This window comes from Lampetra planeri, chromosome 1 (assembly GCF_965212315.1).
Source record: "Lampetra planeri chromosome 1, kcLamPlan1.2.h2, whole genome shotgun sequence".
Classification (NCBI taxonomy): domain Eukaryota; kingdom Metazoa; phylum Chordata; class Hyperoartia; order Petromyzontiformes; family Petromyzontidae; genus Lampetra; species Lampetra planeri.
Genome location: NC_136107.1, coordinates 21,097,909 through 21,150,247, shown reverse-complemented (window position 1 = coordinate 21,150,247; position 52,339 = coordinate 21,097,909). Strand labels below are relative to the sequence as shown.

At 51.0% G+C, this 52,339-nt stretch overlaps 1 protein-coding gene across 1 annotated transcript; it reads right to left on the bottom strand.

The window, feature by feature from the left end:
- Window positions 1–8,909: 8,909 nt before the first annotated feature.
- Window positions 8,910–47,039, bottom strand: LOC144720028 (protein Wnt-9a-like). The gene is made up of 5 exons (XM_078596450.1): window positions 46,850–47,039; window positions 44,659–44,927; window positions 26,544–26,809; window positions 19,220–19,360; window positions 8,910–12,327 (listed from the first exon to the last, which is right to left on the bottom strand). Exons 1-5 carry the CDS (start codon window positions 46,957–46,959, stop codon window positions 12,019–12,021), a joined length of 1,095 nt encoding a protein of 364 aa, XP_078452576.1. The 5' UTR covers window positions 46,960–47,039; the 3' UTR covers window positions 8,910–12,018.
- Between the last annotated feature and the right edge of the window lie 5,300 nt (window positions 47,040–52,339).

Genomic DNA, 52,339 nt, shown 5'->3' with positions numbered 1-52,339 from the left:
CTCCTGTTGTCTCGCTGACCATCCAGTCCCGGGTCAAGTACCCCTTCTGTCTGGACCCCCGTGTGGGACAGAACTGCTGTCAAGATTGGGGGGAGGGGGAGGGGTAGAAGAGAGGGGGGAATAGGGATACATTGGAGGTGTACACAAGAGGCATTTCAGATTTAGCGAAGCTATCGAGTGTGCAGGCAGTGCAATTGCATCAGGAAAAACGGGCCAGAGGATCCAGACGAAACGGCCCCCCTCCCCCCCGCGCCTAGGGGGAGCGGGGGCATTTAATTATTAGCACCAGGGCCCCATACAAGCCACGTTAACACAAGTGCGATTGAGATTAATAATTTGTCATCTTAGACTTGTGGGACCAAGGGGGTGACCCAGAGTGTACGTGTTTTTTAAATGTATTTTTTTGGGATAATTTTGGATAATCCTGTAATGTGGGATTCAGACGACACGAACGTGCGGTGAACACGGGAGGACGCAGAGGCATAAATCAGGCGTGGATGTGAAAGCGGCTTGGACTGAGCCCACAGCGGAGAGCGCGGTGCCGTGTTGGGTTCACGTAGCCGGGGGTCGGGAGGGGGAGGGGGGTTTCCGTAACGCGTCAGTGCGGGATACAGCTGACGACCAAAGCACCCCGAACGCGCCAGGCGAACTCGAATTCGCGCGGAAGCTAAGCGGGATGGAGCCTGTTGAGTACCGCGCTGTGATGGACGTAATGCCTGGGGTAGAAACTAGGTGTTGCCAACACGGCCTGCGAGGTGGGGTGGGGCCGCAGGAATTATTCAGTGGAGCAAAATTTATTATTGAATCTATCTGTGTGGAGTGTGAGTGACGCTGACCACGGTGGCAGCCACATCTCATGTCATGGTTAGTGGTTTGCAGATGCACAGTGCTACGAATCGGGCCACCCGAGTTCTATTGTCACTCACTCCCCTTTCTCATACAAGGGGACCACTTATCTAAATCTGACCCCCTTTTCATAGCCCGGTGCCTGCCCCCCCCACCCCCCTACCGGCCTATTGACCCCAGTGACCCTAGTGCAGTGACACCGCCTGCACACTCGAAAGCTACACCACTGAACGGCACCCACCCACTCCTCCCGGCATATCGGGGCGACCGACCCGGGCCACGTGCTTTGAGGGGGCCCCGCACTTTCAACGTCACGGTGTCAGATGTAATAGTTCCGATTCAGTTTGAAAGCGTCAGTGGGTAGCCCACATGCTGGGATTTGCCCCAGGACTCCCCCTCACCCCTATGGACGGCTCTGCCTCTGAGCCACGGTCTCACACCACCGCTCGTCAATCTCGCGTGGGGCCAACGCACGGTAGGAACTGATGCACCTGCCCCCCACCCCTCCCATATACCCATCCCCCACCACCAGGGCTTACATTCTCACCGAATATCTTGCGGGCTGCTGGTATACTTGAGTATGCACGTAACTAGTACGGCCACATCCATACAGGAAGATGCATACTGGACGTTGTGTGCCGGGTGCAGACTCGTTGTGGGTAGTTGACCCGGACGGAGCGGCGTCAATGTTTCTCCCCCTCCCTTGCCCCCACCATCTCTGCCCCCTCGCCCCCACCATCTCTGCCCCCTCACCTAAGCGAGGCGGCCCAGCTTCCCCCGTGCCGCTCTGGAAGCTCCCATTGTGCTGCACGGGAAACGCCGTGGGCACACGCATTATGTGGCACTGTTTACCCTTTCGTTTGGTTTGGAAGGAGGCCCCGTGAACAATCATTGCTCCCACAAACCTTCCCCCCCCACTCCTCTCCACCAACACGGCCACACACACAAAACAATCCAGAACACACACACACACAAACACCGCTTTGGTGAGCTCGCTGATAGACCTGGAGGAGGCACGTAAATAGTAGCACCGGTCATACAGAGTGGAATAACAAGATGTGGAGTTTAGGAGAACTGGACGAAGGCTGGTTCCAGTGAGAGTAAGTGGAGGCACACGTGGATTCGAGGGTGTACGTGCGACATAAGCGTTCCTTGAAGTCTCGTGGTAGTGCCTTACGCCGACATGCCCTACTCCAAGCCTCGCGTGCCGTTCCGGCCTTCATAGGTGCTGATTGCTAACAACACTTGCCCCTACTCTTAGGTTTTTTCGGTAAAGTCACGTAGGTAAAAAATAATAGAAATAAAATTATAAAAAGTTAAAATTAATCAATTAAATCACGACGTTTCGGAGGCAACACAAGTCTCCATCTTCAGGTGGGACCATCACAGCTCCTCTACGGGGAGGAATTTACAGTAAATTTGGCTGTGACGGTCCCAACTGAAGACGGAGACTTGTGTTGCCTCCGAAACGTCGAGATTTAATTGATTTATTTTCATTTATTATTATAATTTTTCTATATATTTTTTTCCTACGTGACTTTACCGAAAAAACTTAAGAGTATGAATCCTTGCAGTCACGAAAGCTTCAAATCTAGCACTTGCCCCAACATAATGTTAAGGCTACACGGGGGATCTTTGTCTTTGTGGGGCTACCCACCCACACCCGACGGCCGAACGTGTTGCGCTCAGCGTCTGTCTCCCAGCAGACCAGGTGCGAAGCGCTCACACTCAGGAGCGACAGGGACTCCTTAATTGAGTCCATATATTAGTTCGCGTGGAGGCCAACCAACGGGGCGTCATACCCAGCCGAGGGTGTTATAATTAGCTATGATCGGTTAGCCAAGCCCAGTTACAACCTGCCGAGGAAATCCCGGTCAGAGAGCTATACTGAGCATCACATTGATTGGTGATCATCAGTCAAAAGTGTCCAGCTACATACACTTCTACCAAATGAACGCCCTCTCATTTGGACGCAGGCACAGCCGGGAGATGTGGAACGCCGTGTGTTGCCTCCGAAACGTAGAGAGCTATACTGAGCATCACATTGATTGGTGATCATCAGTCAAAAGTGTCCAGCTACATACACTTCTACCAAATGAACGTCCTCTCAATTGGACGCAGGCACAGCCGGGAGATGTGGAACGCCGTGCTGGAGTGGCCAGGTGGTGGATTGTGGAGGAGCGCTCTGTGGTGACGGGTTAATTAAGGCTCGCGACGGGTGCAGCCGTGACACGTTACCGCATCAACCTTCTGCGTCTGTCATTGCTGTGACGGAAACACATGGCGGTGGTGGTGGTGGTAGGCGGTGGTGGTGATACACAGGGCAGCTGTAGAGCCCCAAATTAGCCTATCAACGTCTCCATCAATTTTAAATATACCTTCTCGAACGAGCAGCGGAGCGGTGCTAAACTCTGTTGGCGACCAAAAGCCACATTCCAAAGCAGGACGTTTGTTGACTTTCCACTAAACCATACCCGCACTCAATCTAGTGACCACGGGGCCCCGTGGGCCGAGCCGACTCCCCCATTCCCCTGACCGGGATTTGAACTCGCAGACTTTAAGTTAGGAGCCAAGTGTCCATAACCATAATCGCCACGGTGGCGAGACGTTAACTACCTGGCCTGGTACACAGGAGGTCGTGGGTTCGATCCCGACAATGACGCCTGCTGTATATTTGAAGTTTGGATGTTCTCCCTGTGGTCGCGTGGATTTTTCTTCAAGTCCTCCGGGGATTCCCTCCGTATTTAGAATCAACATGCGCTTAGAGTATTTGGCTGCTATACATTTCCACATGATAAGCCACTTTTGTTGAGCTATCATTTGTGGCCAGGTCGCTTTTGAAAAATACTATATTGCTCAGTAGGCCTTACCTGGTAAAATAAAAAAACAAGTTTAGTTTAGTTCATTCTCGAACATTCGTTTGGCTTCGTGGGGGAGGAAAGTTGAGTATATAAGGGGGTAACACTGAACGCTGACGTCTCTTGGCCACCACACAGTCCTACATTTTGCAGGATAACTAACATCTGGAACTCCAACAGGCAGATAAGACTTCACAAATAACGTACTCCTGCCCTACGCCGTGCAGGGTTGGGGTGGTGTAGCAGTGGATAGGTCATTGCATTGTGAACCTGGCGACCCGAGGGCAATTCCCAGCCATGGCTCTTAACATCGTGATATCTCAACCAGCCCGTGTGGCTCCTCCACTTCACCCACCCACACTTGCCCAGCGTGGTCAATCATGGCCAAACAAACCCCCGTGACCGACACGCATAGAGGGGGCGGGGGTAGGACTTCATCCAGCAGTGGATTGACACAAGGCTGAAGTATTGTCATGACTATTTTTTATTGTTTAGAACTGGCGTAATCACGTTTCCCGACATGCTTCACCTTGTACTGTGCTGGCCCGTGCCAGGTGGATGCCGTAAGTGACCTTCTGGCTGACAAAGGTGGCAGTGTTCAACCGAGCAAGGTCTCGGGCAGACCCACGCGTTCCCAGCGGTGCATCGCGAATGGAGGGCGACTATCACCACCAATCATCACTCGGTCGCAACTGCGCCAAGGTTCGAAACACAATCGAGGAGATGAGAAAGCAGAGATTTTTTTTTCGTGGGGCTTTTTTTCAGATGTATTTTTGTTGTTGTTGTTGTTATTCTTAAGTGTTTATGTTATAAGCATCCCTACTCTTAATCCATGTACGGTACAGCATATAAATAAGTTACATTACAAAACAATAATCCTACTGTACATCTTATACCTGCAAAAGTTTATACAGACGAGGTAGAAAAATAATTTATAGCCCAAAAAATGCAATACCAAATAAATAACCTTGCCGACCTATATACGATCTCTGTTAGTAATACTATAATGTGTACATAGTCTTATTCTACGCCTGTTTGCACGCGCTCCGTGAACTATGGGCTCAGCGCAAGTACGTACACATACACATATATACCATATGCTTGTATATGTCACCGGACACATCACACGCCACGATGCATCGACATCTGCACCCACTGAAACACGCGCGTACTCGAGTGGTACTGCATTTGTTTCCGACCAATGAACATGACCCACGAGACTAATTTGCTAAACAACAGGGACACACATGCGATGGACATTCACGCACCGCGGTTCTGTTCATTCGTCCTGTGAAATCTGCTCGATACTCTTTGTTTTTTTTTACCGAAAAAACCAAAGAGTATGGATCCTTGCAGTCACAAAAACTTCAAATCTAGAAATCTGCTCGACTCCAATGTCGGAAGTGTACTCATGAGAGGCGATAACAAAACAATACATATATACACACACATCTGTGGCCTCACGTAGAAAAGGAACCAGTGCCCTCGATGGAGAGAGATTTCGATCAGTGGCGTAGCTGTCGAGTGTGCAGGCGGTGCAACTGCAATGGACGTGCCCACAGGCGTGGATGGGCAGCTGGCGCCGGGGCTACGAAGAGAGAGGGGGTGGATATCGGACGGGGATGGTCCGCTTCAATTTGCTTTGCAGCAGGGCCCATGCAATGTATGCATGTTGAACTTCTTTCGCACCGTACGTAGCCGACCACGCTAATCGGAGGTGCGATGCTGACCACGCTACAACATTGAGCTCCGGAACGACGTGGGTCCCACTGAAGTGCAGGCCACTTGGTCCACCGCCATCACCGGGAGGTTTTAATCTCATCCCAGAGGAACTATTTAGACCAGATTCCCATCGTGACAACGACAAGTGGCCAATAGCGTAGCACGCTGTAATATAAAGCCGGCGCGCCGAGTTCGATTCCCACCCACGTTTTGTATTTTTGTCGATCTGCCCAGTTGGTGTTATCACGAAACAATGGGAAAAAAATGTTACATTTGTCACAAAATGTTACATTTGTCACAATGAGAACGTGGCCCATTGTCTGGCTCTTTCAGAGCACTTGCTCACAGCATACGTTGCTATTATTATCATCATCATAAAAAAAACTATTATTATTTTGCATGTGAGCGATTCTTCAGCTACGAAACAATGTGGATGGCACTGGTAGACAACTCTCACAAATTTAAAATTTTTACCCCCAATTTTCTTTGCATTTTTGGTCACCTTGATCCAGATTTCTACCATCAATAACACGTTCTTCATTTTGTTATTGAACACATGAACAATTGTCAGTCAAAACACACGAAAGAATAACGGCACTGTTGACTTTGGCATTCGCCTTTTGCCATCGCTCCATCCATTCCTCCTTCTACGCGAGACCCCAAGATGTATCTTTCACACCTCGTGTTTCGTACTGTATTGGAACCATGACAACGTTTCGGTCGGCTGAGCTTTACCAAAATGTAGACAGTTTGGGCATCATTCCCGTTCATATATATTGGTGTCAAAATCAAGCACTTGGCCCCGCAATTGGAAAGTACCAATCTTGACAATTGTGTCAATGCCCCCCCCGACTCCTTATGCAGATTCCTGGGATTGCACACCAATCAGAGGATGGGGAGGGGGGGACCGTCTGTGTCACCATCGTTCTCCCACGGTGCATGGGAGCGCGAGTATTCACCGCGGGAACCGCGACGACACAGATCCTGCTGGAGGTGTGCAAATGATTGGACTTTTTGGCAGCCCGCTGTGACCGCGTGACCCGCCGTTACCCTCTCCCCACGTAGCAGAAGTGCCGAGCCCGTTTGGGGGGGGGGGGTCGACGCTGATCGTGTTGTTGACTCTCTCCAAACATGTGACATTTGGTCGGCGAATTTTGGCCCAAACAAAACCAAACCTGTTGAAACATCACCAATGTTTGGTCAAAATGGGCTATGTATTTTTTTTGTATATATGTGTGTGTTATATATATAAAAAAACGGGACATGTTTGCCTTTCAACCGAACACGAGAGCGACAACCGTCATGTTACCCTGCAACCGAGTGCTTAACCGTCGTTAAATCCACATAAGGTGGGAATAGCGAAAACGTCCACCTGTAATCACCCACCCAGCAACGTTACCGAGAGGGACACGTACTGAAACGAATGTCATGAATACGATGGCGTTGTTCCAATTGAGAACGCGTGCGTGGTGAATCGTACGCATTGTACGTGTCAATAGGAGAGTGCACGTGCTCCGTACATGAACGTACGGGCGAGATAAACGGGGAATGGTAAGCCGACGTATTTTACTCTCGCCGAATAGTTAAGCCATGCGGACTGCACGGGAGTCTAACCTACATTTCCTTTCTCGGCAGTCAGCTCGTTTTCGCCTGTCACCACGCGGCTTGCTTACCGCGCGCGCTCATGAACACATAGACACCAACACGCGAGCGTCTGCAGCATACACCTGCATCACGTGTGACGTATGGGGCCGTCCATAAATGACGTCACGCAATTTTGGACGATTTTTGACCCCCCCCCCCTCAAATATGACATCACAAAGCTCTGCCCACCCCCCAAAAAAACAAATCGCTTCAAACTATTGTCATTGTAATGCGTATTTAATGTGGCGCTGCACTCTGATGGTGTAGGAGAAAACATTTATTAAAAAGTCTATTTAATTAAATAGAACGTGTTGTCTATATTCATTTAAAGTTGCGCATTTTGATGTGACGTCACATTTCTCAAACCCCCCCCCCCCCCATCGTCACACATCGTCACAAATGTCTGACCCCCCCCCCCCCAGGTGCATGACGTCATTTATGGACGGCCCCCTATGTACGCGTGTGCGCATCTACAGCATGCGCAGACGTGTATACGTTCAGGTAAGTGCGCACGCATTGCCTGGCAAGACATCCGGCTATTCGTTTTAATTTTAAATGACCCTTATTGAGAGCGTATAACGTTAACATTGACCTATACGTGTAGAATGCGGCTATGTACACACGAATAATAACAACAAAATATATCTCTGTATAAATACTGTCCGCGTTGGCAAGAGAGCAGCTCATGGTGCCGTCGCGAATAATCGTGTTTTTTGCGGTCGCTTGAAATGTACAGATCGTCTTCTCGATACAAGCTCGACGTTACACGCGCGCTTGAAGGGGCTGAATTTTAGTTTTTTTTTAAATTATGACACGCTTTCTTTTAACTCACTCTGTCTGTTGTTGTTGTCGTTGTTGTTTCCTCAAATATTGTAACTAAATTTTAACCCACTTCCCAATGTGGTATCGACTGCAAACTTGGTATACTTATGTCATACTGATGACAATACTATATTCTATCATAAAAAAAATCTATATTTTTAAACATTCTTTTTTTTATGTTATGTTTCGGCTTGGGTCTAATTGTCCACGCTCAACTGACGTTGGCTGTAATTGGCCACGGTCCCTAACGTTATGGCAAGCTTCGGGGCCACTTCCTGGAGTCGTGGAGTTCTGCCATTACGAGTACATTTCATAAAAGCGTGTTTAAAAAAAAGTTTTTTTTAAATATCACTTATTACTGGCAGAGCCTGCCCTTTAGAAAGGCGTCCGACTGTTTAATGAGACAACTCGCAATATCAGCAGCCTGTCTGGAAGTTTCCATAGGTATCATTCACCCCACCCCCCCAACCTGTCTCCCCATCTCGTGGACATGCCAGTTGGACCGGCCAGAAATTCCTCGCCGGTTCACCTCCGGACTCTCTCGAAGACACACGATGAGAGAGGCGTTCGAGACGTCAACCGAAACAGAGCGTACCCCGCGTGTCCACCGCGGGTGGAGCTCTCCCAATGGCCTGCCCGTGGTGGACCGTGTGAGCTGTTCGGGACGACGTCACGGGATGACGTCACGGCACGCGTCACAACAGGAACACTCATGGTTGGAGCGCCCGAGTGAGTACTGTGCTCGTCTTGTTCATCGGTAGAGAGAGAGAGAGGGTGTGCGTGGCTTCCAAATAGACATCCTTACAAGTAGAAGAAACGATTGCACCGATTTTGAATGATAGATATTAATTCTTCCCAATCAGCGAATCCTAAGTTATTTCATTCTTACCGGCGTGTAGATATTTGTTCTGGCCTTGAACGACTTTTTGCGAAAGGAAGTGTGAAAACAGTTTAATTTTAATTTAAATTGGCTGCTTGCGTTGTGGCCGAAACGTCGTGAGAATTTTATTTCATTATGTTTTATTGTTATTATTTTATTATTTCCTTTCTACGTGACTTTACCGAAAGAACCAATAATATTTATTTGGCCTATCAATTTCCCAAACCACATTTGTAAGCGCATTTGAGGCAAACCCGCCTTGAAACGCTTCAGGCCTTTTTGAGACAGTTCACAATTTATGTCTAGATTGCAACAATCGTAAAGTCTGCCGGGGAACGTTCGCGCGCATTGCTTGACGATTCGGGCAACACCGTACGCAGGCCGCATGAACGTTCGTGAAGTCTGCATAACGTTCGAATTAAAACTATTAAACTTTTAATTTTATTTTACCTGGTAAGTCCCACAGAGCTCTGTAGAAGCTCTCTTTCAGAAGCGACCTGGCCACAAATGATAGCCCAACAAAGTGGCGTATCACGTTGAAATGTATATTAGCCAAAAACTCTTAATGCGTAATGTTGATTCTAAATGTGGAGAGAAAAACCGGAGGACCCGGAAAATCTACGAGACGACGGGAAGAGAGGCAAACTCCAAATATACAGCAGGTATCGTCAGGTTCGGGATGGAATTGTCCGTGAACCACCCACATATTCACATCACTCTACCAAACATCACTCAGTTGAACCAATCGGAAACCGTAGCATTGGGACGATATACCCCCTCCCCCCCCATTGTATCGAATGTAGAAGATATGCAAGTTAAAAGTGAAAAGTGGACACCACTTTGAAAAGACGCAGTTGATCACGAGTCATCATCATCGTCCATCGTCGTCATCATCGTCCTTGCCTCGTGGTGTAATATTTGCGCTACGTAAGAACAGCACATTCACAGTGACCCTTGGAGTTGGCCACCCACCCCCGGTCGTGTGCCCTGCCAGCGTTCGTAGGTGCTCGAAGGGTATAACAACGGGGGTGTAATGACACGTCGATTCGTTGATTGAAATCGACTCTCTAAGCTTGCCATGTGTGAATGGCATGAGTACGAATCAACGTTTCTATCCGGGTGCCTTGTACGTGATGGGTTTACGCAAACTCTGAAGCCAGGAGAGGTGCTACCATTCACCGCAAGGTAGAAGAAAACTCCTCCAATCCACACATTTTCTTATCCGCAAGATCTACCCACATCGTCTTCGCGTGAACTCGCAATAGCGGATATGATGCATATGAATACGTATGTTTGTATGACTAATATGTGCTCGCTCTGAGTCCTTGCCCCAACTGTCTGTTGAAAGGATACATGGAGGATTTTTGCATTTTGTTTGTATGACTGGAAACATTCATTCACGTGTTTGAACTCGCACTGGGCGGTCCAAAAGTTCTGAGAATGAGAAACTATTCCATGCAATGCTGTATCCCAAGCCGTTGTTCGAGGATGTTAAGCCCTTCCCTGTCTACAAGTACTGTGCAGTCCTTTCCACTCGAGTAAGTGCATTCGTCTTCGGGATGGTTAAGTTTCACAAGAGTAGTTTAACATGTAGGCCGCGTAAGGCACAATTCTGAAGCTGGATGTAATCACCAGCGAAACGTCGTACTCAAATTGCAAATGTTGTGAGTTTACTCTCCAATACACAACCGGAGGTGCTGAACTAGTAACTAATTGGCACGTTTTGTTTACGTGACAAACCTAACTCATCGGCTGTGTCGGGTGGTGGCGGCGGGTTTAACGACAAATACATATTTACGCGATTTAAGCCCCCCACCCCTCCAAAAAAAAGACAACCTCTATAAGAGCAACAGGCACAAGCCTGCGCGAGATGAGTATCCTGGTTCCAAAGCGTTTTCACTCCTTTGTACATGAGGCATACGGGAGGCATCGTAACTGCGTTTGAGTCGTGATACGAGTACTGTCCGGGCCACTCTTGCAAATTGGGACTGCCATGGTCTTTTGAGTTTACACCCGGCTCTACAAAACACCCTTCAACTCCGGGAACCTGACGATCAATTAGGCATCCGTCTGGTTTTGTATCGGTCCTGACACAGGAGGGGCGGGGAGGGGGGAGGTGAATTGTGACACACAAGGGAGATAATTTCATTTGCCTCCCCCACACCCCCGGTGATTAGATGAATCGCCATTATTCACGACTGCCATTCGACTGGAGAACCCATTCTTTCTACCGTCTCGTTTGTATAATTTCTCGTGGGTTTTTGTGTCGTTTGCACAGTTTTATTCGCCCCCCCCAATAACCTACATGTAACAGCGTGTACATTTTCGTTCGCATAATTCGCAAAACTCAATGCGTGTACCCAAACACGACGCGCCCCTGGTGTCCCTGGTGCCCCTGGAACACACCCGCATCGTTCCTGCCGCTACGTTGTCGAGGAACGACTCGCGGAATGACACACGTCGAGACCGAGCCACTCGGCCCGCAGTGCGGCAGCACAACGCGATCGTTCCTCTCCACGTCCCCGCAGCCAGGCACTGGGTCACCAGCACCACCAGCGCCGCCACCACCACGGGCGGCGACAACGACGACGAAGACGCCGTCCACCAGGGCGCAAGCGGTCGAGCGACAAAGCCGGAATCCTCCACGAGTTTGGCGGTATGAGCGTCGTCCCTGCGCCGGGTCACGCCGGGCCCTCTCTGGCGCGCCGCCCGCCGAGTTCGTGCTCTTGCCGGTGCGGCCATTGCGCAACCCCGCGGGGTGCCCTTCAGCCCGAGTCGTCTGTTTGACGAGACTGAGGCGGGGTTGGGGGGGTGGTTGGCTCCGGCGTCGGTGCCTGTGTTGTTGGTCCGTCCACAAACCCCCTGCCGACGACGCCTTCGCTCACCGTCCGTCGCACTGCTCTCTCTCTCTTTCTGTCTTCCGTCGTCGCTTCGAAACAAGAGCAAAGTGGAAGAACGCCGGCCGCTCATCCCAACCCCCCCCCACCCCCGCTCCCCCAAATTGTTTCGTTTCTCCATTCGATGAACGCATCGCTGAGAAGTGAAACGGATGCACGAGCTGCCTCCGGCTCCGGCGTCGCGTCTAGCGGGTGGGTGCGAGGGGGGGCTGTGAAGTCAATGGACAGAACCGGCACCGCCGGCGCAGCTTCCACCCTCCTCCCCCCTCTCCGTTCGACGGTGGCATTGAACGGAGCTCGCCCGGTCGGCGAGGCGGCACCGGGGCCTGCCGGGGGCCGTCCGGCCGGATCATCCGTCCTTGCAGGTGTAGATCTCCTCGCGCTTGGAGCACTGCTGGCACTGCACGTAGCAGCACCAGTGCACCTGGCAGTGGCACGGCTGCTCGGCCGTGTGCACGCGTGTGTTGTAGCCGCGCCCGCAGCACACGCTGTCGCAGTTGCGCCCCTTGAGGCAGCTGCGGTTGGCGGTGCCCGGGGAGAAGCGGCTGGCGCGGCAGTAGCTGGGCGAGTCCTCGACGTAGACCAGCTCGCTGACGGGCGGGCGCCGCGACCTCGCCAGCGAGCCCTCGCCCGCCGCCTCGTTGCTTACGCTCAGCACCTGCGGATGGGGTCAGGGTCGAGAGGGTCAGGGTTGAGAGGGTCAGGTGGGGAGGGTCAGGTGGGGAGGGTCAGGTGGGGAGGGTCAGGCAGGGAGGGTCAGGCGGGGAGGGTCAGGCGGGGAGGGTCAGGCGGGGAGGGTCAGGTGGGGAGGGTCAGGTGGGGAGGGTCAGGTGGGGAGGGTTAGGCGGGGAGGGTCAGGTGGGGAGGGTCAGGTGGGGAGGGTCAGGCGGGGAGGGTCAGGCGGGGAGGGTCAGGTGGGGAGGGTCAGGTGGGGAGGGTCAGGTGGGGAGGGTCAGGCGGGGAGGGTCAGGCGGGGAGGGTCAGGTGGGGAGAGTCAGCAGGCGGGGAGGGTCAGGTGGGGAGGGTCAGGTGGGGAGGGACGAGTTCGGTCAGTGCCGTGACAAGGGTGGCAGGAGTGGGGGGGTTCGGGGGGGGAGTCGGGGGAGGTGGGGGCCTGGGTGGGGGGTGTGGGGGCCACCCGGGGTAAGCGCACCTCCCGAGGCAGCGGGGGGGGGGGGGGGCACTGCCTGGATGGGAAGATTACTTTTTTGGATACGATGCTACAAGTGACGGCCGGTGGCTGAAATTTTTGGTGCTGGCGGAGTGCAAGAATAGTTGTGCCTTTCCCGGACAACCTGGGCGCCAAACTTGTCACTCCGGCTCTGGTCAGGGGCCGTGAGAGATGAGGCGGCCGTGTGGCTCAGAGATCGCAGCCTGCAACTGCAACTTTCTTTCTGATTCTTTCCACGCACCGCTCGGCTTTGCAATTTCCGTCCCACCGCCTCTTTTCTCGAGTCCTCATAACCCTCCATTAAAGCTTTCACAGCTTCAATGGTGCTGTTTTCTTCCGGTAGTTTGGCGTTTCGGACCTCTGGGTCTGTGCTAAGCGATCGTGATAAAACACAAGAGAAGAGGTTAGCTGCACTGTGGGGGGGCTCTCCAGCGCAATGCGTTGATGATCTTGGCCCTATCACCGACGACTGCACCCAAATTTATAACCAATTTCTTTACAAAGTGATTTTTGTGTTTAGTTTGATGTCCTTCTCCCTTCACCTCCGATTAGTAATGTACGGTGCAAAATAAATGGAGCATACATACCTACCAAATATAATACACGGCAAAAAATTAATTTTGTTTTTACTTAGCGTAGCGAACATTACAGCTCTGAGAAAGAAAACAAACGTTGGTTGGACTGCCACACAGCGAACAACCTCTATGTCAGGGCACGTGGAGAGTGCAGCGCCGCTCGTGCGGATAACAGGTCACTCACAGGGATCTCGGAGCAAATGCATGAGATATTGGACGTGCCATCGCACGACACAACCGACAGCAAACAAAAATTGTGGAAACACAAAAATAAGATTTTTTTATTTATAAACATTGATCCTAATTCCCAGGGATTTAAATGAATCCGGGTCATTCCGCGTCGGCAACCCATAAAATGCAATCTGAATCAGGATCTTGATTTAGACTGTCGGAGGAATCCGACGAGCTACGAAGCGATTTTTCACTGATCTCCGGTAGGGATGGGTCAGCAAGTGTTCGCATCCAGCACACCGCATCAGGTATGCCTCTCGCTACGGCCCTGGCCACGGGTCACGTGGCGCCTTCTCCAGACTATATACCAGCGACCCGGACAAAAAAAAAATATCCAGTGAGAGATTAAGCCCGGATAATACCTGTGCCGAGTAAACGCCGGTTGGTCAATGATCGTTGAGTGAGTGACCGGCTGTAGGCGACCGTACATTAGTCATTTTCACGTCGCGACCAAGATGAGACATGAATGAACCTGACGGCCCAGCCGTCATAAGCCGCCCGTGCCGTGAGAAAGCACGCAATGCGGCTAACGGCTCTTAAGCGAGTGCGTGGGGCCGCGTGGGGTCTGTGTGTGTGTGTTGAGTGGGGTGTGTGTGTGTTGAGTGTGAAATGGCTATTTTGTCAGTGGATTTTGTCAGCGGATTTTTCGGGCTGTGGCAACACGGAGACACTTTGCGGTTGGAAACGTAGCTTTGGGTCGGGCGCACGAGGGCATTTGTGCAAGCGAGAGACGCAGCCTCGATTTGTTAACTCGTCCTAACGGATTATGTATTCCATTCAACATCATCAGCAGCAACAGCCACGATCAATCCGCTGCTGGATCAAGGTCTCCCCAAAGCTGTCGCCGCCATCTCTCGCGATCCCTGCGACATAACCATCCGCCTAGCACCTGCACAGCATGCGAGCAAAATTCGTCGCTCCATCTCCACTGCGCACATGCTCTCAGGCACGTTCTGTCCCTGGGAAGCCAATCTGTTGCTATTCTTGACCGTTGGTCACCGTTTTGTTCGTGCGCCATCGCAGGACGCCCGTGAAATCCTTCCAGCCTGACAGCTCATTGAGGCCTTTTCAGGCTCAAGCGAATGCAATCTAAATCTACATCGTTCGCGATTGCGTAAAACCCTAACGTACGCAATCATCAATTCAGCCGCACAACCCTCGATGCCAACATGAGCTCAGTGTGACAGAGACGGCCACTGCCAGCCTGCCGATCTTCCAGGCCCGACGGCGTTTCTCTCTGTGTTTGCACCCGGAAAGGAGGCTCTTGTTTCAGAACCAAAACAAATACATTGCTCATCCCAGGAACGATGGGGTTGCCAGGGGGGGGGGGGGGCGGGGGGGAGTGCTAGTCAAACTCTCAGCCATGGCTAATGTCAGTGAAAATCAATTGCCGATTCCGCACACCCCCCCGCTCCACCGGCCTGCGGCAATGGCACGCCGGAAACAACCGCCGTGGCCGGCGCACCACGGGGGAGGTCCCTCTTCGTTCTCCTTTCCCCGCACCTCCAATTATCGCAGTTGGCTATGTACAGCGCAAAAGAAGTTCAGTGTACAATACGCACGTACACAAGTCCGGCAAGTGGATTGGCAGGGGGGTGGTGGCCAACGACGAACGGCCAACGCAGGAGTCCACGGGGGAAACTGCAACGGGTGGTGCCCGAGAGTTGATCTCAACGTGGCGGGCGAGACGCGAGACCCCCGTTCGTACTGCAGCGCCCGGGGGTAGGAGCTCTGCTTGACCTAAACACAAAGCTAATTGCACTCCACCTCCCCCCCACCGCCCCCCCCCTCCATTTAAATCTTCATCTTCTCCCACGCTTGGCTGGAGGCAGCAGCGAGGGGCCACCTATTCCCGCTTCTTCCCCCCCACCCCGCCCCCATTTTCGTGCGGTTCCGTCGCGCTCGGAATGGATTACCTGCGGATTTTCTGTACCCCTGTTCACCGAAATGTTTTCGGCGTGTTGTGTCGGACTCTCGTTTTGTTGCAATAAAAACGTCAAAAAACACTTTGCTAATCGCTCGTGCCGAGGTGCTTCCTCCCAGTGCCACCATGCGCCCCTTCTGCCATTCGCTTGCATGGCCAAAGCTAAAACAATATATTTTATTTTACCAGGTAAGGGCCCACTGAGCTATGTAGCTCTCTTTCAGAAGCGACCTAGCCACAAATACTAGCTCAATGAAGTGGCTTATCGTGTGGGCATTTATCGTAGCCAATTACTCTAAATATACGTGTTATATTGATTCTGAATGTGGAGGGAAAAACCGGAGGACCTAGAGAAAAATCCACACGATCACAGGGAGAGAGACACGCAAACTCCAAATATACAGGTGTCAGGGTCGGTATCGAACCCACGGCCTCCTGTATACCTGGCGAGGTAATTGACATCTCGCCACCGTGGTGCGACGGCTTCCCAAGCCCTATGATGCCGTTGCACTCAGGGGCTTCGCCGACTTAAGTTCGACGTACGTATGCATGTATGTACGTTGGACTTCTTTAGGACCATACACAGCCAACCGTGCGAACCATCAGTGCCGCTTCATAGGGCCGCGACCGCTGCTCTCGCGAGCGGGTGTTGTAGCGGTTAACACACTGTGCTTTGAATCCAGCAGCCATACTGTTCAGTCAGGAGGGAACAAGACCAGTTCAATTATCACCTGCCACTCTTGTTAACCGTGGTATCGTATCAACCTTATGGGCAACACGGTGGTGAGATGTTAACTAGCTCGCTTGGTATACAGGAGATCGTGGGCTCGATCCCCACTGATGCCTATATATTTGGAGTTTGCAAGTTCTCCCCGTGGTTGTGTGGATTTTTCTCTGGGTCCTCCGGTTTTTTACCTCCACATTTAAAATCAACGTGTCTTTAGAGTATTCGGCTGCTGTAAATTTCCACGTGATGAGCCACTTTGTTGAGGTATCATTTGTGGCCATGTCGCTTCAGTGAAAGAGCTACATAGCTCACTGGGCCTGACCAAACAAAATACAATTAGTAGTCGTATAGAACAGGGGTCCTCAACTCCCGGGCCGCACAGCAGCAGGAGGTGAGGGCGGTGAGTCCGCGCGTGGAACCTGGCCCCATTATTTTATTATTTACCACTTCCGTCCGCGCCTCTTTCCCGCACTCCGCACTTGTCTCCGTCACAGTTTTGGTAAGCCCACAAGCTGCTTACCCCCTAGCCAACATGAGTAAAAAACAAACGTCGCTGGAGAGCTTCTTTGAAAAGGGGGAAAGACCCAATGATGACCCCCCCCCCTCCCCTGGTCCGTGAAAAAAAGTGTCTTCCACGAAACCAGTCCCTGGTGCCAAAAAGGTTGGGGACCGCTGATATAAAACTACGACCAATGGGTTCATATTGCAGTGGGAAAACCGCTGTGCCGTCACACCCCACTCTTAGAATCGGGTATTCCACACAAATAAAAAAGCCACACTTCGGAATGTCCACACCAGTAAAAATTCCCAAATAAATCACGGGGGAATAAGCCACTTTGGAAATATATATATATTTTTCTTAAAGCATTTTCAATTCTTGAACATTTGATCCGGATGTGTGACGCAGTCGAGTGCCACTTATCGTCGAGCGGCTGTGTATATGGACTTTCAAATTAGGGTAATTGTGGTTTGGAGTGTCGTCACGAGACTGCCCGGGTGAACGGCCCTTGCTCTCGCGCCGGACGGAGGCGCGCGAAGTCGCGCAGTCCCGCCGTGCATCTCGGCCTCGTGGGAAATTCAGATTTTGACAAAGACGCGCGGCACGGTATCCGCTAAACGACAGTAAGATCTCGTAGTTAGCTAGCCCGTAGGTGGGGCGAGGAAATTGGCTCGCGTGCAGGATGAGATGGCGTGCAAGATTATCACATCGCTGGGCCGTGAGAAAAGGTGATGGCTTGGGGAAAGCTTCATCCAACAGCGGATAGATGATGGGACATGATGATGATAATGTTTAACAGCAGATGCATTTAAAACAATGCTGAAAGCTGGCAATGAGATGCGCAATAATCAAAGTTGTGCCTTCTTTATTCGGTTTACTATATAAAATGCCTTTTAAAAGTCCCTCACCACGTAATTTGTGCCGCCAAATAGTCTTATGCTATACATATAGTATCATACACGCATTTGGGGGACACTTCGAATTCAAGTTTTCAAGTTCAAGCCTCCTGGTTTAAACTAGACTAAACTTTTTATTTTGCCAGGTAAGGCCCACTGAGCTATGTAGCGATCTGGCCACAAACGACAGCTCAACGAAGTGGCTTATAATCACGTGGAAATGTATAGCAGCCAAATACTCTAATCGCGCGATGTTGATTCTAAATGTGGAGGAAAAAAACCGGAGGACCTGAAGAAAAATCCACGAGACCACGGGGAGAACATGCAAACTCCATATATACAGGTTTCAGGGTCAGGGATCGAACCCATGGTCTCCTGCATACCAGGTGATGCAGTTAACATCTCGCCACCGTGGCACCCTAAATTCGTGTGTCTGTTAAACTGAAGCACGGCAAGTTTAAAGACGATCGCTCAATATTTACCGGGTGCTCAACAAAGTGGGAAAATGCACGACAGTTAACGCACACAAAGTCCAAGTATAGCGGCACAGACACAGAGTAGAATAAGAATGGATCCTGAGCAGCTTGTAAATATGACCGGAGTAGAATGAGAATCCTAGCTGCTGACTTTTACACCGAGAAACTGGGAGGACGGCGATGCCAGCAAACTAAAACTCCACTTTTCCCATTCGCGTACAAAGTAGTGCCCTACCCTCTTAGCGAGCGGCATACTGGATGCGATGTGACAGTCTGCTCGCTCTTGTACTGCTGGCAGAACGGCCTCCGCCGAAGGGAGCTCCAGAAATCCCCCCCTCTCTCGAGGGCAATTTTGGTCTACTCTTCCAACGCTAAAGGGGACGTCTCGGACGAGGTGGGAGTGCCCACAATTTATCCCAGCAGGCACGCAGCCTTCCCACGTGCCTCGCTGGGCAGAGAGGGGCGAGGAGTTGAAGGGACTCGCCCAGATGACTCGCGGGGCGGCGGTGCCGACACCACCAAACAAAGACAAAGATCCCCCGTGTAGCCTCAACAGACCGTTTGGGCAAGTGCTGTTAGTGAGCACCTATGAAAGCTGGCACGGCACACGAGGGGGTGGGTGGCAAATACCACGCCCGGCCGTCTTTGTCTCCCCAGTGGCGATGTTTACACACCGCACCAGGTATTCATTCGAGGCTGAGTTGACCTAAGGGAGACCCATGACCGGTTCAGATAAGCATCAGCGGTGTTGGTGGCTGTAAACGGGAATCGAACTTGGGTCGCCGGGTTCGTAGCGTAGCACGGCACTAACCGCTACACCAATTAAGTGACGGTGACATCACCACGGCACCTGTGCCAGGCCAGGTGCATTTTGAGGCCACGTGAAGTGTCGAAGGCTCGCTGCTGGCAGGAGGAGTTCACGGGGACAGACCCAGGTGCCGTGGGGTCGACTGACATGAGATGCACCGGCAATTGCGCCAGCAGATACACCACCAGCAGCAACACCAGTAGCAGCAGCAGCAGTAGCACAAGCAGCAGCACCAGCGCTCACCTTGACGGCCGTGTCGTAGCGCTGCTTGAGCTTGCGGCCGATCTCGGGGAAGGGCGCCAGCTGCAGCCAGCAGGTGCGCACGGTGCACGAGCCCGACACGCCGTGGCACTTGCACGTCGTGCGCACGCCGCTCTTCACCATCTTCCGCCGGTTGTTCCCCAGCAGGCATAGGAGGGGGGTGGCGGTTGTGGTGGGGGGGGGGGCGCGAAGAGGGAAGATCAAAGTTAGCAACGACGATGCGCCGAAGCTGTGACAATCGAAGCGACTGTCGCTGGAGATCAGTGGAGCGTGAGACGAGGCCGGACTGGTGGCGCCTTCATAACGTCGTTGGCGCGGTTCAGTGTTAACGTTTGAAGGTTGTCTCACAATGCCACGGAGTTATTCCTTCACGGGCGAACGAAACGCAGCGCCCGCAAACCGCACCGGCATCGGATTCACAGGCAACGACCCAGTGGGTATCGATAGACTATTATACTATGAAACAATTAGAAATTTCCACATGGCTTATTGTGTGCAAATGTACAGCAGCCAAATATTCTAAACGCGTGATGTTGACTCTTCATGTGGAGGGAAAAACCGGAGGACACGGAGAAAAATCCAAGCGACCACGGGGAGAGACACGCAAACTCCAAATATGCAGCATGCGGCAGGGTCGGGATCGAACCCACGACCTCCTGCATACCAGGCGAGGTAGTTAACATCTCGCCATAATGACACGCTGCACCATGGCGCAAACTCCGGCTCAGATCTCCGGATGACCAAAGCTACACGGGCATGCCTGGCTTTGTTTGCATAAACATCATAATCATAATTCATCATTATTTGTACCGCCTCTTTATTGAAGTTAGCTATCAATTCCTTACCGAGTCACCATCACAATAACGTCAACTCAGGAAGGAAGGGATGATGATGATGATGACTGCACACCGAATACGATGCTCAAACAATACTGTATATTCTCCTCCACCGCGTGCGGTTTTCATCAGGCGAATTGTATATACCGCGATGGTTATATCTGGGAACACGTGTTTTTTACAACGCCGATGCGAATTGGCAATAACGCGATTGAGGTGAGCGGAACTACGTCGCGAATGCCTCGGCCTAGCGTCACACAAGGCGGGATGCTGCTGGATGCTTCTGGACGTCACCAACCACGCGCTTCAAGTCTTTGCTCAGCCTGCGTACGCATCTTGCGTGTCATCGCGGCCCGCGCTTTACCCAGCATTAAGTATCATAATTCATTTTTTATAACGCGATTTTTCCACAAAGCGGTTGTTTTTTTAGGAACGCGGCTACCACCGCGGCGTTGTAGGAAAACCGACTGTAAAGACAAGAAACGACAATGGACAACATTGCATTGTGGCAGACAGCTTCCCGCCAGGCATGTGGCGAGGAATTCGATCGTCGACTCAATAAAATGCCTGCGGCCCGTGACACGCGCGTCAGATTGCACGTGCTTGCGAGAATGCTTCTGTTGTTCACGACGTCAGATTGAGGCTGAGCAAAACTGCAGGAACGAGAGAGAAGCAAAGGAGAAACGGTGCACAGGGGGGAGGGCAAATGAGTCAAAGTAATTGACCCTTGAATCAAATCGTGGGTTTCTGGTCAATCGCTCCATCCGTATTGCAGACGGTGGTGTCCAGAACCGGTTCATGTATCGCTCGCCACTGATATTAGTTCGTCTTGGCCGGGAATACAACTCAAAATCACCGGGTTCAGAGAGCAGTGCGCCTACCAAAGCGCCACCGCTCAACATCCTTTATACACCCACAATCGAGGTTTGTTTTGGGTTAGATCGCGTAAATATATAAATGTGTCGTTAAAACCCGCCACCACCCGACACAGCCAACTAGTAAGGGTTGTCACGTAAACAGACCGTGGCCAATTCGTCACTAGTACAGCACACCGGTGTGTTGGAGAGCCAAGCCACAACATTTACAATCCTTTATACACAGTGTTGTCTTGTGTTACTGGGCGTTAAGTCGAGTTGTGTTTAGACCAACGGAGAGACAGGATGCACTGACACTCTGCGTGTGACGATGCATTGATTCACAGAGTTAACACCAATCTTGCCAGCTCACGATGCATGCATAAAACAGCGCGCGCGGTAATCGATGTTTGCTGATCCGTACATTGCTGATATATAAGCAATGTACGGATCAACAATTCACAAACCGACTCTGAAATATGGTCAAGCAACTTCCGTAACAAACACGGCTTGTGGTGCCCTTTCTCCCAGCAGTGAACTGTCACTGCTGGATGAAATACATTTCGTATGTTTATGTTCACGTGACCCCTGCAGCCACTAGAGCCCACGACATTAATCACAATGGTGCTACTATCTCACCGTGGTGAGTCAAATAGCAGCCCTGCCGGGATTGGGGGCGCGTGAGTGTCGGAGGGTGACGTGGGGAGGGGGCAGATCCTCACATCTCTCTAACAAAGACAAAGATACCCCCCGTGTAGCCTTAACAGGCTGTTGGGGGCAAGTGCTGTTAGCGAGTAGCAGCTATGAAGCCCGGCACGGCACGCGAGGGGGTGGGTGGCCAGCACCGCGCCCGGCCGCCTTTGTCTCCTAATTGCGACACTGCATTACAATGTCCTTCGACACTAGCAACGCGCACATCCTTAGCACGTGAGCGTCCGTCCGTCCCTCCAGCCACCCACCCAGCCAGCAAAACCGTAAACATACATATCGTATGATTTATATCGGATCATCTTTGCGAGAGTATTAGGGACCCCCCCCCCCCCCCGGGGAACCCCCCCTCCCTTTACAGAAAGGCGGACAGATGGACAGAGCGATATAGGACAGAGAGCTGATAACCTGGGTTTGAATCTGTGTCGCAATCGCCCTCACTAAACCGGGCTCTCAAATGCAGTGAGTTGATGGTCTAAGCCCCGGTCACCAATTCCTGAACACAGCAACCCCCACAACATTACATTTGGTGAAATAAAAAAGGTGAAAACGGGATTCGTTTCAAAACTGTTGCTGAGATGCAAGGACAGCCTTGACGATTCAGTCAACTGGCTTCATTCACAAATGTGGTGTTTTACCCAATGTGGCTACTTTCAGCTCGTATGTATACAGGTGAGCTGGAGTGGTGAGCGCGCTATCTATGGGATATATACCCGGCGACCCGTGTTCGATTCCTGCTCAGGGCGAACACGGGACTATCTGAACCGGTTATTGGCTTCTCCTTGGATGTGTATAACATCATCAACAGGCACGCAAAGGCTGCCGGGCGTGGTGCTGGCCACCCACCCCCTCGTGTGCCGTGCCAGGATGGTATGTACAGGATGTTGAACTTCTTTCGCACCGTACATAACCAACCGTGCCTAATCGAAGGTGCTCGCTAGCAGCACTTGCCCCAACGGTCTGTCAAAGCTATATGAGGGGGGATGGATCTTTGTTTTTGACGATAATGACAGTGAATGTTGTATATCCTCGGTCACCCTCACTGCTTAGCCTGGACATTTGTCAAAAAGGGCTTTATAGCTCATCGGATTCCTCCGGTGTAAATAATGATTCTGAAATCCATCCTCTGTTGCTCATAAGCCCACATGCTCTCCGTTCTCCTCGACCTCCTGTGTGACCGTCTGCTTCTGTCTCTCACGATGAAGCGTCATCTTTGTCTATCCTATAGTCTGCGACCACTATTCTTCTCCTCCCCGTCACGCTTTGAATATTACCTCCCCGACAGAGGTCCCGAGCCCCCTTCGGCCAAGACACGTCTCCGTGTCGATGCACCAGGTGCTCTATGTAAGCGTAAATATCGTTGTTATTGTACTTTAGCTGCGCGTCGATAAGAGTCATCAGATTAGCTGACAAGTAGCTGCCAACAACTGTCAGAGTCGTCGTGGTTGCTGAACGACAGTCAATGAAGGTGTTCGGCGAGGGAGGCGATGATGACAGCCAACGTTGAATGCACTGAGCAGCCTCGGTCAGTGACTAAGAGAAGCTATCGAGTGTGCAGGCGGTGCAACGGCACCAGGGCCCATGGGCCAGAGGGGTCTCGGCTCCGGGTAACTTGGATTGAGGGTCCTGGTTGATTTCCTCCACCAGTGCCCGTGTCAACCTCGCAACGGCACTGATGACGAGGCATCGATTCGCTGATTGACGTCAATCCTTACGATCACGATGCACGTGGTCATGAAAACTGAGAAATTATGGCTTATGAATTGTGCACATTTTAATATAGTATAAGCAAATGATTTGCCAACACTGTATTAGACTTTAGATCGATGAAGCGAGCAAAACGTCTGCAAACGATATATATTAGTATAAACATTACAAACACGTTGGTAAACTTGCGTCCCGAAAGAATATTTTATTAAATCGAATCGTGGCCCTGATTGGTGACGACTGATTGAATTGCTGGGTGGGAGGGCGTCAGGATTAGGGAAAGGGGAGACGCGGGGGAGGGGCCCGGTGTAGAATAACTGCATGCCGAGTTACTTACAGACAGACAGCGATGCTAGCAACGCCACTGCCCATTAAATACATAAATGTGTGGCTCTTTGTCAATCCATAACCTACTCAAGCCGTGTCATTTATGGGGGTGTCTTTGCCAATACCTAACCGCGCTGGTCTGCGTGGTTTGGCAAAGGGGGTGTCCTGGAACCGGTTCAGACATCACTCGCCACCGATGTTCGCCAGTAACGGGAATCAGTGGTGATTGTAGCGCAGTCCCCTAACCACTACGCCGTTCTTCCACCCGCACTTGTTTTACAAAATCACCCAAATAGCGCCACCACCACCACCAGCAGCACCGCGTAGCAACCCTTGCAACTGAGACTCATCCTGGTCGCCACGGTGGCGAGATGTTAACTACCTCGCCTGGCATGCAGGAGGTCGTGAGTTCGATCCCAACCGTGACGCCTCACCCATCGTTGTCGCGTGGATTTTGCATCGAGGTCCTCCGGTTTTTCCCTCCACATGTAAAATCAACGTGCGTTTACAGCAGTTAGCTGCTTTAAATGTTCACGTGAAAAGCCAAATCGTTGAGCTATCATTTGGAATGGCCAGGTCGCTTCTGAAAAAGAGCCATAATATCTGGTTAAAAAAACCTGCAGTTTTAGTTTAGTTTGGTCTCTTGAGTTCTCAACCGGTTAAACAAACAAACTTGACTCGACCACTTGATCTACAACAAGTCCAACTTGACCGAACGAAAAGCGTGGGGCACACAGTCCGAGTGCCGTTAACACGCACGCGTGACAGATCTCCCCCCCCGCGCTACACTGCAATGGAATCAAGAGGTAAACTCTGGGCATTGTGGGGGGGGGGGGGGGGGAGACAATGGGTCTGCAATCGCGTGCGTTGTTAACCTACTCGCGGGAGCGGCGGCGTCGTTCTTGGCGGCCTGCGGCTATTAACACCGAGAGACCTGGGTTTGATTTCCATGCAATGGAACGCATCAGTGGCACAGTGCCGGATTAAGCTAGTGCGGGGCTTGTAGCATATGTTGTAAAATGGCCCTACATTGAAAATAAAAAACACGTAAATATTAAAACACACATTTTTTACTTACATAGTAAAGTAATTGTATTTTTTTATGCGATATCCAGTCAGATAATATGACAAATTGTTAACCTTAAACACCCAGTCGTTCATGAAAGTTGAAGGCAGTATAGTACTATAGTAATAGAGCAAGTGCAGAATCACTAAACCAGAATCGATAGCTTGAAAGTATTTAGCGCAGGGCCCTTGAAAGTGCGGGGCCCGTAGCATATGTAGCTACTTTTGCTACTAGGATAATTCGGCACTGCAGTGGCGAGTCATATATGAACCGGTCGTGCGTCCTCCCCGAGGTCGATTCGGCCTTAAATGAGTAATTCATGGAGGCGGCGGCAGCGGGGGGGGGGGGTAAACATCAGCACTGGAGAGGCAACGGCCTTAAGGAGTGCTCGCTAACAGTATTGCGAGATGCTGCACAGATCGCCTATTGATGACTGTGGCAAGGCCAAGGCGTTACATGTGAATCGAGGATGTGCCCTCGTCTATGATGTAACCGAACGTGTTTATGAACTAAATTACTTGCTTATGTAAACAATGTTTCCAATAAAAAAACACAGGTGCGGGCATTCGTATGAATGATTGCATGATATAATGTTCTATGGTACAGTAAGACCATTAATACTTTTTTTGCGCCCGTTATGCACACATCGAAATGGCATTGGTTGAATCAATCGTACTTTGCCAAGATATTTAGCCACCAGAGGTTCATGATTACCTGCTGAGATCTCATCAACACCAGGTAAACCTCACATCCAGGTGTATCTCACACTTACTCCAAAATATATCTTACCCAGGCACCTGACCCCAAAACTAACATTCAGGTACAACTCACCTGCAGCTGAGATGCAAACGACTTCACTCCCATCAATACATCACCAAGTGCCTACCTCACCTTTATCACTCAACTTCACCACAACATGAACATCCCCCAATACTCACAACTCCCCCAGCCTACTCCTTCCCGCATCATTCTCTCCACCACCACCACCACCCTCCTCCATGAACTCACAAACCAACCCACCAACCCACTACCACCCATCTCCCCACAGTCATCACCCACTCGCCATGATCCTTCTTCCACTCTACTTACCAACCACCTAACCTATTACTCACCCTCATCCCCAGAGTCACCACCCTCCAGAGTAACCACAAACCGACCACAACAACTGCCTTACTTCTCCTCCTCTCACTCACCCCCAGCCGCTCGCTTTCCCTTCCTCCCACCCACTCACTACCCATTATCCATCCCCTCTCTGTATCTCTCTCCTCCCCTCACTCACCATCCATCCACCCACCCACCGGCCTTCACCGACCGGCTATATTATATGCGAAAGAAGTTCAATATACAAAAAATGTATCAACTATTTATATTTGACCAGGTGAGGCCCACTAAGATATACAGCTCTTTTTCAGAAGCGACCTGGCTACAAACGATATCCCAACGAAATGGCTTATCATGTGGAAATGTATCAGAACACAGATGCATTAAACACGTGATGTTGATTCTAAATGTGGAGGAAGAAACCGGAGGACTCGGAGAAAAATCCACGCGACCGTGGGGAGAACACGCAATCTTCAAGTATACAGCAGGCGTCAGGGTTGGGATCGAACCCACGACCTCCTGAATACCAGGCGAGGTCGTTAACATCTCGCCATAGTGACGAGTTGTTAACGACATGCATACGTACATGCGACCCACTCACCACCATCCTCCGTGCACTCACCCATTATTTAATTCTCCTTCCCACAAATGACCACCTCCCTCCCTCCCCCACCCTTCTCTATCTCCCTCGACGGCAGGCGGCTCACCTTGATGCCCAGGTGAGTGTTGTGCCGGTCCACCCCGGCGCGCAGGTCCTTGCTGGCCTCACGTCTCAGGAGGAAGGCGCGGGCGAACTTGGCGGCGTAGCGAACGTTGTCTCCGCAGCCGCCCCACTGCCACGCCTGGCGGTTCTCCAGGCCAGGCGTCTCGTCGCACGTGCAGCGCTCCAGACGCCCGCGGCTGCAGGCCCGCGCCACGGCGTGGCCCAGGCCGGCCGCCGACACCGCGTAGAGGAAGGCGGTCTCGCGAAAACCTGCGGCGGATTTCCGACCGCGTACGGTGGCGGATCAGTTGACGGCGGGAGGAGGGAGAGGAGGAGCGAGGGTTTGGGGGACGGGGAAAGACGGGAGATGAGGCGCGCGGCGGATGGTGGAAATGTGGAAATGTGGATGGAGGTGAAGGTGAGACATGGGATGGGGAGATAGAGGTGGAGATGGGGGATTGAGGTGGAGGTGAGACACGGGATGGGGAGATAGAAGTGGAGATGGGGGATGGAGGTGAGACACGGGATGGGGAGACAGAGGTGGAGATGGGGGATGGAGGTGGAGGTTAGACACGGGATGGGGAGATAGAGGTGGAGATGGGGGATGGAGGTGAGACACGGCATGTGGAGATAGAGGTGGAGATGGGGGATTGAGGTGGAGGTGAGACACGGGATGGGGAGATAGAGGTGGAGATGGGGGATGGAGGTGAGACACGGGATGGGGAGACAGAGGTGGAGATGGGGGATGAAGGTGGCGGTGAGACACGGGATGGGGAGACAGAGGTGGAGATGGGGGATGGAGGTGGAGGTGAGACACGGGATGGGGAGATAGAGGTGGAGATGTGGGATGGAGGTGAGACACGGGATGGGGAAGTAAAGGTGGAGATGACAGAGGGGGAGGTATGAGTGATGAGGTGGGGATTTGAGTGATGACGAGGTAGGATTGGGGGTTTAGATGATGATAGATGAGTTCAAGAACGGGAATGGAGAGTGAGACGGGGGGTGAGGTAGGGAGTGTGCATGGGCATGAGGAAGAGGATGGATTTGAGGATGGCCATGAGAAATATGGAGAGATGGCATTTGGCGTGGAGAAAGACAGCAATAATGCTCACACGTGTGTGCACTGTATACGCATAGACATTGATACATGTGCAGTATGTGTGTTGTTGAACTTCTTTCGCACCGTACGTAGCCAACGGTACTGATCGTAGGTGCGCATACGTGTACAGATAGACATACAGGCACATGCATGGTCAAATCTTGACTTAAAGCTTTCAAGACTGCAGGAAATCATATTCTTTGGATGTTTCGGTGAAGTCACATAGATAGGTTCAAAGAAAATAACAAAAAATGACCAAAAAAACTACGACGTTTCGATCGCACAGAGCTCTGATCAGCTTGTGCATTTGTGTCTCGACAGTATGTATGTGTATACGCAGTATTTATTCGTTTAACAAGCATGCACATGTCACGTATATATACATGCACGAAAACATACATATGCACATCCACACTTACGTACCGTACACATTAAAACACACACACATCGCACATGCATACATATTTACAAGGATGTATATCAATACAAAGATCCCCCGTATGGCATTAACAGACTCTTGGGGCAAGTGCTGTTAGCGAGCAGCACCTATGAAGGCCTGCATGGCACACGAGGGGGTGGGTGACCAGCACCACGCCCGGCCGCCTTTGTCTCCCCAGAAGCGATGTTTTCACACACCGCACGAGGTACTCATTTGAGGCTGAGTCGACCCAAGTATAGACGCACACATAAAAGACAATGACAAAAATTCCCCGTATAGCCTCAGCAGATTGTTGGGGCAAGTGCCGTTAGCGAGCAGCACCTATGAAGGCCGGCACGGCACACGAGGGGGTGGGTGACCAGCACCACGCCCGGTCGCTTTTGTCTCCCGAGTGCTAATGTTTATAGGCCGAACCATTTGAGGCTGAGTCAACATAGTGGAGACTCATGGCCCGGTTCAGAAAAAAACGTCACTGGTGTTCGGCGTGAACGGGAGTCGAACTCGGGTGGCCGGGTTCGTAGCGCAGTCCGCTAACCAATGCGCCACCGCTCCCTACACACGCACACATGACAATCGCTGTGCAGATTAAGCCTTACAGTCATTACATCAGTAGAGTAATAACTGTAGAGTGTTCAGGATCATTTATCATCACCATTAAGTACAAACAAACACTTAGATGAGAATGATAATTCTGTAACACGAATGATAACGATTACTACAGTAATTATATCAATAACAATTCAGGCATAACCCACTGCACATACTAATAATACTGTACACCCCTCTGTCAATCCACTGCTGGATAGCACCTCTCCCATACACACATCGTGCTGAGCTAGTCAGCGCTGGTTGGTGAAGGTGAGGAAGGATACGGGACACAGCCGGTTCAATTCCCAAATCTGCTTCGGATATAACTCGCCGCTGATGCGAACCGTGGCCGGCAATCAAACTCGGGTTAACAGGGCTCAGTGCGCAGTGCCCGCACAACCAGTGAACTACGACAAGGAGCTTGCGATGTATCCACTCATGTGAACATAAGAGTCGCATCGCACGGTTGTATGTATTTGTATGCATGCTAAACTTATTTCGCACCGTACGTAGCCAACCGTGCTATTCGGGGCTGCGAGTATCTTCACGTAAAACTGCTCAACGAGTAACGCACCACAAGGGATGTGCGTTAGAGCGTGCTGAAATCGGGCATCGCCCGGTTAAAAAAGTAAATAAAAAATAAAAAATGTTAATTTTTATTTTTTAGTTTTTAATTCATTGCGATCGCCGCTAACACGATGTAAGCACGTTCAACGCGCACGTCGAAGACGCCACACGGATATCGCGATTCATCCGCGGCACAGAGCGGTGATTCCAGAGTCGCGTCCTGCACGTGGCCACCTGGGCCACCTTTGCGGCGACATCATCACCACGCGGCCCCTTCCGGCTTGTGCCTGAGGTCGCAACGCTCCGCTTTGAAATATGAAAACTATATATGTGTGTGTACTGCTCGACGTTTCGGGCAATATCCCCTCTTCATAGCACAACACAGGTTTATATTCCGACGCGTACGTGTGGCCTGATGGATTGTCTGAAACACGCATCATCCTGTCGCCTTCGTGTTGGTGGTGCAAGTGCTGCGAGCGAGCACCTAGGGTGGGTGAGCAGCAACCACGCCCGGCCGCCTTTGTCTCCCCAACGCTGATGCAGCACATGGACACACACTGTGCCAGCTCCAGGTTCTTTTCAGATGTGGCTCGCAAATGATGTTAGCCCTGGCCGGGAATGGAACATACAAGCGAGGTGCGTCACCGCACCTCGCTTGTATAAAAGGGCCGTCCATAAATGACGTCACGCGATTTTTGACGATTTTTGACCCCCCCCCCCCTCGTCACACGGCGTCACAAAAAGTCAGACCCCCCTCAGATATGACGTCACAAAGCTCTGCACCCCCCCCCCCCCCAAAGTAAAACACGCTTCAAATCGCTTTAAACTATTGTCATTGTAGTGCGTATTTAATGTGGCGCTGCACTCTGATGTTGTAGGAGAAAACATTTATTAAAAAGTCTATTTAATTAAGTAGAACGTGTTGTTTCTAGATTTGAAGCTTTCGTGACTGCAATGATTCATACTCTTAGGTTTTTTTTTTCGGTAAAGTCACGTAGGTAAAAAATAATAAATAAAATAATAATAAATGAAAATAAATCAATTAAATCACGACGTTTCGGAGGCAACACAACTGTTATTTTGCTGTGCCTTTTTTACACCTGATGAAGGAAGCTTGCGTTGCCTCCGAAACGTCGTGATTTAATTGATTTATTTTCATTTATGATAATTTTATTTTTCTTAGAGTAAGAACGTGTTGTTTATATTTATTTAAAGTTGCGCATTTTTATATTACGTCACATTTCTCAACCCCCCCCCCCCCTCGTCACATCGTCACAAATGTCTGACCCCCCCCCCCCCCTAGGTGCATGGCGTCATTTATGGACGGCCCCAAAGGTCCCCATTTAGCAAACATAGACAGTTGGGGCAAGTGCTGTTTGCGAGCACATCTAAGATGTACAGTATACACACAAAGCCAAAGACCTTTAGTGCTCGAAACAGATCTGTTGGGACAAGTTGCAATGAGCGAGCGCCTATTAACGCCCCACCTCCGTTCAGCACGATTGGCTACGTACGGTGCGAAAGAAGTTCAACGTACATACATACATAGATACGAAGGAGGTGGTGTGGCCAGAACCACGCTCGGCGGCCTTTGTCTCCCCAGCGCTGACTCATTTACACACACACATATATACACACACATAACACAGACATAACACAAACACACGCACGCTGACAGGGACGCCAATGTCTTCCCAGTCACCTCCGGCTCTGACAGATGCCCGTGGGTTTCTCTGCAATGCGCGGCTGATCGGCTCATCGTATACCGCTCGCTATCACGCAAACAACCCGCTTCGCTTGTATATTTTCCCAGCGAGGCAGAGGGACATACGCACACGCATGTGAGCACACGGGTGCAGGGTCGGGGTTCTGGAGATGCACGCACACGAACGCTTAAGAGCTATCGGGCTTGTTGCCTAGAGCAAGCGTGACCCTTGCTGATGAGACGTTGAATATCGAAACCGGTCCAGAGTTTGCTCGAGTTGAACCGGCGTTGCTGAAATGATGGGATGTGTAAAAACACAGGAGGCGAATTGCCTGCGTATTGATTTTGTTTCAGTAATCGATCCGTTTCCCCCAAAAGATCCTGATATGCACATCTCATTCTCTGTGCGCGCACGCTCTTTACTCCCCACAGGGAGATGCTGTTACCCTCCACAGGTACAGAGATAACTCATCTCCACTCCTCTGGCAATCCACTCCTGGATTCATTGCCACGTGTAATCTCCCAGTGCGTCCATCACTCTGTGTAACATGTCCATAAAGGTGGCACGCCATTCGTCTACATCTCTATGTCAATCTTCCTCGCACCTCCGATTAGCGCTGTTGGCTACGTACGATGCGAAAGAAGTTCAAAATTAATACATTGTTTATTATTATTAAATCACAGTTACCGAGCAAACCAACCCAAAGTCTCCCAAACGCCAAGCAAGAAACATCACTACCTACTGAACGTCTGTGACAAAGAGCTTCATAGCTCTTCGGATTCCTTCATTATAAATACATATTCTGATTCTCTGATTATATCTATTTAGGGTAACAATAGAGAATAAGAATAAAATAGATAAGAGTTTGGCATGTGGTTGAAATGTTACCAACATATTCGTTATATATAAATAAGTGAGTTTTTTTTTTGCTCGACCGGAACGCTTGAGCGATCTGAAACGGCAGACGACAAAATAATTCGTCTCAAACACACGTGGCATGTCGGCGAAACCCTGTGTCCATCTCTCTCTCTGTCTCTGCGATCTCGATGCGATGTGCGACATACAAGTCCTGTATATATGTGTGTACTTTATATATAAATCCACGTCGGCTATTTCGTAAAATCTCTACACGAACGAATATTCAAATACGCCGACTTATCTGCACTCTAAAGGGTAAAATCTGTCAAGCGTATCGTTCATGAAGTTAAATCAACATGTAGACTGCATGGCAGCCTATACTACATACTGTATACGCGAGCTCTGTGTGCGTGTAATACACATACATAGATACAATCGTGAGCTAATAAGTTTCATTATTTTAATTGTGACGATGTCCTATAGAAGGGTTGGAAAACTGAGAATTGGAACAATTATCCAGTTGAGTCTATAACCTATCACGAGAAATCAACATTTTTTTTTTAATTTACAGCTCCACCACCCCCTCTCCTCTTCCCATCCCCCCCAAAAATAATCTAAGACAAAGAATCAGCCTCGAGGTCTACACTCATTAAAGTCTCGGGTCGAACACTTACACGACAATTGTTTTATGAGTTTTGAAGCCAAGTCATTTGCCCACCGTTTGAGTGTGACGCTAAAGCTGACGGAAAGCGTCGCTGTCTATCACGAGCGCAACAAAAAGCACGGCTCACGACGACGAACATCGGCCACGGCGCTTGCACACAGAGGGCACGTGTCAGGAGGAGGAGTAGGCCAATGTCTTTCCTCTGCACGATGAAGAGGTGTCGTGTGTGTCGTGTCGTGTGTGCCACTCGCTGAGAGGACTTGGCTCCCGAACAGTTTGTTAAAAGCGAAACGGGGGGATCTTTGTCGTCGTCGTCGTCGTTGTTGTGTTTGGCGTGTGTGTATTCTTGGGTCTTTTGGTAAAGTCACGTAGATAGGTTCAACAAAAAAACTATCAGGAGATGACGACCGCTTGTGTTGCGATCGAAACGTCGTAGTTTTTTTGTTTGTTATTTTTCTTTGAACCTATTTACGTGACTTTATTTCTATTATTATTTATATTATTTTTAGTTTTTTACCTACGTGACTTTACCGAAAAACCTTAGAGTATTTACCGAAAGACCCAACGAATATGAATTCCTGCAGTCACGAAAGCTTTGAGTCAAGATTTGTCGCGCGTCTGTGGCTTAGCGCGCGCGCTGCACTACGAACCCCCCCCCCCGCAGTCCGAGTTCGAATCCTGTTCAAAGCCGACACCAGTGACGATTATTGGAACCGGTCCTGGGCCTCCTCTAGGTCCGCTCAGCCTCAAATGATCAAGCTGGCGCGCTCTGTAAATATCGCCACGGCCGGGCGTGGTGATGGTTACCCCCGCCACCTCGAGCGCCGTGCCGGCCGTCATGGGTGCCCCCCGTCGCTAACAGCACTTGCCCCTACAGTCTGCCACGGCCAATAACAGTGGCGAGAATTTGAACTCGTACTGGGCCTCCCCTAGGTAGACTCAGCCTCAAGCAACTACTTCGCGCGGTGTGTAAACATCAGCATTGGGAAGACAAAGGCGTCTGGGTGTGGTGCTGACCACCCCCCTCCCCCTTACCCAGGCAAAGACAAAGATCCCCCTCCCCACGTAGCCTCAAACGTACTTTTAATGAGGGTCAAGTGCTGTTAGCGAGCACGCACCACACACAGCAACACAACAACACAACATCGTGACGTCACCCGAGCACGGAATATTTTGGAAAAAACGCATTAAGGCGCGGCCCTTTTGTTTGGTTTCGGCCTCGTCGTGGTGGGGGGGGGGGGCATCAAAGCAGGCAGCCAACGCCGCCCGCGGATGCGCCAAAACGCAGCAGCGCACAGGAAGTGAACCGCACACACACACATCATACCACACACACACCACACACACATCATACCACACATACGCATACACACATCATACCACACATACACATACACACACATCATACCACACATACACATACACACACACATCATACCACACACACTCCACACACACATCATACCACACATACGCATACACACATCATACCACACACACACATACACACACATAATACCACACACACACACATCATACCACACACACACATCATACCACACACACACCACACACACACACACATCATACCACACACACATCATACCACACACACACCACACAACACATTATACCACACACACACACACCACACACATCATACCACACACACACACACCACAAACACACACATCATACCACACACACATCATACCAGACGCACACATCATACCACACACACACATCAAACACGCACATCATACCACACACACACCACACACACACGCACATCATACCACACACACATCATACCACGCACAAATCATACCACACACCACACACATAATACCACACACACACAAATCACACACACACACACATCATACCACACACACACCACACAAACACACACACACATCATACCACACACACACCACACACACATCATACCACACACACACACCACACACACACATCATACCACACACACGACACACACACCACACACACACATCATACCACACACACACACATCATACCACACACACACACCATACACACACATCATACCACACAAACCACACACACACACATCATACCACACACACACCACACACACACATCATATCACACACACCACACACACACATAATACCACACACACACACATCATACCACACACGCACATCGTGCCACACACATCACACACGCACATCATACCACACGTCATACCACACACACACATCATACCACACACACACATCATACCACACACATCATACCACACACACACATCATACCACACACACACACATCATACCACACACACACTCACACACCACACACACACACCACACGCACCACACACACATCATACCACACTAACACACCACACTTACACACCACACCACACGCACCACACACACCACACACACACACATAATACCACACACACAAATATCATACCACACACATCATACCACACACAAACTCACATACCACACACACCACACTCACAAACCACACTCACACATTCACTCACACACCACACTCACACACTCACACCACATTCACACCACACTCACACCACACACCACACACACACACCACACTCACACACCACACTCACACACCACACACCACACTCACACACCACACTTACTCACACACTCACACCACACACACACTCACACACCACACTCACTCACCACACTCACACACCACACTCACACCACACTCACAGACCACACTCACACACCACACTCACACACTCACTCACACACCACACTCACCACACTCACACACCACACTCACACACCACACACACACTCACACACCACACTCACACACCACCCTCACACCTCACACACCACTCCACACTCTCACACCACACTCACTCACACACACCACACCATACTCACACACCACACACACACACACACCACACTCACACACCACACTCACTCACAAACACCACACTCACACACCACACTCACTCACACACTCACACCACACACTACACTCACTCACACCACACTCACACACCGCACACCACACTCACACCTCACACACCACACTCACACCTCACACACCACACTCACACCTGACACACCACACTCACACACCACACTCACACACTCACTCACTCACACACCAGACTCACACACCACACTCACATACCACATTCATACCACACACTCACACACACTGACTCACACACACCACATCACACTCACACACCACACTCACACACCACACTCACACACCACACTCACACACCACACTCACACCACACGGTGCCGCCAGGGCTACGGGCGAACCGGTACCGGGCGCCGTGCCCCTTCCTGAGCCATTTCCCCCGCTCTGCCTTCAGCTTCCAAAAATACCCTCCTCGCAACAAGCAGCAGCGGGGCATAGCCCGCACTTTAAAGTCTCCTTCAAGTAATCAAAATAATAACAACGGCGAGCACGATCAAGCCGGCCGCATCGCCAGCGGTCTGCCGGGCAGTCGTCGGCTGTGCTGCTGCTCCTGGAACTGCACGTGGCTGACTGCCTGTGGACCCAGCGCTGTGTGAGGGCAAGCAGCGAGGGATGGTGTGGAACTCCCTTGACGTGGGAGTGGAGGAGGAGGAGGAGCCGAATAACAACCCCTGGCTCGCCAGGAGAAGGCGGTGCGGGAAGAGGACTAATCGCTATCTGATCCTATCTTTACGGGGATGACGGTGTTACCGTCGAGCGAGTGTGGGTTTTCTCCGGGTGCTTCCGTTTTCTCCTACACTTGGGGGCGCCACGGTGGCTAGGAGATGTTAACTACCTCGCCTGGTATACAGAAGGGACGTGGGTTCGATCCCGGCCCTGACGTCTGTTGTATATTTGGAGTTTGCGTGTTCGCCCCGTGGTCGCGTGGATTTTTCTCCGGGGTTTCCCTCCACATGTATAAACAACGTGCGTTTCGAGTATTTGGCTGCTATAATATTCCACACGATGACAAGCCACTTCGTTGAGCTATCATCTGTGGCCAGGTCGCTTCTGAAAAAGAGATGTGTAGCTCAGTGGCCCTTTATTGGTAAGACAACACATTGTTTTGTTTTAATCGTGTTATTCATAACAATGGCTTTTTGGGTAAGATCGCGCAAATGTTAAAATCGGAAGCAGGAAGACGTCTTCAGAATTCTGGCAAATTCGCTCGATGAGGCTGGGTGTAATTACGAGTGAAACTTCGTTTTAAAATTGTAAATGTATTGGGTTTACTCTCCAACACATCGGTGTGCTGAAGTAGTAACTAATCGGTACAATCTTGATTTGAAGCTTTCGTGACTGCAGGAATCTATACTCTTTGGTTCTTCGGTAAAGTCACGTAGGTAGAAAAAATCGTTTCTTTTTATTCCATTAAATTAGTTGGTAAAAAAAACGTTAAAAAATAAAGTGATGCGGTAGGAGCCTCCTGAAAAAGAGGCTTACGACTCAGCGTGGCTCTTCGGCATAAATACGTTTTGAACAAATACAAAAGCAACGAGGTAAGAAACAAGTTTTTCAATGCGTGTTGGAGCGACACGGTCTCGATTTGGTCACCGTCCTCACAGACACGCGGCGTCGCCTCTCAGTGGATTTGGATGGGAACTGCCATTAGCTTAAAGTGCACGAGGTAGCATGCATTCGTTGTATACTTGTGTATATATATATCTACATGAAAAACGGCCCGCATTCATTTAACTCACCCACGTGCTCTGCGACTCTAATTAAGGGACGCGGCTCGACAAACCACACTGTTTGTTTCGAGAAACGCGTCTGCTCCGTTTAGCCGTGTCGATGACGCTATTAATGACACTGGCAACTAATTATCGTCACTATTAGATGGTTGCGGTTTTGATGAGGACGCTTTGATTATCACCCGCCATTGATGTCAGCCGTGGCCTTGAATTGAAGGGAGCAGCTCAGGTGCGCCGATCACTGTGCCACGCCGCCCCTGGGTTTCAGCGAAATTACAAAATATTCCAAAAATACGTACACATTCTAAACATTTAAAGTAAAATGTCACTTAGAGAAATAAAAAGATTCAGACGTTTCGGGGGGGGGGGGGAAGAGCTTACAGTTGCTTATCATAATTTCAATGGCACGGCAGTCGTGGGTAATTCAGACACGAGAAAGTGACGCGCTTTGTAATGGACTAAATGGTTTGTGTGTACACACGGGATATTAGATGAGATCATAACTCTCCACGCCCGTCACTACCAATCCCTTAAAACAGAAAAAAAACAGCCAATCCATATAATAGGCAGACGTTTCCGGCAATCAGCCGTATTCAGAACCATCGGACAACTAAATTGAACAGCATAATGTACACTCAAATCGCATGCCCCATACTAGCACTGTGTGAAGCTCATGGGTGCAAGGTGAGATACTTGAAGGGGTCTATCCGTGGGCAGCTACATGCCGCAGTTAATTAGTCACGTGAGACGCACCGATAGATGGATGAATGAGGAGCGCATCGAGGGCATACACAGGTTGGAGGCATCGTGTGAAGGGGGCCTTGGACTGGTTCAGATATAAGCCACCGATATTAGCAGCCGTCACAGGGAATTGAACTCGAGTTTCCCGTGCGACAACCATCACGCCACCGCTCCCCCACCCAGACCACGTACGAGACAAAGACAAAGATCCCCCGTATAGCCTCAACATATTGTCGGGGCAATTTCCGTCAGTGAGCATCTATGACGGCGAACGAGGCACACGAGGGGGTGGGGTGGCACTTACCACGCCCGGTCGCCTTTGTGGCACTGTTTTACACACCGCACCAGGCATTGCTTTGAGGCTGAGTCGACCTAGGGAAGGTCCAGGACCGGTGCAGATAATCGTCACGGGCGTTGACCGTGAGCGGCAATCGAACTCGGTTCGCTGGGTTGCCAGCGCAGCGCGTTAAACCGCTACGCTACCGCTCCCCATGCGTTACAAAAGACAAAGATCCCCCCGTGTAGCCTTAGCAGACTGTAGGGGCAAGTACTGTTAAGCGAGCACCTATAAAGGCCGGCACGGCACACGAGCGGGTGGGTGGCCAGCACCACGCCCGGCCGCCTTTGTCTCCCTAGTGGTGATGTTTACACACCGCATCAGCTACTCATTTGAGGCTGAGTCGACCGAGGGGAGGCCCAGGACCGGTTCAGATAATCGTCACTGATTTTGGCCGTAAGCGGGAATCGAACTCGGGTCGCCGGGTTCGTAGCGCAGCGCGCTAAACCGCTACCGCTCCCCATGCGGCACAGACACACACAGACACACAAACACACACAGACACACACACAGACACTCACATACACAGACACACATACAGACACACACACACACAGACACACACACAGACACTCACACAGACACACAGACACTTACACAGACACACAGACACTCACACAGACACACAGACACTCACACAGACACACACAGACACTCACACAGACACTCACACAGATACACACACACAGACACACACACAGACACACACAGACACACAGACACACACACACACAGACACACAGACACACACACAGACACAGACACACACACACAGACACGCACACACACAGACACAGACACACACACACAAACGCAAACCCACCCACGGGGCGGTACGCTCCAGAGAATCCAGAATGAAGTTCCCACCACTCCTACTTTATACTTTTGCACCTCCCCAGTGGCATTAGCAGACATCCCCTCTCTCATCCTTCCTCCCCGCAGTCTCGGTGTACCCGTTGTTGATGTTGTTGTTGTTATTATTGACGTGGGTAAACACACGCGCATACCACGCGTGCCAGCGTAATTACGTGCACTATCACCGCACGTCACGCACCTATGCAATGAATGAAGTTATAGTTTGTGTATCACACAACAACACACACTAGTGTTCATTGTGCATCAATCTATTATGTAGGGGTGGCTTTTTTTTGTTCTTCACACATTCGATATTGGCCTGGCCTTGGGCACAGGGCTCATCTGAAGGAGGAATCATGGACCATGGACAATTGTAGTAATAATAACAACAACGGAGTGGCAGCCAAGGTTCGGGAATGCCTCCCAGAGGACATCTACGGGGGAGACGGAGCGAATAAATTAGTTCCCGTGCTGATAATAATAATTACATTTCGATTTAAAGCTTTCGTGACTGCAGGGATTCATCTTCTTGGTTCTTTCGGTAAAGTCACGTAGAATGAAAATAATAAAGTAAAAAAAACATTATAAAATAATTCTCACGACGTTTCGGCCACAACGCAAGCAGCCGACAGACCTGTTCTTCACCTAAGGACGGCTGCTTGCGTTGTGGCCGAAACGTCGTGAGAATTATTTTATTATGTTAAATTTTTATTATTTTATTATTTCCATTCTACGTGACTTTACCGAAAGAACCAAGAATAATAATAATTACATTTATATAGTAGTGCTTTTCATCAAGGATCGCAAAGCGCTGTACAGGACGCAGCAGCAGACGCTCAGCATACAAAGAATATTATAAATATATTAAAACAATCATTTACTAAAATAATAAGCGGAAGCATATTAATGGGTATATGATGCGAGATAGATTACTGCGTTGCAGAGGTGGGACAAAGTCATTGTTATGCAAGTCCAAGTCGAGTCGCAAGTCATCAAATTCATGACTCGAGTCTGACTCGAGTCCAAGTCACATGACTCGAGTCCACATCTCATAGGTGGGACAAAGTCATTGTTATGCAAGTCCAAGTCGAGTCGCAAGTCATCAAATTCATGACTCGAGTCTGACTCGAGTCCAAGTCACATGACTCGAGTCCACACCTCTGCTGCGTTGCTTCGCCAAACGTGCTAACCTCCGATGAGCACGGTTGGTCACGCGCGGCGCGAAAGAAGTTCAACACGTACATGCTGCACATCGCTGGGATCGTGAGAGCTGGCGGCGTTTTCAGGGAGGCAGTAGATTTGACCGTGGCTGATCGCGATCACACGCATCGCGTAGCGTACACGAAATCTTAGAGCGCACACACGGCTCATGACGCGCGAACATCATAGCCGACCCCGCTGACAGAGCATGACCGGTTATGATGAATTAATTAACGCACGCACAACTACGCACAGACAACGATACAATACGAATGAGCGGCCACCTCTGTTAACTCGCTGCTGGCTGAAAGCTTACCCATGGATGAGTCGTTTGACCACACTTAGGTACCGGTTAGGAAAGTGGCCGGAATTCCTCGGATCAGTTTAGACATGAAGAGCCACTGGTGTAAGGACGGGTGCCGTACATCGACCCCGGCTTCTGCTAACCACGGCGCCACCGCTTCCTCGAGTAGCAGATATGCAACGTTTATCGTCGTAGTTGTTTATTATTCGTTAGCCAGTGGGCTGTTTGTTATGTACGGGTACGCACACTTTGTGCTGGAACTCATCCTGATCACCGCAGACACCACGCAGACGCGAGGGTCCACCATCGCTCTTGGCTCAATAAAAAACTATTGCCGTTTTATAGGAAAGTGGTTGTTATGGATGGACTGGCCCCCGTCGTGGGAACGTGGCATTTCCGCCATGGGTGTAAAGCCAACGGTAAAGCGATAACACGAGCGGCGGCGCACGTTCGTGAGACAGGAGACACTGAAATATTAGTTTGGATTTTATTTTGGTCGAAACACATTTGCGCTCCTTCCGTCAGTGCTGTTAGCAAGCACCTATTAAGGGCTGGTTCAACGCAGGATGAGGAAGTGAAGTCATAACCACACCCGGTCGCCTTTGTGTCATTAATGCTGATAATGATAACACACACGCAGCAGACACTGTACAGTAACTATTTTAGGCTGAGTTGACCCAGATGAGGCCTCAAACTGGTACAAATTAAGACGTGCCACTGATGTTGGGTAGCTATATCTGGGCTTGGGATTGAACTCAGGTCGTCGGGATGACTGTACAGCGCAATGAGCAAACTAAGGAGTAGCCGCTTACTCCGTAGCCCACGCACCCCCAAAAAGACAAAGACCCCCCGTATAGCCTTCATAGACTGTTGGGGCAAGAGCTGTTAGCAGGCACGTATGAAGGGTGGCACGGCGCACGATGGGATGTGTGGCCAACACCACGTCCGGGCGCCTTCGTATTCCTCGTGGCGATATTGATGCACCGCACCAGGTACTCATTTGAGGCTGAGTCGACCATGGGGAAGCCCAGAACCGGTTCAGATAATCGTGAGCGGGAATCGAACTCTGGTCGCCGGGGTTCGTAGCATAGTTGCGCTAACCCCCGCGCCACCGCTCCACGCCCCCACGCACGCACGCGCACGCAGGCACACGCAGGCACACGCAGGCACCCTCCACGTACGCACATCTGATGGTGGCCGTGGCCAGGGATCGAACTGGGTTCACCGGATCGATGCCAACTCGCAGCAGGGGACGGGCGCTCTCACCGGATCAGTAGGCGCAGCAGCAATGTGCTCGTAGTGATGGTGACAGTTGTTTTGTATCGGTCGACTTCGCCTCGAATGAGTACCTGGCGCGGTGTGTTAAACGTTCGCCACTTGGGGAGACAAAGGCGGCCGGGCGTAGTGCCGTGCCGGCCCTTCATAGGCGCTACTCGCTAGCAGCACTTGCCCCAACAGTCTGCTGAGGTTATCTTCGTGGCGTGCTGTCGTGGTAAGAGTCAATGTGGTAGCAGCCGCGAACTATGATTTATGTGGTCCCAGTAGTAACTATTGCAACAGCACAAGTAGGAGCGATTGTGGTAGGGCAGCACTGGTTATTGGTCGTAGTTATGGTCAAAGAGTACTGTGGTAACAGCAGTGGTGATCGTGATAGCAGTTCTGTAGTACGATTCGTACTGTAGTAGTGATGATAGTAGTGGCCGAGTTAACGATAGTGGTAATAGTGGTAGTGTTAATAGTAGTGGTAATTGTAGTAGTCATAGTAATGGTAATAGTCCTGGTAATAGTATTGGTAATGGTAGTAGTAGTAGTGGCAATGGTAATAGTGTGGGTAATAGTAGTGGTAATAGTGGTAATGGTAATAGTAGTGGTAATAGTAATAGTAGTGTTAATGGTAATAGTAGTGGTAATAGTAGTGGTAATAGTAATAGTAGTGGTAATAGTAGTGGTAATAGTAGTGGTAATAGTGGTAATAGTAATAGTAGTGGTAATAGTAGTAATGGTAATGGTAGTGGTAATAGTAGTGGTAATAGTAGTGGTAATAGTAATAGTAGTGGTAATAGTAGTGGTAATAGTGGTAATGGTAATAGTAGTGGTAATGGTAATAGTAATGGTAATAGTAGTGTTAATGGCAACAGTAGTGGCAATAGTAATGGTGTGGTAATAGTAATAGTAGTGGTAATAGTAATGGTAATGGTAGTGGTAATGCTATTAGTAGTGGTAATGGTAATAGTAGTGGTCATAGTAACAGTAGTGGTAATAGTAATGGTAGAAGTAGTGGTAATAGTAATTGCAACAGTAATGGTAATTTTTGCGATAGTGTTGGTGGAAGTTTTCTACAATCGTAACAGCACGGACCACTATCGACCTCCAACAAACCCGGTACTCATTTATCGACCTCGGGGAAAAGTGAGCGTGGACAATTCGTCATCCAAACGCAGGATGCGATACCTCGACCAACCCAACCGTGCGTCGCTTGCGGGCAAATAAAACAAACTCCATCCATCGTAGGAGCTGCTCTCCGGATATAAAATGGAAAGAAAAAAAAAATCCACTCGGCGTAGCAACATTTGTGCAAGGAACCCGATTCTGCCCCAAATGTGTCGCTCCCAACGCGCACAGAGCGAGGGAAACCCGCATACGGCAAAAGCAGCAGCGGCAATAGCAGCAGCAGTCATTCATTCGTGGCACGCTACGCTACTGGCAGCACCAGCAGCAGTAATAGCCGTGGCAAGTGGTGCCAGCAGCAGCAGTATCATTGCAAGCCCACCACGCTCTGCAAGTAAGTATTTACCCAACGACTTTTTTATTTGACCTTCATCAGAATGACAATAGACATCGCAATGTACCACGGCCCCGAAGTCAGCACCCTTCGGGATGATCTCCCAGTGCAATTGTCGATTTTGGTTTGTTGTTGTTTGAACATAAGGAATTCATATTCTTTGGGTCTTTCGGTAAAGTCACGTAGAAAGGTTCAAAGAAAATAACAACAACAAAAACTACGACGTTTCGATCGCAGCACAAGCGATCGTTTGTGATCGAAACGTCGTAGATTTTGTTTTTATGATTTTCTTTGAACCTATCTACGTGACTTTGCCGAAAGACCCAGAGAATATGTTTGAACATACTTCGCCGTGATCCTCACTACGGGGTTTTGACACGGATGGGGGGAGCCGGATTGGTGGTGGTGGTGGTGGGTAGGTAAGATCTGTTCATGTATCATTTACAACTGATGACAGCCGTGTACGGGATTGGAACTCAATGGGCCTGGTTCAAAGAGTGCGTTGTGCAAACCACAGCGCCACCGCTCGATCTTTGCTATTATCTAGAACACTCATTTTCTATGGCGCCGTCTCGAGACGTGCTGCATGATGTGATGTCCGACGTTTCGCAACACGTGCTGGCTGGGAGCTTCCTTATTTGTACAGCTGAATCGAGCCGCTCACTTTCCCGACGCTCAAGTGAGGCGCTCGATTCAGTCTCTCAAGGAAGCTCCCAGCACGTGGATACAATCAAGAAATGAAACGTTATCGGAGAAGATCGACGGTGGAGCGAAACGTCGAGACATCACGCAGATCATCATGCGGTAGAACCCACGTCACGACGACGATGATGATGGTGGTGATGGTGATGACGATGGTGGTGATGACGGTGGTGGTGATGATGATGATTATGGTGATGGTGATGACGATGGTGATGACGGTGGTGGTGATGATGATTATGGTGATGGTGATGACGATGGTGATGGTGGTGGTGATGATAATTATGGTGGTGATGATGGTGATTATGATGTTCATGACGATGGATTTGATGGTGATGCTGGTCACAACGATGGTGACGACGGCGATGATGGTGCTGATGCTGACAACGCTGACGATGGTAAAAAAATCGCCGGGCGCGTTGCTGCCCACCCGTCGCCTGGTGTGCCGTGATCGACCCTTCGCATGTCCCACTCGCTTGACAGCACTTGCCCCCAACGAGTCTATTAACGCTACAAGACGCGTGCGGGGAGGAGGTGGGGGTGGGGCGATCTTTGCACTTTGGCGATGTACCTCGCTTGAGTATGTTGAGGCGGTAGCGTTCCTCGAGCTCGCACTGCCAACGCTCGCCCCTGAACTGCGCGCGGCACTCGGCGGCGCTCAGCTCGGCCGCGCCCAGTAGGACATCGGCGACGCCCGGGTCCCTCCTGCACAGCCTCCTCCTCTCGCCCCCCAGCTGCAGACGCTCGCAGCCCTTGAGGCGGCCCGGTCGGGGAACGGGGCCCGCGTGAGCCGCCTCGGGCCCCGAGATGAGCGCGGAGAGGGGTTCCTTGCCCGTTAATCTGTAAACCCCCGTCGTCGGGGTGAGACGGAGAGGTGGGGTTTGATGGGTTCGGTCGTGGTTGTGTTAGTTAGCGGGGAGTGCGGCGGGGGGGGGGCAGTGGGGAGGGAAGGTAGTTGTGGGGTTGGTGGTGGTGGAGAGAGAGAGGAGGGGAGGATGTGTGTGATGGACATTACTCTGCGATCAACGGTAAATCATTGCATTTATACACTTTGAACCCGCGTTGCTTCGCCGCGTGAATAGAGCGCGAGGTGAGAGGTTGTTTAGGTTGGTGCGGTGGTGGTGTTGGTGTTGGTGTTGTTGATAGTGGTGGTGGTTTTTCAATGGTGGGCGAGCGTCAGTGTAGCTGCGAGCGCGCTGCGCTACGAACCCGTCGACCCGAGCTCGATTCCCGCTCACGGCTGCCAACAACGGCGAGGATTATCTGCAGCGGTCCTGGGACCTCTCCTAGGTTGACTCAGCCTCAAATTACTGCCTGGCTGCGGTGTGTGAGCATCGCCACGGGGGAGACAAAGGCGGCCGCACGCTATGTGCTACTCGCTAACGGCACTCGCTTCAAAAGTCTGCTCAGGCTATACGGGGGGTTGTGGATTGGGGGGGTGGGATCTTCGTTGTTGATGTTTCCTCCTCCGTTACGCATAACCGACGTTCCATGATGAACAGTTTCAGTTCTCGTTTTTTATTGTCTGTCGCTCCACGTAATTTAAATGCCCGCGCTGTTTAAGACGACACGAAACCGGCGCCCGCTTTTGCTTGGCAATCGGATAGCGGCGGCCAATGAACGGAACGCGTCCGAGAGGGCGCCACGAGACGTCCGCCGCGGAGATGGAGCGTTTGGGTTTGGCTCGTGCGTAGGATCACGGCGGCTGCGGCGGCGGCTTTGAGTAGGAGAGTGGTGGGAGGGGGGGGCTATCATCCGGCAGAGGATTGACCGTGGCCAATGATGACGGTGATGAGCGGTGACCGTTTGTTTCGCACAGGGTTGAGCAAATGACCACGTCCGTATTTCCATCGGTTACATTTGTGTGGAGGAGACGAAGAAGAGGAAGAATAAACACAAAACTGGGACCAGTGTGAAAAATATTAAATATTAACCGCGGCAGTTAATGATTTTTTCTTGTTGTTGCAAGTCTCTCTCGTAGTTGTCGTCGTGGTGGTAGGGGCCAGCCGGCGCTGTGTGCGCGCGGCGAATTTTCGGGGGAGCTGATGAGCGCCTCCCGACTCCCCCCTCGCGCAGAGGTAGAACGCGCGCGGCGCTGCCCCGAACCACTCACCCTCACGCGCATTATCCAGCAGTGGATCGACCATGGCTGCTGTTGCTGCTGCTGCTGATGATGATCGCGACGCACGCGCATTATATACCCCGTACATCCCGACACGAACACGGGCGCAGCACTGATGCTGCCGTCACAAGAAACACCGATCCCTTTTCGTGATCCGACGAACGTTGGGACACGCGGAGACACGGAGACAAACACGCAGACAAACACGCGGGAACACACACACACGCGCACACTCGCACACGCGCACACACACACGCGCACACACGCGCACACACGCACACACACACGCGCGCACACACGCGCGCACACACGCACACACACACGCACACACACACGTGCACACGCGCACACTCGCACACATACACGCACACACACGCGCACACACACACACACGCGCACGCGCACACACGCACACACGCGCACACACACACGCGCACACACACACACACGCGCACGCACACACACACGCGCGCACACACGCGCGCACACACACGCACACACACACGCACACACACACGTGCAAACGCGCACACTCGCACACACACACGCACACACACGCGCACACACACACACGCACACACACACGCACACACACGCACACGCGCGCGCTTGCTGGGACCAACCGTCGCGAGCGCCCTACCCGAAGTAAGATGCGACGGGGTTGGAGGCGCAGGTGAGGAGCGTGAGCGCTAGGAGCAGAGCGGCTGCGTGCGACGCTGCGCTGGATGGGCGCAGCGCAGCCGGTAGCATGGTTCTCTCTCCGCCTCCCGGCCGTGCGGCACCAACATTTCCCGGAGAGGTCGACTCAAAAGTTCCCTTATGAAGTGCGCCGAGAGTACGCCCGCCCGCCCTCCTTGCAGCTCCCTCCCGCCCGCTTATACTCTGCCCGGAAGGTGCCGGCACAGCTGCCCAGCGACCAACCCAATGCTTGATCTCCCTCCCCTCCTCCTGCTGCGGCTCCCCTCCCCTCCTCCTCCCCCCAGTGTTGCTTTACCCCCACCGCTCCTCCCCGCGATAGCCTCGCTAGCACTTCTCAACCCTCCCCCACCCTTCATCCAATCTACCCCCCTCCCCTGCCCTCCTCTCTCTCTCCATCTCTCACTTGCTCACTCTCTCTCTCGCTCCCAGCTCTTTCCCTTTCCATATCCCTTAGCCTTGCCTCCCTGCGCCCTCCCACTTCGCTCGCATTGACACCCGGCGCTCTACCGCTCGCACACACAAAGACAAAGATCCCCCGTATAGCCTTAACAGACTTTTGGGGCGAGTGCTGTTCGCGAGAACCTATGAAGGCCGACACTGTGGCACACGAGGGGGTGGGTGACCAGCACCATTCCCGACTGCCTTGTATCCGTTTTGGCGATGTTTACACACCGCACTAGCTACTGATTTGAGGCTGAGTCAACTTAGGGGAGGCCCAGGACCGGTTCAGATAATCGTCACAGGTGTTGGCCGTGAGCGGGAGTCGAACTCGGCTCACCGGGTTCGCTGCGCAGCGAAGCGCTAACCACTGCGCCACCGCCCCCCACACACACGCACGGACGAGCGCTCCGTGTGTTTCGCGATCGGGGTCGGAGCGATGGGGGCTAAGGCGGATATGTCAGTGTGTGTGTGTGCATGTGAGGAGGAGAGCGGTGGAACAGCGGTTAGCGCGCTGCGCTACGAACCCGGAGAGCCGAGCTCGATTCCCGCTCACGACCAACACCCAGTGACGATTATCTGAACTGGTCCTGGGCCTCCCCTAGGTCGACTCGGCATCAAATCAGTACTTAGTGCGGTGTGTAAACATTGTCAAAATGGATACAAGACAGTCGGGCATGGTACTGGTCACCCACCCCCTCGTGTGCCACAGTGCCGGCCTTCATAGGTTCTTGCGAACAGCACTTGCCCCAACAGTCTGTTAAGGCTATACGAGGGATCTTTGTTTGTTTTATGTGTGCATGTGGGGAGGAGAGCGGTGGAGCAGCGCTTAGCGCGCTGCGCTACGAACCCGGCGATCCGAGTTCGATTCCCGCTCACGGCCAACACCAGTGACGATTTTCTGAACCAGTCCTCGGCCTCCCCTAAGTTGACTCAGCCTCAAATCAGTACCCAGTGCGGTGTGTAAACATGAACACTGGGAAGACAAAGGCGGTCAGGCGTAGTGTTGGCCACCCATCCCCTCGTGTGCCGAGGCGTACATGTGCGACTCGCTAGCACTACTTGCCCCCCCCTCCCCCCAAAATTTTGTTTAGGCTATACGGGTGATCGTTGTCTTTGTCAACTTATAAGGCGATGGGAAGGATGGTCCCCACGACTCGTTCCCACGTTCTCTGCACCGAATGCCCGGGGCACTTCCAACACCACTCGGGGTCCCCGTCGCGAGAACGAATCCTCGTGGTTTTTTGTTTCCTTCTTTTCCGAATGGGCTGCAAAGCCCTAAATGCGGCACAACTGTAGTCTCGGCTTATGGCACGTGAGCTTGACAAAAGTGGCCATCTGAATGTTCTCATTTGGGTAACGCATAAGTAAAGTCTGGCAGCTAAACTCTTTACAAAATATACTATAAATCACTCTGAGTAAACCGGTAAAGTCGAGAGTTGGACAAAGCTCGCTCCGGGTGACGCACATGCAACTCTAGCACACGCGTCTGAGCGGCGTGGTGAAGTATGGTCAAACAACCAGCTTGACCGACGCGGCGTGCGGAGGCCTTCATCCAGTAGCGGGCTGACGGAGGTGGCTGTAAATGATTAACCCTGCGCGTCCAATCCTCCTGCAGCACTCTTTATCACGCGGCGCGGATGATATCGTATTATCGGAACCGAGTTGAAATGAATGCGTGCATTGTCAACGACAGATCAATACCGTACAGCCACACTTGTTTGTGTGTGTGCATGTGTAGTGGGAGAGCGTGAGCATGTGTGTGTGTGAGAGAGAGAGACTTTTAAACAACTTTTATTGCCGCCAGCAGCAACAGCACTGGAGGCGATTCCGATATGAAATACACAGTCACCAGCAACACAAACAAACGCTTTAAATCCGCGCGCTGTGGCGCTAAATGCACCGCGCACAACACGAAAGAAAAGTCACGTGGTGGTGGTGGTCATCGCGCACGCCACGGTGACGAGCGAGCGCTTCAGAAGGTGAACACGAGGGTGCCGTCCACGCTGGTACAGAGAGGGGCTTGTCCGGCTCCCCAGCGTCCGAAGAAGACGTGCACATCACCGGCATGTGTGTGGTACGCGTGCTCCAGCCCGAGCCGCGCCTTAAGCAGGCCCCTGAACACTGGAAGCACAGAGAGAGCGTGGTTCTGCAACCCACTTCCTCGTGTGCCTTCATAGGTTCTACTCGCTACTAACAGCACTTGGTTCGACAGTCTGTTAAGGGTATATATGTGTGTGTGTGGGGGGTCTTTGGCTTTGAGAGCTGTGGAGTGGTACCCCACGAACCAGCCACGGGATAACTTGCATCCGTTGGAATATGATGTGTGGACCGGTCCTGAGCGTGTCGTAGGTTGACTCAGCCTCAAATGAGTGCCTGGTGCGGTGGGTAAAACATAGGCACTTGGGGAGACAAAGGCGTCCGGGCGTGGTTCTGGCCGCGTCCGGCGTCATTGATGCTTGCTGACAGTTCTTGTCCCGACACTCTATTTAAGATTATGCGGGCGGGGGGTCTTGGTTTGTTATTTCTTTCGTCAGAACTTTCGTGGCGATAGTCTGCTGTTGTTGAGATTCGATGTGCGTGTGTTTGTCTTTGTAATCCGTCACGAACACCATCACAGGTGCGTCTAAGAACGTGTACCCTACTACACCCCCCACCCCCCCGTCGTTTTGCATTTGCCACTGTTCTAATAGGAATTTCCATCGCACGTTATAAACAGCTGATGGCATCGATGACAAATAATTAACTTGTGCTCCAATCGCCCATTGCACACACGCAACGCCACTCCACTCCCTGCCACTGTCGCCTGCGCAGCGCAACCAGTCACCTAGAACAGGAGTGGCCTCGAGAAGAGGCACGAGGTCCCACGGGGAAGTTGTGTAGAAGCTGTTGATGGGGTTTTTTTTGTTGTTGCACGATGCACAAAGGCTGAGTGTTATTTTGTGGTTGTTGTTGTACACGTGTTTCCCCGGGTGCGATTTGAAGCGTCAAACAATATTAACGCGTGCGGGTTGACGGACGTAATTATACCCCCCCCCCCAAAGATTTATGAACTAGATAAATAAATATCGTTCACTCGATACCCGCATTTCCCCAGTTACTCTTCGACTTATCCAAGTGGCAGCTTTATGTTTTTTACTGCACGGATTTAGTTTATTCATTACCCCACGGTGTAAATAAAGTGCCGCTTCAAACTATCACTCACTCCGTCCTGTCTGCCCTCTCTCTATATTCCCTGAAAAGGGGCAATCGCCCTAAATGTCGGCCTATGGCGTGTGTGTCTTTTTTCTTCTTGTTCTTCTTCTTTCTGTCATCAGCCGTGAGTGTGAATGACGAATGCGGAAAGTTCCTAATTTCATTCCACGCTTTGCTGCCAACGTTGTATCGTTCGTGTTGACCGGGCAGCGTGAACATATCATCGTTGGGTAGTATTCAAATGCTTTTCAATGTCTTAGTCTCTTAAGTGTCACAAGCAGAGCAATGAAGACTTAAATACATTTCACGACCACGTGCATGTGATGGAGAGGTCCCTGTACTGTGCCTCTGAATCGGAATATCTATTTATACTGGAGGAATCCGATGAGCTATAAATCTCTTTTTCACAGATGTCCAGCACTGTGTCCATGTCGTGCTGTTTTCTTTGTTTGTCTCTTCGTGTAGCCGTCGCTCCCGTTTCTCTCTCCCCGTGTCTTCGTCGTCCCCGTGTCTCTCTCCCCGTGTCTCCGTCGCCTCCGTGTCTGTCTCTCCGTGTCTCCGTCGATCCCGTGTCTGTCTCTCCGTGTCTCCGTCGCCCCCGTGTCTTTCTCCCCGTGTCTCTGGCGGTGTCCTCGTTCAGTGCCTCTCGATATCCGCGGTGATGCAAAATATCGCCGCCTATCATTGATAATTTGACGCCCCCTGACATCTGTGGGTCCTTGTCCACCACCCTGATTGATCACCCAAGTTGTCCACCCCGATTCTCCACTCTGATTGACCACCTCAATTGTCCATCCCGATTGTCCACCTCGATCGACGACCCCCATTGTCCACCTCGATTATCCACCCCGAATTTCCACCCCTTACAGAAAATGAACCGTAAGAGAAAAAAAAAAGCCAGAGCCAACAGCACATAGCCGAGTCATTTACTGATAAGCTACTTATATATTTAACTAAGTCTTAAATGTAATTCTTATCAGGCCGCATGGTGTAAAGTACAGTCTCAAACGCTTATTGTCCACTCCTTCTCTCTGGATTATGTGCTATGCAGAAGGATCGTTGCCCGAAACGTTGCCTATTATATATGTGTACTTTTATTTGTAAAGCCACAGTGCTATTTGCCGAATGTCTCGTGGTCATTGTTTTATTAAGTGTGCTTGTGCACCCAACTGTCAACGGAGCGCAGTGGGTCGTCCATTGCACTGTGAACATGGCGATCCAAGTTCGATTTCCGGCCACGGCTAACATCAGTGACGAATGATATTTGACTCAATCAATCAATTAATCACCTCCGGCACTCAACATCGTGTTCAAGTAATGGGCAAAACATGATAACCCTCATGCCCGACATGACGTGAGGGAGGCCTTCATCCCACCGTGGCTTGGCAATGGGTGTGTCAAATAAATTAAGAACATTTCATTATAGTTTTATAATCCTTGATAGAGTTTTTTTTTTGAGGGGTTAGATCGTGTCGTTAAACCCGCCGCCACCCGACACGGGCACTTTGTGAGAGTAAATCCGCAACATTAACAATGCGAGTGCCGTGACGGTTCACCGGTAATTTAAACCAGCCTCGTCACGCGACACCCTTTGCGCTAAAAAATATATTCTATGGGTTTTTCGGTAAAGCCACGTAAATAGAAAAATAATAATAAATATCGCGACAGATACTTATATTTTAACTCTCACCTGAAGACGATTGCTTGTGTTGCGATCGAAACGTCGTGATATTAAAAAAAAATTATATTTCACGTGGCTTTACCGAAAGACCCTTAGAATGCGTATTCCTGCAGTCAC

What these genes read in the sequence shown, in the direction of transcription:
- LOC144720028 (XM_078596450.1), bottom strand. Translation starts at nt 46,959, where the DNA reads ATGCTACCGGCTGCGCTGCGCCCATCCAGCGCAGCGTCGCACGCAGCC. An exon ending in CCCGTCGCATCTTACTTCGG is followed by an intron (nt 44,928 to 46,849) that starts GTAGGGCGCTCG and finishes GGGGGTTTACAG; the next exon opens with ATTAACGGGCAAGGAACCCC. An exon ending in CCTCAACATACTCAAGCGAG is followed by an intron (nt 26,810 to 44,658) that starts GTACATCGCCAA and finishes AATCCGCCGCAG; the next exon opens with GTTTTCGCGAGACCGCCTTC.